This window comes from Equus caballus, chromosome X, assembly GCF_041296265.1.
Source record: "Equus caballus isolate H_3958 breed thoroughbred chromosome X, TB-T2T, whole genome shotgun sequence".
In the NCBI taxonomy this organism is placed as follows: Eukaryota; Metazoa; Chordata; class Mammalia; order Perissodactyla; family Equidae; genus Equus; species Equus caballus.
The window spans coordinates 100711914-100772861 of record NC_091715.1 but is presented as its reverse complement, the minus strand read 5'-3'; the positions used below and the strand labels follow the sequence as shown (position 1 = coordinate 100772861).

At 40.5% G+C, this 60948-nt stretch overlaps 3 protein-coding genes and 1 long non-coding RNA gene across 12 annotated transcripts in view; 2 read left to right on the top strand and 2 right to left on the bottom strand.

The window, feature by feature from the left end:
- Positions 1–13458: 13458 nt before the first annotated feature.
- BEX5 (brain expressed X-linked 5) lies at positions 13459–15887 on the top strand. Of its 2 annotated transcripts, XM_070257748.1 has the most exons (3): positions 13532–13670; positions 14803–14869; positions 15303–15887. In XM_070257748.1, exon 3 carries the CDS (start codon positions 15330–15332, stop codon positions 15669–15671), a length of 342 nt encoding a protein of 113 aa, XP_070113849.1. In that variant the 5' UTR covers positions 13532–13670; positions 14803–14869; positions 15303–15329; the 3' UTR covers positions 15672–15887. The 2 variants fall into 2 exon arrangements, with proteins under 2 accessions (XP_001497176.2, XP_070113849.1); XM_001497126.4 differs by lacking the exon at positions 14803–14869 and having other exon boundaries at positions 13459–13670.
- Positions 15888–29311: 13424 nt separating this feature from the next.
- On the top strand, positions 29312–31348 carry TCEAL6 (transcription elongation factor A like 6). 3 transcript variants are annotated; one of them, XM_023633636.2, is made up of 3 exons: positions 29312–29489; positions 30048–30114; positions 30465–31348. In XM_023633636.2, the coding sequence occupies exon 3, from the start codon at positions 30492–30494 to the stop codon at positions 31095–31097; it is 606 nt and encodes a 201-aa protein (XP_023489404.1). In that variant the 5' UTR covers positions 29312–29489; positions 30048–30114; positions 30465–30491; the 3' UTR covers positions 31098–31348. The 3 variants fall into 3 exon arrangements, with proteins under 3 accessions (XP_023489404.1, XP_070112826.1, XP_070112827.1); XM_070256725.1 differs by having other exon boundaries at positions 29341–29501; XM_070256726.1 differs by lacking the exon at positions 29312–29489 and adding an exon at positions 29635–29920.
- A 14164-nt stretch (positions 31349–45512) lies between these two features.
- TCEAL2 (transcription elongation factor A like 2) lies at positions 45513–47674 on the bottom strand. Of its 6 annotated transcripts, none has more exons than XM_070258714.1 (3): positions 47654–47674; positions 46709–46775; positions 45513–46366 (listed from the first exon to the last, which is right to left on the bottom strand). In XM_070258714.1, the coding sequence occupies exon 3, from the start codon at positions 46337–46339 to the stop codon at positions 45686–45688; it is 654 nt and encodes a 217-aa protein (XP_070114815.1). In that variant the 5' UTR covers positions 46340–46366; positions 46709–46775; positions 47654–47674; the 3' UTR covers positions 45513–45685. The 6 variants fall into 6 exon arrangements, with proteins under 6 accessions (XP_070114815.1, XP_023489399.1, XP_023489400.1 ...); XM_023633631.2 differs by lacking the exon at positions 47654–47674 and adding an exon at positions 47334–47506; XM_023633632.2 differs by lacking the exon at positions 47654–47674 and adding an exon at positions 47334–47480 and having other exon boundaries at positions 45513–46361.
- Positions 47675–52214: 4540 nt separating this feature from the next.
- LOC106781374 (uncharacterized) overlaps positions 52215–60948 on the bottom strand; it is a 30503-nt gene continuing 21769 nt past the window's right edge. Inside the window, exons 3-4 of the long non-coding RNA XR_001377987.3 lie at positions 59088–59293; positions 52215–52340 (exon numbers count right to left, since the gene is read on the bottom strand). This is a non-coding gene — a long non-coding RNA (uncharacterized lncRNA). The remainder of the gene's footprint in view (positions 52341–59087; positions 59294–60948) is intronic.

The window sequence follows — 60948 nt, the reverse complement described above, 5'->3', positions numbered from 1 at the left end:
ACTTCACAAGTAACTAAATTATGTTAGCACAAAATTAGGCTGTACCTTTTTAATTCTCCCCTTATGGTGATGCTTAAATTGAAAGATAAAATGAGACACTGGTGAGCACCCTATGCAAAGGTTGCTCCCTCCTTAATGCAGGCATTCATCACATCACTCCTTTGACTCTCTTGCTGGGCTTAGATGGCTTCAGTATTTGTTGCACACTTGTTGCTACCTCTGTAATGATTTCTATTTTTTCCCTTTTCTGTTGTTTTATAACAAAGTCCTTGTCATCACTCACTACGTTGATTTAATGGCCAATTGATGGGTCTCAATCTATACTTTTAGAAAAATCTCTTCTGGAAAATGGAATACAAGATGCCAGTGTTTGGCAAGCTGACACATCACTTATGTTTAAGAAAGGGAATACAGATTCTCCTTAATTCTGGCAAAGTAGATAAGTGGAGGCTGGTTAAAGAGGCTTCTACTTTACTTTTATCTGGAAGGATTCTTCCTCACCTTTGCTCTGGCTATTGTCATTCTGGGGATGATATTGAGAACCAAACAACAGAGCCAGTTTGAACCTAGAACACAGTTGAATGTACTTGAAAAGGATATAAGGTCTTGGGATTCCAGGATTAAGATATGCCACTAGGGCCAGCCGGTGGCCTAGTGGTTAAGTTCTCATGCTCTGCTTTAGCGGCTCAGAGTTGCATCGGTTCGGATCCTGGGCCCAGACGTGGCACCACTCATCAAGCCATGCTGAGGCAGTGTCCCACATAGCAGAACTAGAAGGACCTACAACTAGAACATACAACTATGTACTGGGGGGCTTTGGGAAGAAGAAGAAGAAGGTAAAAAAAAAGAGGAGGATTGGCAACAGATCTTAGTTTAGGTACCAATCTTTAAAAAAAAAAAGAAAGAAGAAGACAGACCACTGACTTCTGAGTTCCTGGCAGCTGTTTTCCTGCCTAATTATACCAGAGAGGAAAGGCTGAGCCTCACTTATTTTTCTAAAAAACTTTTTATTGATGCATAACATTCATACATTACATACATACATTAAAGTGTATATGTCTTAAGTATAAAGCCCAATGGATTACCACATATGTGCACTGCATGTAACCACCGCCCAGGTCAAAAACATGGAATATTTCCAGTATTTCAGCAGCATTCCTCATGTCTTAGTCTGGTTCATATCACCCAAAACCTGACCTCTGTCACCCGAGATTAAATTCTGATGCTTCTTGAATTTCACATAATTGAATCAGACTGTATATACTTTTTTCGTATGGCTTTTTTCACTTAGCATTATGTCTGTGGCAGTTATCTATCTATATTACTATGTAATATTCCATTGCAATAGTATATTAAAATTATTTTTTCCACAAACCAATTTGACTTCAATAAAATAATTTTAAAAATACGGGGCCAGCTGGTGGCTCAGTGGTTAAGTGCACATGTTCTGCTTTGGCGGCCTGGGGTTTGCTGGTTCAGATCCCAGGTGCGGACGTGGTACCGCTTGGCAAGCCACGCTGTGGCAGGTGTCCCACGTATAAAGTAGAGCAAGAAGGGCACGGATGTTAGCTCAGGGCCAGTCCTCCTCAGTAAAAAGAGAAGGATTGGCAGCAGTTAGCTCAGGGCTAATCTTACTCAAAAAAAAATACACACAAAAAATTATTTTGTCCATTCAACTCTCGATGGACATTAAACTTGTCCACAGTTTCTGGCTATTATGAATAATTCTGATGTAATTCTCACTCACACTTACATGACTAGAATAGCCTACTCTTGACTCCACTCAGAAAGACACAAGACAAAAACGAACATGCCAGCAGGGCAGCATCAAGGGAGTCTCTTTAGCAGAGTTGTCATATCAGTCTAAACAACTGTCCAAGGGCTAATTTTTTTGCCCCCACTTTTACCAGGTGATGACCTCATGATGAGAAAATGAGGTCACAGGGCTGGGTCAATAGTGGTTAAGTTCCATGTGCTCTGCTTCAGCGACCTGGGATTCGATTCCTACACCATTCATCAGTGGCTATACTGTGGTGGTGACCCACATCAAAACAGAGGAAGGTTGGCACAGAAGTTAGCACAGGATAAATCTTTCTCAAGCAAAAAGAGGAGGATTGGCAACAGATGTTAGCTCAGGGTAAGTCTTCCTCAGCCAAAAAAAAAAAGAAAAGAAAGAAAATAAAATAAAGTCACAACAGGTGGGTGCAGTAGACATACTGCCTTTGAAAACCCATGTCCCAAATTAAAACTGGTATCTATTATAACAATCTCAAGGGCATAGCTTCAATCTCAAGGGCATACTCCATAAGCAGTAGTGCGCCAGTAAATGTTTAACAACTAGCTGGCCAGGTTGGTAGAGGAGTCACCTGATTTGTAACGCTTGCTAATTTCTATTGTATAAATACTCCCACCACGGATCATTTCAACCTACCAACATAACATCCCTAAACAAATAGGAAGAGATGGGTGCATACAACAGTTCTCATGAGGTGGTATGAGCTGGATCCAGTATACTACTGCATAAAGAACATTCCCACATAGCAGAGTCACTGCACTTGAGAAAGCCCAAATGCACATGTACATATGTGTATTACAGATAAGCATGTATATTATAATGTTTTTACATTATATACAAGAGAATATTTATACTTATACATAGCATATACATGCATTTAATACACATAAAAATAGGGAGTGGTAGTTTCCCCAACTTATTTTGGAATGAGACACTTTTTCCCCCAGTGTTTGAGTTATTAATGTTCTTCAGAAATACTTTGAGAAATCTTATTCAAACTAAATCTTCTACCACTTTGAAAACTTGTGCCTTTGTTTACTAAGAACAATGCAATATATATTCATAATAACTATAATCTATTTTTTCTAATTAAGATATTATTTATTGTTCTTTAATTCATTATGTTTCTGATATCATGGTGGCAAAAAATAAGTGCATAAATACAACTCATTAGTAAGTCTTATCTATAGCAACAAAATGGCCCACTCTTGAAAGCAAAATACTACTTATCTGTCAGGATGAGCAAGTGCAATACTTCTCATTTTGTGCAAATATGTCAAACTTTTTCAAGACAGTTTGTTATTATTTCATATTTCTGGCTGCCATATTTTGAGTCTCTGTTATACGTCAAGCACTGTGATAACCTCACCATCTAAAGTAACTCATTTGACCCTGAGAAAAATCCTAAGAGAGTGTTATTTTAGTTTACAAATGAGACAGATGAGTCAGGAGATGCTGGCTCATGCTGTGGTAATAGACAATCCCCAAATCTCAGTGGCTTATTACTCACTCCTACTACATGTCCAAGGCAGATGCATGTCCATCACAGGATGGTGGATGTTGGGGGTCTGAGCAATTCTCATTGGAATGACTTAGAGACCAAACTGACAAAGAAGCCACCATCTAGAAAATTGTCAGTCACTGTGCCTGAGGGGAAGAGAGCCCTGGAGGGGGTCAAACAAACATCCACAAGTTCTGACCAGAAATAACAGATGTCACTCCAAACCCGCTAGCCAGCACTGGTCACATACACAGCCCTGCCCAAACAAAGCAGGTCAAAGGGGAAGTACAGTTCTACCAGGTGTCTGGAACAGGGGAGAAGTGGAAACACTTGGCAAACAGCACAACTGACTACTGCATGATGGAACTGAAACTCAGAGAGATTGAGTACTTGCCTAAAATCGCATAGGCAGTAAGTGGCAGAGCCAGGATTTGAATCTAGACACGTATGTTAGATGAAAAGACTTTTCCTTGATTATTTACTTAATAAAAAATAATCTCATATCTTGCCACTATTGCCAAGGAAAAATAATAAAAATAAGAGCAGAATGAAACTGATAACAGATATGACAGAAGTCAACAAAAATGCTAGAGGTCAGTACTTTAGAGACATATGATAATAAAGAAACCTCTGGCAACAGGGGTCAAGAAAATTAGGGATGAGGCACGGATAAGCGCTTTTGGAATGAAAAAGCTGTCATCCTTGCAGTTACAGCAAAGACTTAACAGGTAAGAGAATAATACGAAAAATATATGCCAATGTGGAAATTAAGATGAAATGATTAAATTCCTGGAAAAATATGGATTTTCCAGCTGACTTGTCGTGACTGGCTTGATTTTCTATCCAGACCACTAAAACTATCTCCACATCAACAATAAGTCTGTTTCACTTTCTTATCCTTCCTGTGTTCACTGGAAGAGCACTTTTAATTTCATTCAAGAACTTTTCCTTTGCATTCACAACTTGTCTAACTGTTTGGCACAAGAGGCCTAGCTTTCAGCCTATCTTGGCTTTTGACATGCCTCCCTCACTAAGCTTAAACATTTCTATCTTTTGATTTAAAATGGCAGACATGTACCTCTTCACTGGAACACTTAGAGGCCATTGTAGGGTAATTAATTGGCCTAATTTCAACATATTGTTGTGTCTCATGGAATAGGGAGGTCTAAGGAGAGGTAGAGAGATGGCAGAATTGTCAGTCAGTGGAGCAGTCAGAACATACATATTTACTGAATAAATTTGCCGTCTTATATAGGCACAGTTCATGGCGTTCCAAAAAGATTACAATAGTAACATCAAAGGTCAGTGATTACAGATCACCATAACAAATATAATAATGATGAAAACATTTGAAATACTGCAAGAATTACCAAAATGTGACAAAGAGACACAAAGTGAGTAAATTGCTATAAACTTTCAATTTGTAAAAAATGCAATATCTGCAAAGTGCAATAAAGCAAAGGGCAATAAAATTGAGGCATTTTGATGAGGAAGGTATCTTCATCTTTGATGTATTCCGAAGTGGCTGACTTGTGTAGGCTACTAATAAGATAGCGGATCCTGCCATTGACATGGTCACTTTCATTTCAGTAGGGGTGATGGAATATAGAACAGTTCCATCAGGTCAAAACATTTCCCCATGCCACTTGTAGTCACAACCTCTATCCACTCCTAGACCCTGATGACAACTAATCTGTTTTCTATCCCTATCATTTTACCTTTACCAGAATGCCTTATAAATGGAATAATATTATAGATGTCTTAAATGTGTCAACCTAGGTAGAATGGACTACACTTTCTAGGATTCACTTATCTGTATGTCTGTAATTAGAGTGAGTCACAAGAGAGATTATTATGGGAAATTTTGAGAATGAAAGTGAAGACACTGCCTCTTTGTAGTGCCCAGACTTTGCTTATTGGCTTTCTCATTTCAGTGGTGTGAGATATTGGCCAAGCGTGCAACTACTCCAAATTTCTCCTGGATCCTCTTTGCTTTTCTGATTCCTGAGTCTGGCATGTATATTTAGATATATGATGATGGACCCCAGATTCTGTGTGACACCCATGCTATTAACTATAGAGGCCCTGAAAACATAGTTTGTCCTCAAGGGTTCCAGCTTGTGCTTATGCATTATGGCTTGTTCTTATTCTCCCCCAGTTTACACCTATCTTCTCTTTCTGACTACCTGCACTTTGACCTTCAAGCTTCACCATCAAATGTGAAGAAGACAGCCTTAGAGGAGCTACTTAGTTAGCTCCCACAGTTGTGTGAAGTCAAATATCTATAATTATTAGTTGTTTGTGAGGAGTATCAGCCCAGAGGAGACACAGAGTACCTTCTCCAAGCCAGCATCCTCATCTTCCTCTGGATCTACACCCAACTTATCACAAGAACAGCTAGAAATGGTGCAGGAATTCTCCACCCAATCTAAGATGAAACTTTTTTGGTGTTAGAATAGAGAATACGCAAGGATAGGAGGAATTGAGAGGACCAGCAGAATAAATAGTGGGAAAGTACAGATAATTTATCTTTTAAAAAAGAATCTTTGTAGACAAACACCCAGAAATCAATCCTGAAAGTGCAGAAATCTACAATCTAAATGACAGAGAATTCAAAATAGCTATCATAAAAAAAAACTCAATGAGTTACAAGAGAACTCAGAAAGACAATTCAATGAAATCAGGAGCAAAATTAACGAACAGAGGGAATTCCTCACAAAAGAGATTGAAATTATAAAGAAAAACCAATCAGAAATGTTGGATATGAAAAACACAATGGATGAGATAAAGAAAAATTTGGAGTCCTTAAATAACAGAGCTGATATTATGGAGGATAGAATCAGCAATCTAGAGGCTAGGAATATAGAATTGCTTCAGATGGAGGGGGAGAGAGAACTAAGACTAAAATGAAATGAAGAAATTTTCTGAGAAATATCTGACTCAATTAGAAAATGCAACAAAAGATTTATAGGTGTTCAAGATGGAGAAGAGTAGGAGAAAAGAGCAGAGAGCTTGTTCAAAGAAATAATAGCTGAGAACTTCCCAAACCTGGAAAAGGAGCTGAAATTACATGTAAATGAAGCCAAAAGAACTCCTAACTACATCAATGTAATAAGACCTTCTCCAAGGCATATATTCATAAAACTAGCAAAAGTCAATGACAAAGAAAAAATATTAAGGGCAGCAAGGCAGAAGAAAATGACCTACAAAGGATCTCCTACCAGGCTTTCAGTGGATTTCTCACCAGAAACCTTACAGGCTAGGAGAGAGTGGAATGATATATTCAAAATTCTGAAAGACAAAAACTTTCAGCCAAGAATACTCTATCCAGTGAAAATATCCTTCAGATATGATGGAGGAATAAAAACCTTCCCATATAAACAAAAGCTGAGGGAGTTCATCACCAGACGACCCCCCCACATGCACAAGATGTGATCAGGAAGGCACCTAAAACAACAGAAGAAAAAGGTTACAAAGCCCTGAGCAAGGAGATAAATAGGCAGACAAAATCAGAAAATTGCCACTCTCTAACAGAACAGATGAACAAACACTCAATTATAACTCTAAAAATAAAGGCAAGGAAAACATCAAAAATAAATATAATCACTTCATTTTAACCACATGCTCACAACACAAAATGGGATAAGTTGTGACAACAACAACTTAGAAGGGGAAGAGGAAAAGGATGGAAACTGCTTAGACTAAGGGAATAAGAAGCTATCAGAAAATGGACTATCTCATCCATGAAATCGTTTATACAAACCTCATGGTAACCACTAAACAAAACATCAGAACAGAGACACAAATGATAAATAAAGAGAAAACTGAGAAAACCATGATAGAGAACCATCAAACTGAATTGGCAGTCAGAAATACATGGGACAAGAAACAGGGGAGCTACAGAACAATCAGAAAACAAGCAATAAAATGGCAGCATGAAGCCCTCATATATCAATAATCACTCTAAACGTAAATGGATTGAATTCCCCAAACAAAAGACAGAAAGTGGCTGGATGGATTTAAAAAAGACCCAACAATATGCTGCCTCCAGGAAGTACACCTTATCTTTAAAGACAAACACAGGCTTAGAGCAAAGGAGTGGAAGACAATACTCCAAGCTAATGGCAAACAAAAGAAAGCAGGTTTTGCCACACTTATATCAGACAATATATATATATAGTAGACTTCAAGATAAAAAAGACAATGTGAGACAAAGGGGAGCAGTATATAATGATAAAAGAGGCACTCCACCAAGAGGATATAACACTTATAAAGATATATGCACCTAACAAAGGAGCACCAAAGTACATAAAGCAACTATTAATTGACATAAAAGAAGACATTAACAGCAACATGATAATAGTAGCGGACTTTTAAACCACACTTTCCTCAATGGGTGGATCAACAAGACAGATAGAGAGAATTCTAAGATGCTCCCCTGCCACAAGATTCCAGACACTTCGTTATTCAATCAAACACTAATCAAAGTACTTCTGTGATTTGATTTTGCACATATAATTAAAATTCTGGATGAGTTGCCTTAAAATGTTGAGATTATCTGGATGCACTTGACTTAATCACATGAGCCATTCAAAAGTAGACAATCTTCTTCAGTTGGTAGCAGAAGTGAAAGTCAGAAAAATTCCAAGTGTGAGAGGATTTGAAATAAGGGCAGTTCTCTTTTGCTGGGACTGAGGGGACCACATGGTAAGATATGAGAGCAACCTACAATTGCTGAGAGAAGTCCCTGGCTGACAGCTAGAAAGAAAACTGCGACTTCATTCCTATATCCCCAAGAAATTGAATTCTGCCAATAGCAAAAATGTGCTTGGAAGCACATTTTCCCCTAGGTTTGTTGCTAGATGAGAACAGAGCAAACCAACACCTTGATTTCAGCCTTGTGATACTCAGCAGGAAACCTAGCCATGCTGTGCCTGATTTTTTGCCTATAGAAACTGAGAGATAATAAATGTTGTTCTATTTGCCTCTAAGTTTGTGGTAATTTGTTACACAGCAATAGAAAACTAATACAAGTTTTACCATATTTACTGACATGGAAATATGTTCAAATACACTGTTGGGTTAAACAACGAAAGCAAGTCTCAGAAAAATGTACATGGTTCAATTACAATATGTGCATATATACTATGTGTTATTTTTAGTAATGTATTTTAATAAAGCAAAGAGCTTTTGCAATGTGTTTAAGATTAAGAAGGACGTGATTAAGAATCACCTTTATTTCTACTACAGCAGGGAGATTTATCTTAAATCATTCTTATTAATATTATCAAGAAGAATTGAGTTTCGGGGGCTGGCCCTGTGGTCGAGTGGTTAAGTTCGCGTGCTCCGCTGCAGGCAGCCCACTGTTTCGTCAGTTCGAATCCTGGGCGCGGACATGGCACTGCTCATCAAATCATGCTGAGGCAGCGTCCCACGTGCCACAACTAGAAGGACCCACAACGAAGAATGTACAACTATGTACCGGGGGGCTTTGGGGAGAAAAAGGAAAAAAAAAAAGAATTGGGTTTCAATAGCATTTGAATACTAAGCTTTCTTTAACAAAATTTTACTAAGCTTGAGAAACAGATGCTTTACATTAGCTGATAGAATTTTGAAAACAACAATAATTGTTGCACTAGTCATTACTGTATGACTTACATTACAAATTTTAAAGCATTTGAAATAACAAAAGAACAAATAATCTTTTATGACCATGAAATTTTTACAATTTTTAGCACTGGAAAAAAATTGTACTCACTTTTTTAAAAACTTATTTGAGCAGTGGACATTAGTTCCCTGTGTAGAGTAAACGGGAAAAACGTAGTGACTTTAAAACTTTATTTTTCTTCAAACTTTCATCTTGCTGTTAAACATAATTCTGTACTGTGCTTGAAGAAGAAACTCTCATTTATGATGTAATTCTTCCCTGATTTAATAAAGTTTTCCTGTACATAGTATATGCATAGAAAATTATTTCCAGTAATATACACCAATCTGCGTGGATTGTTTTATTTTTGAAAAACATCTCAATCGTTAAAAAAATATTTTAAAAAGAACAGTGACTGAGAAAAACCTGGAAGAAACGGAAATTACAGATCAATGAGTGGCGTGTGTGTGTGTCTGTGTGTGTTAAACAATTTCAGAGTTTACCAAAATAAATTGTTTGCCTGTACAGAAAACTTAGGGAAATGTATTCAGTTTGAAACTTTTCCCTTCAACCTAAAATTTTGTTCTTAAGTGCTACTCTGCTTAGAAGCTGTGTAACATCCTAAATATTAAAGAACAATTTTACGTATTAATTCACCCTTGCTTGAGCTAAGAAAGTATTCTTATATGTAAATATATACAAACTTAAATTTCTGAAATAATATATAGGAAACATTCACTTTCTACATTATACATATCTGTGTTACTTTATTTTTTAAAACCCAGTCATTAAGGACAATAAAGATATTTAAAAACAGAAGTTGAACTACACTAAGAATTAAAGGGAATAAGTCAGCAAATTGACAAGATTTTTTTTTGAGGAAGATTGGCCCTGAGCTAACATCTGTGCTCATCTTCCTCCACTTCTTCATATGTGGGACGCCAGCCACAGCCCGACTTGATGAGCACTGTGTAGGTCTACACACAGGATCTGAACCAGCAAACCCCTAGCCACTTCACCACCAGGTTGGCCCCAAGATGATCTTTTTAAACCCATTAAAGTGTTTCCCAAATTTGCCTGATCTCTTATAAATTACCTGGTGTACTTCTTAAAATACAAACTCCCATGTCCCATCCCAGATCTACTAAGTTAAAACCTCCAGAGGATGAAAGTGTGTATCTAGGTGTTATTTAAATATCTAGGATGTCACCCAAGAAAAGGCAGATTAGGCTTACAAAAGAAAAACACACAAAAGAAAAACAAAATTTTGCTGTTCAAGTGAAAAAAGTACAAAGCAACCACAAACAAGGACATTCACTGAAACTATGCTCAAAACAGAAAAAAGTAGAGAAAAATCTAAATGTGCATCAATAGGAAAACAAAAAATGAGTTACAATAAAATTATACAATGGAATACTATATTGCTGTAAAAATAAATGACCTACATCTATATATATATCAACTGGATGAATCTCAAAAATGTGATTTGTAAGAAAAGCAGGTTGTGTGTTTGCGTATGCATACATATATATACATATATATAGACACCCACACATACATATATACACACACATTTACTTTAACTATAACTCTGTATGCAATTATATGTATATATATACATGCTTATATATTATTTAAAACTCTATACAGTATAAAAGCATGATGTATGCTATATTCTCCAACCTCATTTTGTATGATTCAAATATTTTATAAATTTATATGATTGATTACAACCTGTGTTGGTGAGGGTATGAACAAACAGACAACATTTTCGGAGGCCAATCTGCATATATATATTTATTGAAACAATATTGGTAGCTGTAAATATATGGAAATAATACTAATATGAAGCAACTGAGGATTGCTTAAATAAATTATGATAATTTGAACATTCTTGAGACATTAAAAACAAGTAGAGTAGTTAAATCGTTATGAACCTGAAAATACATTTAAGCAAATAAAAAAACAAGTAGCAGAATGGTTAATGGTACACTATTCCATTAAAATAGATGAATAAATAAATTACATGAGTATGATAGAGAACATTTAGTAAGACTATACATTAAAATATTTATCTTTAAACATTCTAAGTTTATATATATATATTTAAAATTTTATATAAGAAATCTCCAAAGACAAAAAAAAGACATCTTTAAGAAAATTTAATATGGAATGAATTGAACTAAATATTTTTAAATGACCATTTAGTCTTCAACTGACTCAATTGACTCGGATAAAATATGTCCTTCTACATAAAGAGAGAATGATAAAGCAAAGGTAGCAAAATATCGACAACTAGGGAACATAGTGCAGGGCGTGTGGGGTTCTTTGTCCTATTTTCAAAATCATTCTGTACCTTTGAAATTATTTCACAGTAATGTTCTTTTAAAAAGACCTCTTACATAAAAACTGGAGGCTTTTTTTGTTTCATTTTGGGTTTTGCCTATGACACGATTCCCAACCCCACCTGATATTACGAATTCTGTAAGGAACTTAAGCGCAGGTTCCCAGACCTGGCTCCAATCTACTGAACTAGAATCTTCAGATAAGAGTCTGGGAATCTTAATCTCAGGTGTCTGTTATGATGTAGCAGGTTTAGAAAACATTACTTGGTTGTCTTGACAAGAAATTTTTAAAAATAAAAGAAATAAGACAAAATGAAACAAAAAAATAAAACAAAACTTTAACAATACAATAAATCGGGTAATACTCAATGTTGATGGACACATGAGAAACAGGAATGCTCATTCCTTATAGATGCCAAATTGGCACAATATTTTTTGAGGCCAATTTCTATGACAATTAAAAGCATCCATAGTCATATAGAGCTGGGATAGTTCCAGGAATTTAATACCCTCATATTAGTACTAAAAAAGTCTATGTACAAAGAAGTTCAATCAATATGGTCTCTCATAGTGAAAACTACAAACAGTCCAAATGTTCATAAATATGGGAATGGATGTATGTGTGTGTTCTTTATTTTGAAGGAAAACATTTGGACTGATTTAGAGTAAAATGTGAATAGTATCTTTCTTGAGGCAGAGATAAAGCTGATATTGTCCTTCTACCTTATCTGTATTTTCTAATTTTACTGAAGGTTTTTTTCTGGCACCTTGGGAGCTTGCTCAGCCCAGGCTTAAGACAACCTAGAAGTGTCATAGATTTTAACATTCCCAAGGTAGCATCCACCAATAAGAACCCATGTCTGTGGATATACACTCCAGTTTCCCATGGCCAAATTGGGATAATTCTGAGGAGCATTCTACATGGTACCTTAGGCTTAAAGGGTCCCGAGCAGCATTGGGCCAGTTACCTTTTGGCCATGTCTGTCTCTGGTACTACATTTTTAAAGAATGACATTTCTCATCCTATGATTATATACAAAATAACATTTCTTACATACTATTTACAATGGTTTTATGTCTTTTTATCTAAACATTTAGTTTAATTAGGTTTAAAATAGGAAGAAGGCACTTCACTTTTTTCCAAATGGCTAATCAATTACCTCAGCAACATTTCTTCAGTAATCTAAATTTTCCCCACCAATTCAAAATATTTCAATCAGATTACTGGTATTTCCCCATATTTGGGTTTGATAATTAGCTTTCTCTTCTGTTTTATTTGTTCTATATTTATTCTGGTATAATATTGTTTTAATATTGTAGCTTCACAATGCTGTCGGCATAATTTTCCCAAATTATTGTTCTGAATTGTTGGAAGACCTCAGTGTTGCTCTATTTTAGAGGCCATGCTAGTGTCTTGCTGTAAAATGAAGTTGCACTAATATAATTTAAAGGAGACCATAAGTTTGTCACAGGCTCTCAAGATCCAAAAATCCACCATCAAAAATCTATTGGACTAACTGTCTCACCTCATGGAAACCCCTGCAGAGACCCTTTGCAAGGGGAACCACCAGCTCAGGTTTATATTTCAAAGTCCTTAAAAGGGAGAGGGGGGTGCAGTCTGGAGGGTCTATATTTATAGGATGATTCAGCACAGAAATAGGTTGCCAAAATTTTACAGCTAGAATCCTATTTTTTCAATTGAAAATAATTGTATTGTCTAATTTAACAACCAAAAAAGTGAATGCATGCTGATGAGAAACAAAACAAAAACAATCACACACCACTTCCAAAAAAATAAACAGAAAGGGAAATAATTAGGTGAAAGTTTTAAAAAAAGTCACTTCCTACCTAGTTTCCAGATTTCCTAACCTCGCCCCCCTCCCCCGCCCCGGAAATTCTGGGCTTTCTTTACTTGTTGAGGAGTGGAAGGGAAAGAAGTGGGCATTCAATGGTATAAAAGAGGAAGAAGCAATTCTTTAAAAACTCCAGCAGAAATCAGGGAAAAGGCAAATGCAAACTACAATATATTACGTCCCGTTTGGTCTCGAAGATTGCTAAACAGGAAAAAAAAAAAATAAGGGATGGGAAGTAGCCTACGATAGTGGTGGGGAGACGGCCAGAATGAGGAGAAAAGTGGCCCCGCCCACGCTCCCGCCCCCCCTCTCCTGCCTCACTGCAGGTATGAACCATAATTGGGGATCTGAACTCACAGTGACGTGGCCCTTAGGAGACCTAGAACCAACGCATGGATTAGTCTCTCCTTCTACTTGTGGTCTGGTAGTCGTGTGTGGCTGCCCGCCGGCTCGCTATTTCCTTGAAGGCGGGCGAGCCTGTAAAACAGGGAAGGAAGAAGTCGTAGAAGCTGACCCGGATCCGTGGCAGGTTGGTGGGCGCTGACTGGGGTGGGGATGGCAGAAGGCAAAGACCAGAGCGGGCTCAGGACTAGATTCTCTTTACCCCTTCCCTGACGCCCACCCGTTTGGTGCAAGAAATGTAGGGCTTGATTGGAGGAGATCGAGAGGGGCCAAGGGAGAGAATGAGTACCAGTTGGGATCTCCTAGGAGGTGGGCGATCGGGTGACGTCTGGAAGAGAAGGAGCAGAGAAGAGGACGGCGAGGGAAAGGCCTGATTCCTGCAGGGCAACGGGAGGGGGCAAAGGTGGTGACCCTGTGTTGGGGATAAGGGACACCGCACGCCTCCATTCCCGGTATCTTCACCCTCTGTCCATTTTGGAGCCGGAAATGGTGGGCTGCGGGAACCCAGGTTGAGGGCGGTTGCTGCAGAGGAGAAGGGCAGGGATTAGGTCTGGGAAGCAGGTCCCTTCTGCGCAGGGGGCAGTCGAGCAGGCGGACTTCTGACTGAGGGATGACAGATATAGGCGGGGAGCGAGAAACTGTTTCTGGTCCCTGCAAGTCGGTATAAGCGTGGGTGCTGCCTGCGGACCCTGGGGTAAGCATGACAAAGCGCTGAGACTGCAGCAGGACCAGGTTTGCAACGCCCACACTACCTCTTCGTTCTTCGTCCATCTTGATGCATTAAATAGGTGGCAACGGAAGGACAGTGGGCTCGAGAAAAGCCACTGGGTCCCAAAAGGTCCTGGAGGAAACCCAGATTGAAATTCCATATATATATATATATATATATATATATATATATACATATATATATGTTTAAAAAAGTCGCCACCCAGCACGTTCTTCTGACTCCCCCGCCCTGCAAATTGTCCATTTGCGTTCAAGAAATGGTAATTAGTCAACAGAAGGGGCGAGACAGTGAGGATAAGCAGCCTAAACTGGTTTTGGAAATAATCATCTTTGATTACAAAGCCTATTTCTGGAAGGCGGGGTGGTGTGTCACAGGGCGGGAAAAGAAGCCATGAGACAGGATAGGGGAGAAAGAGAAGGTGGCAACATTTGGCTAGCAGAGTATTAAATCAGCAATGGAGCTGGTGCCCCCGATACTGGTCCTTTAATCAAGTGATCAGTCCTGGGTATTGTCGCATTTCTGTCTGCAGGTCTTTAGGTCTGTTGGTGCAGCAGAATTCAAAGCTAAGAGAGGAAGATTGCTTCTGATCCCTGCAGGTAGGGGGGCTACCGAGGGCCCTCTAGTGTAGGGATATCAGGGATCAGAACAGAATCTGGGGAAGTGGCAGCCCTCCCTGCCCTAGTTAAGTCCAGCAGAAACCCAGCGAAGTCTTTAGAAACTGCTGCTTGTGGCTGGTGGGGGAAGAAGGGAGCAGTGGGACAAGCTCTCGGGCGCCCCTGGAGGACTTATCAGGATCCCTTGAAGCTGAGGCTTGGTCTCTCAACCACCGTCCCGCCCACTACCCATCCTAGCTTTTGGTGACAGGAATCGCCTAGGGAAAGTATTCTCAGGGAAAATTGTGGACTTTGGGGCAGGGCTGGGTCTGGGGCACCCCTGCTGCGAAGTCTCTCAGATGGGAAAACCTTTGCTAACAGAACTCTAAATCTTGTTGCAAAGCACTCAATCCCTCTTCTTGCTTTTTATCTCTAGGAAGAAGAAGCAGGAAAAAATCTCAACATGGAAAATGTTCCCCAGGAAAGCAAAGGAAGGGAGCAGACCCCAGTGCAGAATGAAGAAGAAGCTGGCCATTTGGGAGGTGGTGAAGGCCAGGAGCCTGGAGGAAATATTAGAGGGGGTTGGGCTCCACTTGCCCAGGATTTGAGAAAGGATATTCCCAACAGGCTTTTCAATAACATTGACATGATAGATGGAGATGCAGATGATATGGAACGGTTCATGGAGGAGATGAGAGAGCTAAGGAGGAAAATTAGGGAGCTTCAGTTGAGGTACAGTCTGCGCATTCTTATAGGAGATCCCCCTCACCATGACCATCATGATGAGTTTTGCCTTACGCCTTGAATGCTGAGGTTAATAATTATAAACCCCCTGCTTCCCAAACTTGCATTTCCTTGGTGTACTCTTTACTATGAATCTTTGGTGTTCTGTTATTTTTCTGACTGGAGATTTTGTTTTGACTTAGTCTGTAAGTTTTTTTGTCAGCAGGGGAGTTCCATCAACTTGAATGGAAAGATGTTTATTACATATTGTAAAGTTAATAAAGCAGTTTAAAAAGCAGTCTATAGATATACTATCTCATTTAAAAGTGTGCCTATTATCTATATATGTATATATACATCAGAATGTGTTTTTTTCTTATTTTCCTTATTTTTTATTGATTATCTGTTTTTTTATCATTTTTCCAAAATGAATACATACATGTTATATGTGTCAAAAGAAAAGTAAGAAGCAAACAACTTGCCTGTCAGTTTATAAAGGGAATAGAAACAATAAGTACTTGAGACACAATTTATACTTGAGACACAATTTAAAGACATATAAATCATATTACCTCTGGATCTCTTATAGAGAAGCACAAACCTGGTAATTATTACAGATATATTTCTTTAAAGTCAGCCTATCCATCTACAAAAATGAAGATAATACATGCTTTACAGGGCTACTGTGGGACTCAAATGAGGTAATGACTGAACTCTGTGGTGGGCCCTCTCCACACATGCAAGGCCCCAACCCTCTAGGTGCCCTTCATATTTAGGGAAGGACCTAAGGAGTATGCCTACAAGCCAGTCCAATTGACTGCCAAGTGGATGACACCTTCTATAACTGTGCTGCTGTGTCTCCCTTCCCTGGATAATACCATGACTGGTAGGCACTCCTTCCCCTTCTGCTAGGTTTTGCTCCCTCCACTGGTCCCCACCACTGCTGATGTGCTGGGGTCTTAAAGGTGACAAAGACTCATTGACTTTTGTGGAACCCTCAGTGATCTGAATCCTCATTTTGCCCTTTCAGAAATGTGGAGAGTGCCCTTTCCTGCTTTAGAGTTATACTTAATCTAGGTGGTTACTTCCCCAGTGCTGCTTAGGGATCCAAAGAGCCCCTTATGGTTTTTATCAGACTTTATCCCTCACTCCCTTTCCCAGAGATAAATCTGAGTGACACTCATGATAGTGTGCTCAGAATTGGACTATGCCTTACATCCTCTGATGCATATGGCCCCGTCTCCCTGACTCTCCATTTTCTATCCAGACACGGCTACAGGTTTCACTCTGTACATACACAGGTGTTATGGGGGTGGCTTTATGTCCCCACGACTGTTCTGATCCACACTATCTTCCCCCCAGGAGTCTCCAGTAGTTTCTACTCACACAACTTACAGGAATCCAGAGCAGTTTCCTTCTTCATTTGCTTTTATTTTTTCTGTGCCAAATAAACTTGTAATTTCACATCAATGGGAAACTGGCCAGGATTGAGGACCTAGTAGATGGATCCTTGTTTTAGAACATTTTCCACCACCCAGTCATCACTACTCCCCAACTAGACTTCCCTTCTTACAGTGAATATATTGTCTCATTTGTCCTAGTACTCTCAGTGCCTAGCACAGGGTCTGGTAAGTCGTAGGGAACAACAGTTAACTACAGTTGAGTCAAGAGTCCTGCAATCTGGGCCAAGGTTTGCCTCTGATCATTCATTGGCAAATAACTTCTTTTCCTTACAGATTGTAGCTTGCAATTGAAAAAGGAACACAATAGAGAAAGCATTATACACCAATTACAACACATGGACTTATTGTAATGTTATATATGTCAGTGTTTATCAACATGTTCCATGCAATGCAGCTGCATTGGAATCACCTGGGGAACTGGCTAAAAATTCAGGAAACTAGGTTTTACTCCACTCCCACTGCATCCTACAAGTTCATCAGACATCTCTGGACTTAGATAAATTAAAGCAGAGAGGCCCCAACTTTAGTTCAAGTTTGGACATTCCCCTCCTCATTTCATATATACATATATGTGTATAAAAATATATATATATAAATATCTCCTGTGAAGGCATTTTTGAAGTGCCTTAGTTAACCTATATACACCAGGCATTATTTGCCCATTATATTGTGCCCTTTTTAAACAGACAGCTGTCTTATTTTTATGCTGTTATCTTTAGTGCATAGGTTCTCAACCTTGGCTGCAGGTCTGAATCACCTGAGATTTTAAAGTGGAGCTCAGGACTCACCCCCACCCAATTGAATCAGACTCATTAGAAGTGAGACCAAGGGATCATTACATTGTGAAAGCTCCCACAGGGAGTCTAATGTACTTGCAGAGTTGAGAACAAGTGAGTATAATTTATGACTAAAATATCTTTGGTTTATTTTCTCTGCACTACCTCTGATTGACTGTGTGACCCTAAGGAAGTCATTTCATTTATCTGGAATATACATCTTCTGAAAGACATATCAAAGAGGAGGAATTACACCCAAAATCAACACGTGAGATCTTTTTAAGATAGTATATGTCAGTGTTCCTCCAAGTTTGCTAGCCTGTCACATGCTTCAGAATCACATGCAGGGCTTGTTTAAAACACAGAATCCCTGTCCCACACCCAAGAACCACTCTTTGGTAACAGAGCCCAGGTAACTGCAGTGTTAACAAGCTCCCAGGTGATTCTGATGAACACTAAAGTTTGATAATTACCCGTCCATACATTTTTATCTCAAATATATTAAGGACAAACCGATAAAATTAAAGAAAATATGTTAATCTGGATTCAGGAAAAAGAGCATAGAGAAGTGAGCATTAGAAAAATAAGAAAAGATGAAACCATAAAGGGAAAAATTGGTAACTTTTATGTAAAAATATTAAATCTTCTCTAAAGTAAGCAAGACAGTAAATAAAAGTTCAAGGGGAACGTCTGTAAGTCTTAATAAGATGTATTTCCTCACTGAAGACCATGTAATGCTTTTCACTCTCATTCCAATGTGGGTAACATAAACAATAAAATGAATAAAAACTGCATTCCTCTTGCCCATTTAAAACCTTAATTGTGAGACTCTGTTCTAGCCATTTTGGATTTATCCAATAACTAGAGAGTGTTTATCTGCTTGTCTCAGGGAAAAGGTGATAAGGTAAAAATAGGGAATAAATACTCATTCGCCACTGACCCTGTCGCTCACTGTTAGTATTGGTTTCCTATGGCTGCTGTAAAAAAAATTACCACAACAAAAATTTATTCTCTCATAGTTCTGGAGACCAGAAGTCAGAAATCAACATGTGGGCAGAGCTGTTTTCCCACTGGAAGCTCTACAGGAGAACTCATTAGAGCTACAAATATCAAAGGCTACAATAATCAAAACAGTGTGGTACTGGCATAAAGACACATAGGCCGATGGAATAGAATAGACAACCCAGAAATAAACCTGCACATATATGGTCAAATGACTTTCAACAAGGGTGCCAAGACCATTCAATGGGGAAAGGACAGTCTTTTCAACAAATAGTGTTGGGAAAACTGTATAGCCGCATGCAAAAGAATGAGGTTGGACCCTTACCTCATACCATATACAAAAATTATCTCAAAATGGATGAAAATTTAAACCTAGGAGCTAAAAAACTTAGAAGAAAACATAAGGGGAAAGCTTCATAATATTGGATTTCTCTCTTTTGGAGGGGAAATGTCTATCTTATGCCTATCCCACAATTGCATTTGGAAGCACATAACTTCTTTAGTTTCATGGGTTCACAACTGGAAAAGAGTCTTGCCTAAGGATGAATCATGCCTCCAGTCTCACCCAGACTTGCTTTAGATGTTATTTAGATGAGAATTTGGACTTGGAGTTGGTGCTGGAATGGGTTAAGACTTTGAGGGCTGTTGGAATAGGATGAATGTATTTTGTATTTTGCATATGAGAAGGACATGAATATTGGGGGGCAAGAGGATGGAATGTTATATACTGAATTGTGTTTCCCCAAATTCATAGGTTGAAGCTCTAACCCCCAATATGACTATATTTGGAGACAGAGTGTTTAGGGAGGCAGATAAGGTTAAATGAGGTCATAACAGTGGGGCTCCAATCAAATAGGCCTGATGTTCTGGTAAGAAGAGGAAGAGACACCAGGAGAATTCGCTCACAACAAAAAGGCCATGTGAGGATATTGTGATAAGACAGCCATCTGCAAGCCAAGGGGAGAGGCCTCAGGAGAAACCAAACCTGCTGACAACTTGATCTTGGAATTCCAACCTCCAGAACTGTGAGAAATTAATTTTTGTTGTTTAAGCGCCTAATTTGTGGTATTTCGTCATGGCAGACCTAGAAGACCAATACAAGATATAACACACATTGGTTGCTGCCAGGGACTTGGAGGAGAAGATGAAGGAGGGAAACTTCTTAGTGAGTGAGGAGTTTTACTTTGGGGTGATGGAAATGTTTTGAAACTAGACAGAGGTGGTAGTTAGATGGCATTGTTAATGTACTAAATGCCACTGAATTATTCACTTTAAAAACGGTCCTTTTTTGGATTTTTTATGGTGGAAAAAATATACATAATACAAAATTTACATTTGAACTATTTATAAGTATACAGTTCAGTGGCATTAAGTACATTCACATAGTTGTGGAATCCTCACCACTATCCATCTCCAGAGACTTCATCATCTCAAACTGAAATTCTGTATCTATTAAACAAGAACTTCCCGTTACCCTCTCCCCACAGCCCCTGGTAACTATTCTACTCTTTGTCTATATGAATTTGACTATTCTAGGCACCTTATAAAGGTGAAATAATACAGTATTTGTCTTTTTATGTCTGGTTTATTTAACTTAGCGTAATTTTTTCAAGGTTCACCCATATTATAGCATGTAGCAGAATTCCATTCCTTTTTAAGGCTGAATCATATTCTATTGAATGTGAATAGTACACATTATTTATCTATTCATCTCTCAATGGACATTTGGATTGCTTCTCTCTTTTGACTATTGTGAATAATGCTCCTATAAACATGGAAGTACAAAATCTGTTGAAGTCTCTGCTCTCAATTCTTTTGGGCATACAGACAGTCCCCAACTTAAGATGGTTCAACCTACAATTTTTTGCCTTTATGATGGTGTGAAAATGATATGCATTCAGTAGAAATAGCACTTCAAATTTTGAATTTTGATCTTTCCCTGGGCTAGCGCTATGAGGTACCATAATCTCTTGATGTTTGGTAAAAGCAGTGAGCTGCAACTCACAGTCAGCCATGCGATTATGAGGGCAAACGACCAACACACTTACAACCATTCTGTACCAATACAACTATTCTGTTTTTCAATTTCAGTATTTAATAAATTACATTAGATATTCAACACTATATTATAAAATAGGCTTTGTGTTAGATGATTTTGTCCAAATGTAGGCTAATGTAAGTGTTTTGAGCACGTTTAAGGTAGGCTAGACTAAGCTATGACATTTGATAGGTTAGGTGTATTAAATAAATTTTCAACGTATGATATTTTCAACTTACAATGGGTTTATCAGAACATAACCTCACTGTAAGTTGAGGAAGATCTGTATACCCAGAAGTGGAATTTCTGGAACGTACAGTAATTATACGTTTTTTTTTAATGAACACCATAATGTTTTCCACAGCAGCTGCACCAATTTACATTCCCACTAGCAGTGTACAAGTGTTTCAATTTCTCTGCATCCTCACTAACACATTATTTTCTGAGTTTTTTTAAATAATAAACTATTTTTTATAATAGGTATTAAATCATATCTCACAGTGGTTTGGATTAGCATTTCTTTAATGATTAGTGATATTGAGCATCTTTTTATATGCTTTGGCCATTTGCATATCTTCTTGAAGAAATGTCTATTCAATTCTTTGCCCATTTTTCAGTTGGGTTCTTTTTGTTGTTGTTGTTGTTGTTGTTGAGTCATAGGAGTCCTTTATATAGTCCCAATATTAACCCATTATCTGTTATATGATATGCAAATATTTTTCCCAATTCTACAGGTTGCTTTTTCATTCTCTTGATAGTGTTCCTTGATGCACAAAAGTATTTAATTTTGATAAATTCCAATTGTCTTAGTTCTGGCTGCTATAACAAAATACCATAGACTTGGTGAATTAAACAACAAACATTTTTTTCTCACAGTTCTGGAGCCTGAGATGTCCAAGATCAAGTTTCTGGAAGATTCAGCATCTGGTGAGAGCCCTCTTTCTGGTTTACAGATGGCCACGTTCTTGCTATGTCTTTACATGGTGGAGAGAGAGAAAGCTCTGGTCTTTTCCTCTTCTTATAAGAACAGTGATCCCATCATAGGGGCTTCACCCTCATGACCTCATCTAAAATCTGATTGCCTCACAAAGATTCCATCTCCAAATACCAACATATTGGGGGTTAGGGCTTCAACATATGAATTTTTGGAGGACCCAAACATTCAGTCCATAGTATTCCACCTCTGGTACAAAATTCATGTCCTTCTCACATGCAAAATACAATTATTCCATCCCAACAACCCTAAAAATTAGAACTAATTCTAACATAAACTTTAAAGCCAAAAGTCCAAAATCTCATCTAAATATTATCTAAATGAAATATGGCTGAGATTCTAGGTGTGCCTCATCCTGATGCAAAACTACTCTCTAGCTGTGAACCTGTGAAACCAAATAAGTTATGTGCTTCCAAAATATAATAGTGGGACAGGCATAAGGTAGACATTCCCATTCCAAAGGGAGAAATAAGAGAGAAGAAATGGATTATGAGCCCCAAGCAAGTCTAAAACTTAGCAAGACAAATCCAACTAGATCTTAAGACATTAGAATAATCTTCTTTGGCTCAATGTTCTTCCCTACAGGCCCTCTGGGGGTAGCAACATCATTACCACAGCTCCTCAGGGTGCTGCTACCCATGCCACAGCTCTGTGGCAGCTCTTCTCACATAGCAACTCTCTGCAGGGTCCCCACCCATACATCAGCTCTGCTGGGCGGGGATCATGTCCCCAGGGCTCTGCCAGGTGGGAGCTGTGCTCCCTGGTTCTGGACAGCCTCATCCCCATGGCTTTGGTTAGAGGCCATCTGGCTTGTTGAAACTAAGATAGCGTCCCTGATGAATCACCTTCATGGCCATTCTTCCTTTTTCTTGAAGAATAGTATAGTTCATAGCTGAATAGCTTTATCATTCTGTCCTATAAAATCTAAGAAGTTCAAAAGCTTCCTTCATTCCATCCAATCTCCATTCTCTTTAGTTCAAACTGGCCCTATTCCTGCTACAGTGGCTAATTATATCTGTAGTTCACACTCATACTAATATCCTTATCCAACAGTTGTTCATCACACCTTAGAATTTGCTTTCTCATTTTTTTGCCATATGGATAGGCTGAGAATTTTCCAAATCTTTAAGTTCTAGTTCCTTTTAACTTAACAATTCTTTCTTCAACTGTTTCTCTCTTCTCACATTTTACTATAAGCAGTCAGGAGGAACCAAGCTGCTCTCCTAACACTTTGCTTAGAAATCTCCTCAGCTAAATATCCACTTTTTCTGCTCTCAAATACCCTCCACAAAACACCAAAATATGAACATAATTCAGCCAAGTTATTTGCCACTTTATAACAAAGTTTGCCTTTTCTCCATTGTCCAATAACATGTTCCTCATTTCCATCTGAGACCTCCCAGAATGGCCTTTACCACGCATATTTCTACTAATATTCAGTACATGATTATTTATGTATTATTCTCTAAGAAGATGGAAACTTTATCTCAGGCACTCCTCTTTCTTTTCTGAGCCCTCATCACAATTGAGTTTAACAATCTCTTCAGGGAAATATTGGCTTTTCCTAGCATGTTTCAGCATATGAATCTTTGATGGGACACAAACATTCAGTCCATAGCACCAATTTATCTATTTTTTTTTTTGTTGCCTATGCTTTGGGTGTCATATTCAAGAAATCACTGCTATATCCAACGACATGAACTTTTTCCCATCTTTTTATTTCAAGATTTTCAAAGTTTTAGTTCTTATGTTGAGCTCTTTGATCCACTTTGAATTAATTTTTGTAAATGGTGTAAGGTAAGGGTCCAATTTTATTTTTTTGCATGTGGATATTCAGTTTTCCCACCACCATTTGTTGAAAATACTGTATTTTCCCCATTGAATAGAAAATAACTGGAATGTGAAATTCACTAGAGCATCTCAGTGATGGATTTGAGCTAGCTGAAGAAAGGATCAGTCAACTTGAAGATAGATAAATAGATATTTTGAGTCAGAGGAACAAAAAAATCAATAAAAATGAAGAAAAGTATACAGAGACACAGAGAACCCTGGAACATCATCAAGCATACCAACACAGACATAATGGGAATCCCAGAAAGAGAAGAGAAAGAGAAAATAGTAAGAAAATACATTTGAAGATATAATAGCCCAAACTTACAAATTTGATGAAAAACACTAATCTACAGCTGACTTCTAATCAGAAATCATGGAGGTCAGAAGACAGTGGAATATCATCTTCAGTGTGTGGACAGAAAATGACGTGTCAACCACAATATCCTAACAAGCAAACTTTTCTTTAAAAATTATGAATTAATTAAGACATTCCCAGATAACAAATACTGAGAGAATTTTTAAATAATAGTACTGTTCCATAAGAAATACTAAACAGAGGGTCCAGCCTCGTGGCATAGTGGTTAAGTCTGGGGCACTCCACTTCAGCAGCCTATGTACATGGGTTTGGATCCCAGGTGTGGACTGATACCACTTGTCAAGTCATGCTGTGGCAACGACCCACATACAAAATAGAGGAAGATTGGCACAGATGTTAGCTCAGGGACAATCTTCCTCAGCAAAAAAAAAAAAAAAGCAGAAAGTTCCACTCAGAGCTCATCTGCAAAGACTGGGAAAATATATTTATTTATTTTTTCTTTTGTTGGCTCTAGACATTGAAAGTAACTCTGTCCAAAGACCAGTTCAGTTAAACTTACAGTGATAAGTTGCTAAAACTTACAGTGCATTTCTCCCCAGAATTAATCAATACCATGTAAGGAATCCTTTTAAGATACAAAGCCCATAATAGAAGATTACAAGGCTCAAGGCCTCATTATCCCTTGTACTAGTCCCTGTAATACTCCTATTTTACCTGTAAGAAAACAGAAGGGCCAAGAATGGAGGTTTGTCTGGAAATTCTGAGTAATAAATAGCATTGTTATCCCTCGACAACCTGTTGTTCCTAACCCTCATACACTACTAACATCCATTCCCACAGGAAGTTAATTTTTCATTGTAGTTGATTTATGCAGTGCAATCTTTAGTATTGCTGTTGATGAAGCTAGTCAATACCTTTTTGCCTTCGCTTTGGAAGCAAGCAATTCACCTAGACAGTAATGCCTCTGGTCTTACTGAGAGCCCTTCTTACTTTTCTCAAATCCTGAAGGCTAATCTGGATATTATAAAGTTCTCTAGAGGTTCTACTTTTTTGCAACATGTGGCCGATTTGCTTCTTTTCTCTCCCTCCCAATCCTCCTCACAGGAAGACAACAACCACATGCTAAAGCTTTTAACCTTAAAGGGACATAAGGTCACCAAGGAGATATTGCAGTTTGCTCAAATCTAGGTTCGATATTTATAGCATCTGCTATCAGAACAGGAGCTACATCTAGATCTGGATAGGCTTCATGGTCTCCTAAGTTTCCCTAAACCCAAAACTGAGCACCAACTGCAAGGTTTTCTTGGGCTACTTGGTTATTGTTGAAATTGGATTCCAAATTTCTCTCTTATGGCCAAATTTCTTTATGTTTTACTAAAGAAAAACAACCTTGAGTCAGTTTTATGGGAAGAACAGGACCACATAGCCTTTAAAGACTAAAAGGAGTGTTTGGTGAACCCATCTTCCCTTGGACATTCCAATTATCGAGTTCCCTGTTTACTTTTTTGTATATGAAAAGGAAGGGAATACCCTTGGGGTACCCACCCAAAAACACAGGGACAACTATTGACCCATAGGCTATTATAGCCAGCAACTGGACCCTACGGCATAGGGATACCCCTCTAGCCTTAAAGCCATTACTGCCTCTGCCCTTTTGGTTAAAGCCACTGAGAAAATTTTTGTGGGATCCTCTTTAACCATTTTTGTACCCCATGCAATAGAAACACTCCTGAGTTCTCACCACACTCAAAACTTTCCAGTCATCTGCCTTACCTCCTACAAAATCATTTTGTTAACTGCTCCTCACATAACTCTTTACGTCGTCATAACCTTAACCCTGCTACTCTTCTCCCCTCCACTACCGATGAAGTCCCCCGTGACTGCTTAACACTGACAGATCACCTCCTAACTCCTCATGATGATCTGACAGAAACTCCTTTGGATAATGCTGATTTCTCATGGCTCACTGATGGTTCTTATTTAAAGGGTGATAATGGCAAATACTGTGCCAGGTATGCTATTGCAACTCCCTTTGATATTGTTGAGGCAGCACCTTGACCTATGGCTACTTTGGCCCAACAGGCTGAGTTATATGATCTTACACTGGCTTGTACTTTAGCCAAGGGCAAAACTGAAAACATCTGATAGTAGATATGCTTTCAAAGTTGCTCACGATTTTGGAATTTTGTGGAAGCCACATGGCTTTCCTAATTCCAGCAGAAACAAAATTAAAAATGGCCCCTTTGTTCAGGAATTATTGGATGACCTACTAATTTAGCTATTATTAAGATCCTGGGTAATTCTAAACTTCACTCCCTGGAAGCTAAAGGTAAACATCTTGCTGACATTTCCACAAGGAATGCAACTATTAAACGAACCAACAAGCAACTAAACCTCTGTCATGGTCCAAAGGAATATTTCTTCAAATAATAACTTAGAAAAATTGACTAGAGAAGCCCAAAAATTGGCCTCAGAAAAGCAAAAACAAGATTGGGAATTCAACAATTATTGGTTTGATAAAAAGAAAAAGCTATGATGTGGACCAAATAACAACCCAGTCCTACTGGAGACTCTAAAATTCCCACTCCTAATCACCGTACATGCATTAAACCATTGGTCAACTCACAAAATGATGACATTCAGGAAGCAATATTGGTGGGGAATTAACAAGGTTGCAAAACGTTCCTACCTCACTTGTCCCATTTGTTTAAAATAAAATCCAAGGAAGCCTGTTCATACTGCTCCTGGACATTTTAAACTGCCTAAGGAACCATTCAAGGTTTGACAAATGGATTTCATACAACTTCCCCCGTCTCATGGATAAAAATACATTTTAGTCATGATCTGTATGTTTTCTTGCTGAACTGAAACCTTCCCTAGCAGAGAGGCTATTGTCTCTTCTGTGGCTAAAGTTCTTTTGGAAAGGATTATCTCTACCTGGGAAACTCCTCTCCAGCTTCATAGTGATCAAGGAACCCATTTTACTGATGAGGTACTTCAACAAGTCTGCACTGTTTGGCCAGTTTTACAACACTTTCAGTGTGCTTACCACCCTCGATTTTCTGGCTTAGTCGAACACACTAACAGCATTATTAAGATTCAACTGGCTAAGCTTCTGGAAATCCTCCCAAAAACTTGGCTAAAGTCATTGCTGTTGGTTCTTTTAAATCTCAGATCCACCACTTTTGGACCTCTAAACTCTCATCCTTTGAGATAGCCACAGGATGCTCAATGAACTTGGCTCATGCATCTTTTGATCCACAGTTCATAAAAGGAGATATACTCCAATACTGCAAAGGCCTAATTACTTCTATTAAAAATAATCATGTTTTGGTACAGCATCTTTTCACAGTGAGCTCCAGGGAGACGAAGAGCTTAAGCATCACATTTTGCAACCTGGAGATTTCATCTATTAGAAAAGACACCTCCAGAATGACTCTCTTCAACCTTGTTGAAAAGTCCCCATTCAGGTACTGTTAAATAACCCTTGCACCATAAAATTCCAGGGGATAGACTTGAATTCGCAGGACATACCTAAAGAAAGCACCAAACTCTGACTGGGACTGCACATCATGTGGTGACCTGAAAGTAAAGATTTCCCAGGATTGAAGCAGACAACATCTGATGAGGAAGCTTACGCAAGATGTCAGAGCAAATCTGTTGGAATTTTGTCTGCCAAACCTTTGATGATAACATAACGCTTCTGATGATCTCCAATATGTATGATCTTGATAACATATGGACTTTGGAAAAGATAAATGCCTGAGAGTTCTCTCTCCTCCTCCTCCTTGTTACCCGAATGTGACCTCAGTAGGTTTCCAATCTCTGCACTTTCCCTCTGATGTGGGACATGACATCCAGTTAAGGTTCTTCCTGGCATGGAGGGACAAAATGCTGCTGAAACTGGAAAACCCAGACTCTTGATCAGCGATGCCTTCAGAGAAAGATCTTGAGCAAAAGGGCAAAGGGTAGAAATTAATAAAGAGAAAACTCATTAAAATGGAGTCAGGAGGCCAAAGGGGGAGCTCTCATGCCCTAAATGATGGCAGAGCCCAATAGGGAGATGACTGCTTCCTTTCTTCACCAGCAAGAAGCTCAGCCAATGAGAGACTCTCACAACTTAGCCAATGAAAAGCTGCTACACCAGACTCCCAGTCTCTGCCAAGGGACTCTGTTTACAATAGCCCTCCAAACATCCTTTTCCTTTCTATAAAAGAGTTTCTCCTCCCTTGTTGTTGGGGACTTGCATGTGGCTTACCATAGTTGCAGACCTCAAATTGCAATTATTTGCTGATCCTGAGTAAATCCATTTTGGCTGGAGAAATAACTGATTGCCTATTTGTTTAAGGTCCACACCACGTATCCAAGAAGTTCAATTAACTCTATCAGGACAAACTTAAAGAGATCCAAACCAAGACATAGTATAGTCATAGCATCAAAACCAAATATATGGCACTACACTGTAGAAGCTACAATACTGGCAATTTTCCAGTTCTTGGGTTGAGTGGTGGCTTCAGAAATGTGAAAGAGAAAAAGAAAGGGAAGGGAAGAGAAAGAAGAGGGACCAGCATGGGTTACTTAGGAGTGTTGTGAACCAAGGGTTTTGATGGGTCTGTGCATCTGTGGCCCATTTTTAAAAATATTTTAATGCTTTCTTTTTTTTAGCTGCCTGGCATTCTCTCTAGACGAGAACAGGTCAGAACTGATGGAGTGTAAGTTTCCAAAGTGAAGAGAAGTAAACGGAGAAGGCGAGAACGAAGTTGGTGAAAGTAGTTTGGGGTATAAAGATTTCGAGGCCCCTGAGGGACATTCAGGCAGCGGTGTCCAATAGACAGTTGACAAAGAGGGTCTGAGGTCCGGGGAGGCAACAGCCTGGAGAAGAAATCTGGGAATCATCTGTGCTTGGAGGGAAATGAACAGAGATCACCCAGGAGAGAGGAAGCTCAGGAACACCGCCACTCAAGGTGGCAGCGCAGCTTCCTAGTGGGCACCACCACCTGGGCCCTGGAGTTAGGCCAAGCCGGTCTTGAAAGCGGGCTGTGGGGCTCAGTTGCTGAGCGCTCTTGGTCAAGTCAGGTACCCTTCCTGTGATCAGCTGTCACACCCAGGGATCATGAGCATCTCAGAGGGATGCTGCGCAAGGACCTGAGATGAGCAGGTAAAGTACCTGCGATAAGGAAGTCGCCTCCCTCCTGCTCTCTCGGTGACTCCCTCTTGGCCACCCGCACCCCCCACCCCCCCGCCACGGTCCACAGCTGCCGGTCCCTCGGGGATGGGGTGGGGGGGGCGGGGCGGGGGCCGAGCCGGGTGACGCGGCGCTCACGTGACCGGCCGGGCGCCGACGTGGGCAGCAGCCCGCGCACCCGCCCGCCGCCCTGCGGTCCCGTCGCCGGCGCCAAACCGGCTCCCGGAGCTGCCCGGGCGGCGGGCGAGGGGCGAGCGGGCTTCGGCGAGCCCGAGGCGGTCCCGGGCCCGCAGGTCAGTGTGGAGGTGGGCGCTGCCGGCAGCCAGGGGCAGGGCTGGAGGTGGGTGGGAGTAGGATCCGGGAGCAGCGGGGAGGGGCCGACGAAGGGGTCCAGGAGATGGGTGAGGAGGGGGACGGGGCGCGGGCAGTGGGGAGGGAGGGTCGACCCCGCAGCGGGCCCCGCCGCCTTCTCCTCAACGCCCCTCCTCTGCGCCCTCCATCTATTTTCGAGCCTGCGATGGGGAGGGGAGGGGGCGCCCCCGCAGTGCGACAGTGAAACGTAGACACGTTCTGCCAATAACCCCTCTCACACTCTTCGCCTATGAGGAAATAGCGACCTCCGCGAAAAGCGCGGGGGGTGGGGGCGGGTTGCCTGCAGGGGAGGGGGACACAGAGACCCAAGCAGTTTGGAAAGCATCCTGGTCTGGCGCCCGAGGCCTGAAAGGTAATGGCGGCTGGGATGCAGGGGAAATAGGAGAGGGAAACGTTGGATGATGAGGGCTCGGACTCAGAAAAGAAACCTCAGTGCCCTGAGCGTGCAGCCCCTGCCCCTGTCTGCTCTCTGTCTGCAGGTCTTCCTGTCTGTTCCCAGCACTCTGCTAGGCTAGAAAAGGAGGAAGCTGTCCAGAATCCCTGCAGGTCAGTGAAAGCGGGGAGGGGCCCCAGACGGGGACCCGGGGGAGGCGGGTGGAGGGCATGGCCTGGGCAGAATTTGAGGGCCCCACTCGCATCCCACCACCACACATATAATAGACACGCACGCCGCCACACTGAAGGATGGTGCAGAAGGTGGTAGGGCCTGCCAGGGAAAGGGTTGGCTCTGGTGTGTGGGAGGAGTGATGGGGGTAAAGGGGTGGGCAGGAGGCACACTTGGAGGCCGAGGCTGGTCAGGGGAACCCTGACAGGGGACGAGATGCAAGTACTATCCAGACCTGCATTCCACCCCCAAGCCCTCAGTCTCCCTTGTCTCCTATTCCCCTCACCCCCAGGACAGGAAAAGGAGAGGAAATCTCAACATGGAAAAACTCTGCAATGAAAATGAAGGAAAGCTGGAAAGTGAAGGAAAGACACAAGATGAAGTAGAGCCTGAAGATGAAGAAAAGTCAGATGAGGAAGGAAAACCAGAAGTAGAGGGGCAGCCAGGGCACCAGGGAAAGCTCCAGAATGAGGGACAGCCAGATGATGAGGCACAACCAGAAGATGAGGGAAAGCAGGACAAGCAGGGCCAGTCCGAAGATGAGGGAAAACCACAGGGCGGCGAGGGCAAGCGAGAATCCCAGGCAAAGCCAGAGAGCGAGCGGCGGGCTGCCGAAAAGCGCCCGGCTGAAGATTATGTGCCCCGGAAAGCAAAAAGGAAAACCGACAGGGGGACGGACGACTCCCCCAAGGACTATCAGGAGGACCTACAGGAAAGGCATTTGGGCAGTGAGGAGATGATGAGAGAATGTGGAGATATGTCAAGGGCTCAGGAAGAGCTAAGGAAAAAGCAGAAAATGGGTGGTTTTCATTGGATGCAAAGAGATGTACAGGATCCATTCGCCCCAAGGGGTCAACGAGGTGTCAGGGGAGTGAGGGGCGGAGGTCGGGGCCAAAGGGGTTTACATGATATCCCCTATCTTTAATGCCTGTGGCCTTGATTCTGATTTCTCTGATGGGAATATTGCCAACCCTGCTTTCCCTGGCAGGCATTTGCCAGGCTATGTGCTTTAACCTTAAGCTGATACTTTGCTTTAGGTGTCACTCTTGTTACCAGCAGCCTTTTGATCCAACTACAGTGCTCTGTCAGTAAGGGATTTTCACCCATGTGCATGGAAGAGATGTTCGTGGTACATTGTAAAATAACAATAAAGAAAAAACAGTTTTCAGAACCGCATACACAGCATCAGCCCATTTTTGTAAAAATATAAATAAGTTGGCATAATGCATTTGTGCATAGAGAAAACTCTGACAGTGTGTGCACTAAAAAGTAGGCAATGGTTTTTTTCTGCATAGTAGCCAAAAATATGTCTTGTCTGTGGTCAAAAATGAGTCCAATCACCTGATGGTTAGGTGCCCCCATGCCATTCCTCTACGAGTGTGCATCCCCATGCCTTCCCCTCGTTCTAACCGTGTCAGTGGGCACTGCCACCCCTTCTCCTGGATCCTCTACTGTCCTGTGGCTCCCACCACGTGTGATTCTTTTTCTTTTCTCACTCATCTCCACTTTTCCCTAAAAGATATATGGATTATGTAGGTTATAATAAATAAATGACTAAAACCAGAAAACAATACATAAGAGACTAAACTCTTCAGGGAGCTTATGAGGGCAATGAAGACACTTAAAATTCCTGTTGTCAAAATGTAGAATGATAAGTAAAACTTGCATTATCTCTTGGACTCATAGCTAGAGGAATCAACCTAGCAGTTATAACAGACCCGCTGCTATAAGGGTCAGTGTTGTCATCTGTGAAATGGAGATAATACTTTCTTCATGAGACTGCTTAGTGGATCAGATGAGGTACTGAATATGTCAGTTGTGTTGTGACCTGGCCCACACCAGATACTTGTGTGTGTGTGTGGGGGGGTCCCCACATCAATCCCATGCAGTAGCAGGTAAGTGGATGGAATCAGACACTTAGAGCAGGACTGAGGGAGCTCTCACATGTGCCCAGGAACAAGCCCAGGCACCTGAGAGATGGATGCTACTCTCTCCTGGATACTGCCATGTCCACTTGGCACTGTGCCCCTTCTCCTAGCTCCTGTACTCGTTACTGATACTGTCTAATGAGCTGGAGGCGTTAAGGTGCCAAAGCCCTATCAATTTCTCTGGAGCCAATGCCCACCCATACTTAACCCCTATAAAAGTGTGGATAAAGCCCTCTCCCCACTTGAGAGTTACAGTTACTCAATTATCTGTATCTGTCCACTACTACTTGGGACTCTAATTAATTCAGACTTTTTTTAAGCAAAATGATCATTTTTGTGTATTTTGTTTGTTTGTGTGTTTTTGTGTACATAAATATCTTTCTCACCAAATTCAGATATTGTGGGTTAGATCAGGAAAAAAAAATCTGCATGATAGAGGCTGTGCTATCCTCACAGTTTAGTATCTAATCTTCAGACTCTTTTTCCTAGGTTGAGTTCTCTCCCAGGAAACTGTTGTCAGGCCCCACGTTATCGGTTCAGTGGATCCATCAACATATTTGGTTTTTAGATCCTTATTAGTGAACATGTGCATGGACCAGCTGCATCAGCATCACCTAAGACCTAATTAGAAATTCAGAATATCAGGCTCTACCTTGGACCTACTGAGTTAGAATCTTCATTTTAACAAGATCTCCAGATGATTTCTATGCACATTGAAGCTTAAGAAGCACTGGCTCACAAGGAGACTTTTCAGGCTCCCCACCCCCACCTTCACATGAAATATGTGCCTAGAAGGATAGATATATGTACTATATAAGATACACATCACAGATTATTAAACAGACCCATGTTTGTCAAACCACAGTGATGCCTCCTCTCCATGCATTAATAGATCTGGCATTAATTCAGTGGGTCAAGATTTGCAATTTTTTAATAAAATAAAGTAGAGTCAAATAAAAATATCAAATTGCATTGCAGGTAGCTAAGGTGAGTACTGTTTGGTGAAATTTGTGTTTCAGTTATGTATGTGTGTATGCGTATGCACCATCAATTGTAATGAAAAATATATTTCTGACTGTGAGCTGTGGTTTAAAACATTGAGAAACACTGCATTGGACTCTTTGCATCTCAAAACATATCCAGTCTATTGCATACTTGTATCCCTAGTGCCCAGTACAGTACCTGACAAATAGTAGGTACTTAATGAAAGTGTAAATAATAATGACTAATTCCCAGGAACCCCAAGTTTTTCTCCACGTTTAGTCCCTGTCTACATAAATAACCTTGGATGAATAACTTCAATTGTCTAACAGGGTTTACTTACAATTCCAAAAACATCGGGGACTTACGGGCCTCACAGGCTGGATAGGGCCTACTACAATTCACAGACAGAGCTGTCGTTAGTGAAAAAATATGCACTCAGCAGCACCAAGGAGAGCTCCTAGGCTGGAGGGAATGGAACTTCTCAACCCTGGGAAGACAGAGTCTGCAAAGTAAAACTACACAACTGTGGAATCTGTGTGTAAAGGGACCCAGTGGAGAGCTTTGGGTATGCCACAGGAGCACAGACTCATAAAGGAACAGAGTATGCCTGCCAGGGTGGGAGGCCAGGGGTGAGGGGCTGTCTTGGAGGGATAGCAGTTGAGCTACCTGCAGATGATCTTTCTCCACTTAGTCTGTGGGAAGCAAGGCCTTGGATGTTAGAGACAACATATATCATATTGGTTTTGTGCTTGAACTCCATATGGTTTCTAGTTTTGAGTGGTACCCAAAGCAAGAAAAAGATCTACTTTTATAGGCTATAGAGCAATCTTCTCTGACACTTCATCCTCGTGATCCTACAGTCCCAGCTGTATTGTATTCCTGCTAGACAAAGTCTATGAAGCTTTAGAAAGTCTCAATAGTAGAATTAGAATACACACCCATAAAGTTTTAGAGCAAAGCCAGGCCCTTTTCTCTTGGCTACTAGTCTCCATTTGAGAAGCTGCTTCTAGCTTGCTACCAGACCCTGGGAGAGACTTAACACCTGGCCATGAGATATTAATTTTCTGCACAAATGAGACACCCATTATGAACTTGTTTCTGTCTACTCTGTTGAATAATAAAGTTTGGTGTGAGCACCAGCTTCCCACCATGAATTGCAAATGGATTTAAAAGTCTGGGCCTGAGTAAGTCAAGAAGGCACAAGTAAATTACATGATACCTACTTCTGCTATTTCCTTGTCTCTCTCTCAACCAACATATATGGCCTCACAGGGAGTTCCTCATGACCAGTTAACAAAAGAAGGATAAAACAATGGTCCAGTCATGGATGTATCTTCTTGGTATGTTGATAGTAGCTGCAAGTGGATGTCTGCTGCACTATAATAGTGCCATAAAAGAATGATTCAGACAAACAATGGGAAAGAGATATACTACCAGTGGGCAGAATTTTGTGTGGCTCATATGATTGTCCTCTTTGTTTACAACCCATCATGGCTGTAAGTATGGATCTACTCTGGCCCATATACAATGATTAAAAGATTGGTCAGGGACTTGAAGAGAATTAAATCAGAAAATTAATGATCAGGAAGTCTGAGGAATAGGTTTGTAGATGGACCACTTATAAAGGGCACAGATAAGGCAGATGTTTGTGTCCCATGATATAACATTTACTATTGCACAACAAATTACCACACACTTAACAGCTTAACAAAACACTCATTTATTAGCTCACACCTCTGTTGGTCAGAAGTCTGGCACAGCATGATTTTGTCCTCTGCTTAGGGTCTCACAAGGCTGAAATCAAGATGTTAGCCAGATATCTCATCTGGAAGCTCTGGGGAAAAAATTTGCTTCTAAGCTCATTTAGGTTGTTTTCATAATTCGGCTCCTTGTAAACGCAGGACTGTGGTCCCACATTTATTTTGCTGGCAGTCAGCTTGGCTGTTTTCAGCTCATAGAGGCTATTTGCTTTCTTTACCACGAGGCTCACTCCATCTTCAATAGTATGTTGACTCTTTCTCATGCTTCTAATATCTGACCTCTCTGTCTCTGACTCCAGACCCCTTATTTAAAGATATGATGTGATTAGGTCAGGCCCACAAAGACAATCTTCCTATGTTAAAGTCAACTGATTTGAGACCCTAATTACATCTGCAAAATGGCTTCACAGAAACACATGGATTAGAGCTTGATTGAATAATTGGAAGAAGGTATGTATTTACCATTGGCTGGTAATTTGGCAGCCCATCTTAAAATTCTGTCTACTGTAGTCCGCCTTCTGGTCCCCAAAGATTCATGTCCTTCTCAAATGCAAAACACATTCACCTTCTCCCAAGTTTCCCAAGAATCTCATCCCATTACAGCATTAGATCAAAAGTCAAAATCTCATCATCTAAACCAGATGTGGATGAGGATCCTGGGCATAATCCATTAAGTACAGTTTCTGAAGATATTCCTCTTCATTTGTAGATCTGTGAAACTAAAGACACAAATTCTGTGCCCACAAAATTCCCAACATGTGTTGATGGGACACGCACGGGATAATTGTTACAGACAAAGATGGGTAAAATGGAAGACAAAAAGGAGTCACTAGCCCAAAGCAGCTAGACTTCTGTTATCAGGTCTCAAGGCCTAGGAATGATCCTCTGTGGCTCTCTGTTTCACCCTCTGTGTGCTTGGCTCTGTCCTCTGGCCTCTCAGCTCTGTATTCTGATCTCTTGGTTCTGTCCTCTGATTCAGCCTTTCTTTTTCATTAAAGGTAGCACGTGTTCCCAGTTAAGTAGTTTTATCAGGCTGCTTCCCACCACAAGAATTTTGGGGCCTTGACATCCTCGTTTCATTTTGTACTCTTTCCATCTTTTTCATTCCAAGCTGACAATGTTTCTGCTGATATAATTTTCTTAAGAATCTTGTGAGTCTTGAATAAACTGCACTGAGTTTTACTCCATTGGAGAAAATCTATACTCACAAATACTTCTGAGATCATTTTTCTCTTCTTTGGCTCCTGCTGAGGTGGCTGACATTTAGCTCCCAAAGGGGTGCACATTCCTTGCCACATGATGCCCTACATCATTAAGCCACCAGTGTCACATTAAATCCTTCTTGTGCTTCAAATCTCTGAGTTCTCTATCTCTGACAACCAGACCCTTAAACTTCCTAGAGGCTGTCTGGTTTGGTTGAGAGAATGTGTGAATTATACTTTTTCTCTCTCAAAATAATCTGTTGGATAAGACAATCTATCTGCAGGTATCAGTCACCATGTGTCTTCAGTCATCCTGATGCTTGTTCAGTAAGCCCATACACTATGTGGTCATGGTGATAGAGTTTGATACTATGACTGGGCTCTACAACATAGACTTCCTGTTACTAAGGCTGATCTGGCTACTGCCACTGCCAGGTGTCTGAAACTCCCATAGCAGAGGACAATGCTGAGCCATATATGAGGCACCATTCCCTGGGGCAACCAGCTAGCTGCATAGTGGTAAATTGATTACATTGGAGCCCTTATTTCATAAAGGAGGTAGAACATTTTTCCTCATGGTAATAGATATGTATATCAGAAAAAGAATTGCCTTTCCTGTTCACAGCATTTCTACCAGCAGAAGCATGTCTTAGTCACCTAAATGGTGCCACACACAAAACCACCAAAATCATATTAAACAAAGGAATTTATTTTGCTATAAAAGATAAAAAGCAATGGGCTCAATCTCTCAGAATTTATTAATCTCTGACTTCTCTTATTGTGAAGATTTGGTAGGAATTCCTCTTTAAATGTTTGGTGGAATTCAAGGGTGAAGCCATCTGGACCTCAGCTTTTATTTGTGGGTAGGTTTTCAAATTGCTAATTCAATCTCTTCACTTGTTATAGGACTATTCATATTATCTATTTCTTTTTGAGTCAGTTTTGGTAGCTTGTGTCCTTCTAGGAATTTTTCTAATTAATTTAAATTTTCTAATTTGTTGGCATACAATTGTTCTTAGTATTGCATTGTATTCCTTTTTATTTCTGTAAGGTTGGTAGTAATGTCCCCTCTTTCACTTCTGATTCTAGTTATTCAAGTCTTCTCTCTTTTCTTGGTCAACCTAGTTAAAGGTTTGTCAATTTTGTTGATCTTTTCAAAGAACCAGCTTTTGGTTTTGCTGATTTTCTCTATTGTTTTTTTATGTTCCATTTCATTAATTTCCACTCTAATCTTTATTTCCTTCCTCTGCTTACTTCAGGTTTAATTTGCTCTTCTTTTTGCAGTGTTGTAAGGTGGAAGGATAGGTTATTGATTTGAGATCTTTCTTCTTTAGCTTGATCCCACAAGTGTTGGTATGTTGTGATTTCTCTTTTGATCTCTTCTTTGACCCCATGGTTATTTGAGTGTGGTGGTTAATTTTCACATATTTGTGAGTTTCCCAATTTTTTTCCTTCTTCTATAGATTCCTAATTTCACTCCATTATGGTTGGAGAACATACTTTGTATTATTTTTATCCTTTAAATTTATTGAGGTTTGTTTTATGGTATAGCATATCTTCTATCCTGGAAAATGTTCCAGGTGCACTTGAAAAGAATGTAAACTGTAGTTGTTGGAAGGACTGTTCTATAGATATCTGTTAGGTCTGGCTGTTTCATAGAGTGATTCAAGTGTTCTATTTCCTTTCTGATGTTCTGTTTAATTTTTCTACCCATTATTGCAAATGCAGTATTTAAGTCTCAAGCTATTATTTTTGAATTGTCTACTTTTATGTCAGTTGTTGCTTCACACATTTTGGTGATCTATTATTAAGTACATATATGTTTATAAATTGCTATATCTTCATGATAGGTTGACCCTTTTAGCATTATACAATGTCCCTCTTTACCTCCAGTAAAAATTTTTGTATTAAAGTCACTTTTATCTGATATTAGTATAGCCACTCCAGCTTTCTTGTGGTTGCTATTTGGATGATATATCTTTTTACTTTCAATCTATTTGTGTCTTTGAATCTAAAGTGTGTCTCCTGTAGACAACATATAGTTGAATGTTTTTTTTTTCCAGTTTTACAATGTCTGCCTTTTGATTGGATTGTTTAACCCACTCATATTTAATGCCATTGTTGACATAGCTGGGGTTACTTCTGCCATTTTACTTTTTATTTTCTATTATCACGTCTTTTTGTTGCTCTGTTCCTCCTTCACTGCTTTATTTTGCATTACATGATTATTTTTAAATGTAGCATACTTTAATACTTTTTACCATATATATTTTTTAAGATTGGTACCTGAGCTAACAGCTGTTACCAATCTTCTTTTTTTCTTCTTCTTCTCCCCAAAGCCCCCAAGTACATAGTTATATATTCTAGTTGTAGGTCCTTCTGGTTGTGCTATGTGGAACACCACCTCAGTATGGCTTGATGAGTGGTGCCATGTCAGCGCCCAGGATCTGAACCAGCGAAACCCTGGGCTGCCAAAGTGGAGCGTGCGAACCCAACCACTTGGCCATGGGGCTGGCCCTCTACCATATTTTTTAGTTATGTTTTTAGTGTTTGCTCTAAGGCTTACCATATATCTTAACATATCATAATCAACTTCAGAGTCATACCAGCTTAATTCCAGTGATATATAAAAAGGTTACTGCTTTATAGCTCTATTCCCGTATCCCCTCTTTTGTGCTATTATTGTTATATTTTACATCTGTTAATGTTGCAAAGCCAATAATACATTGTTATAATTAGTACTTTACCATCTGTAGTCATTTCCTTAGCCCATTATAGCTTTGCTCACATTTACCACCTGTGTACTCTTATTGGCAAATATATTACACATATATTAAATTTCTATGTGTTGCAGTCCAAACAATACATTCTCTCTCTCCTCTCTGATACTCTTATTACACATAATGTTTGTGTCCACAATGGTGTGCTACTTTTCTCTGGAGCTCTGTTCGTTTTCTTCATCTTGTTTTTCTCTGTTGTTCAGCTTGCATAATCTCTATTGATCTGTCTTCAAGTTTGCTAGTTCTTTTTCTGCCAGTTCAAATTTACTGTTGAGCCCCTCTAGTGAATTTTTTACTTCATTTATTGTAATTTTCATCTCCAGAATTCTGTTTGGTTCTTTTAAAAATAATTTCTATCTCTTATTGATATTCTCTTTGGATATAACATTGTCATCATACCTTCCTATACATTTTAAATTATGCTTTCCTTTAGTTCTGCAGAAAAAAAAATATATATACTACTTTGAAATATTTTTTTCTATTAGATCTGATATCTGGCCACTCTCACAGACAGTTTCTGTCACCTGCTTTTTTCCCAGTGTATGCGTCATACTTCCCTGTTTCTTTGAATGTCACATAATTTTTGCTGATAACTAGACATTTTAGACAATATATTGTAGCAACTCTGGATACTCCTCCCATGGTTTGTTATTGTTATTTGCTTGTTTATTTGTTTAGTGACTGGCTGGAGTCTACCTACCCACCCCCACACACACGCAGTGTTAAGCTTCTGATGGTTCAACTTTGGGTATCAACACAGTCATTTGGGAATCACAGTAGTACTGGTAGAGCTTTCTTCCACTCTTTTCCTGGCCATATCCAGCTCTTTTCCACCAATTGCCAGCTGATTGCTCTACTGTTTTCAATAGTGCCCTGGGGCATAAATTTTTCTGTAAACTAATCTAATCAAATTGTGGCTCCTTCAAAGGGATAATTTCTGAGATCAGTGTTTGATCTTTGTTCTGACTTTCAGAGGGCTCCTCTTGCTGTCTTATTCTCCAATTCTCTCCTGCAAACCCGCCAGTCTGCAGTCTAGGCTATATATTCATTAGATCCATGAATATTCTCCCAATTTCCTTTCACCACAAGAGTCACTCATTTTGAGAGTGCCCTTAGTCTTAAGATTCTTCATGCTCTGTTGCAGATAAAGTCAGTTCTTTTGGGAAGAGATAAGGAGCTATTTTATGACTTCCTATCCCTCTGGTAAAAATCTCTGAGCAAAAGCTCTGGAACCGGGTGTGGGGACAATGGAAAGCTTCTTTCTGAATATCACCCCTGTTGTATGATCTGAGCTCTCAGTGGAGTGGGGCAGCAGCCTGAGGTCCTCTCAGCTCACCTTTCCTGGCATAGTACCACTGTCTCACAAGCTGGGGCAAGGGAAACTGGGGCCGCAGTATTCTCAGCACGTCATGCCTAAGATAGATTCTTTGTTCCACCAGGTGGGGGTTGGGCAGAAGAAGGTAGCCCACCCCTCAAGTGAATTCATCCAGGACTTAGTCTGGGCAACAGGCAGCTGGGATAAGGATAAGAAATGAAGTCCCATTTCTCTTGTGAAGAAAGTCCTCTGACTGGGAGCTGGAGGAGAGAGAGCATTGTGATTTGGGCTGCAGCAATCTGGAATGGACTATTCACCTCACTGAGCTTCAAAAGTGGGGAGGGAGCAGTCTTGGTTCAAATATTACAGGCTTTCACCTTTCTTACTGAATTTTTGTAGATTTTCTTGAACAGATGTTTCTTCCTGTGCTGTTTGTCCTTAGGATCATTTCCAAAGGCCTTTAATGGTTGTTATTGGTTTTTTAAATATAATTTCACCACTTTCACTGGGATCAGGTCAGTGGGGTTCCTCATACTGCCAAGCCAGGAGTCAATCTTCCATTATTTCTTCATAGGGTTTCTTCCCCGTTCTCTCTCTTCTCTTCTTCTGGGACTTTGATTACACATATATTAGATTTTTCTTTCATCATGTCCCATTAGTCTTTCACAGTTTTTTCTGTATTGTTTATCCTTTTGCCTCTCTGTACCTCAGTCTCAAGATTTAGTACCTCCCAGAAGGTCTTGGTATTTCCCTTTCCCTAGTGCACAGTCACACTGAAAAGTGTCTGCAGCTCCCACTGGGAAATGTTTGATGGAAGATTCATAATATACACCAGTGGCTGCAGGGTCCTACCTTAGAGGTACCCTGCCTTCCCCTTGATTGGGTAATAAGTTGAGAAACCCCACTACAGTAACTGAAATTAGGCTTTCCAGCAGACATAGAATTTTTTTTCTGCCTGAATATGTTGGGCAGCATCCTATAGGCTGCCCAATTATTTCATTTTTAGGAATACTCTGATTAGCCATCCCCACAGATCACTGTAGGTCAAACATCATCTAATTGCCATTTCATCCCTGTGGCTTATTTGGTAGTTGCACTCACCTTGTCTCACATGATTAAGCACTGTCAACTGACCTCCACCACTCTAGGATCCCTTCATTCACATTAAGATCAAGTAACCCAATTTCACTGCAGCACTCTCCACTATCATCTCCAGCCTACAGAGCACAGGCCCACAGAAATCTTCAAGGATGCTGGTGACCCTCTCACCAATGCATTTCTCAATGCCTTGGAGCATGTCTGCACAAATGCCTCTATCCAATATATCAGGGTTCCACTCCTTCCCTACTAGTGTCCTTACCTTATTGTAAAAGCCATAGCAGGTGGAGAATTTAATTGGCAGTGGAACTCTGTGACACTATAAGAACCTGGGGTTGCTCCTCAGCTTCACCTCCCCTACGATGAGGGACTCCTTCAAACATGCCATGCAGACTTCTTGGTGCTATACATGTGTTTTCTCTTGTATTCTTATCACTTTCAATTTCTTCTTTTTCCTGTGCATACTCTTTAGGACCATCAGATGAACACAGGTGCCTCCACAAAATTTTGGATAATTATTTTTGACACGGTGCTTAAATGATACAGTGACTTGATTTCCCAAAACTCTGGATTCCACCTGTACTTCATTCCACACCACCAGTGGTGTTAATTTGAGGAAATGTGATACCACTACCTGCCATATACCAGTGAACCTCTCCTAACACCTGCTCCCCACTCTCCTGACCCCCATTGTAAGGAGGTTATTTTTTCCTCTTCAAATGAGCAACCCAATTCCTGGGGTAACTTCTGGAATCTATTACTATGTCTGAGAAGTACATGGCAGGAAAGAGGGAGTACATTCACATTAGGAAATGTGAGAATTTCTTGAATACAAGGACAATATACAAAGGTGTGGGACAGATATTGGAAAACCACAAGGGATAATGCAATACTCCATGGCTAGGAAAGGTAGGATTATCAGCCCTAGGCCTGAGGGACAAAAGGAAAGAGGGGTTACTGAAAGCCGGAGATAAAGAGCCTATGTAGAGAAGGCTACCTTCTAGGAACCTTTGTAGAAGAGACACAGTCTTTTAGTGACATTGCAGAGAACAAGCTGGGAGGAAAATTTTCTGACCACATTGTCCACTGCTGGCTCCCAAAGGACAAGGGAGCCCTTTAAGGTAGTCCATACACGCCAGACTCCCCAGGATACAGTTAGAGTGGAGGAGGGTGAAGTGTGAATCCAGATGAGAAGATGGAGAGATCTCCAGCAAACAGGTGAGGGCCACGTTAGTAGTACTCACTGGGAACCGTGCCTGCAGTGAGAAAGGATACCCATATTTCAGCTTTATTCACATTGTAAGGAGGAGGATAAAAGGCATATTGTTCATAAAAGGTTAATTCCAGCAGGACTTGGATTTCCCTGAGCTGTTCTACTGAAATAAGAAATGCACCTGTGTGGCACTGACCAATGGTAAAGGCATGAAACACACTAAGAGTGTTGTTTTATAACCATGGGTTTGAGGAGTGTGGGGTGCTTTGTACCAGTTTGTCAGCTTTATTGGTAACAAGGTTGATCATTTGCACCTGATCTTGGGGAACCTCCCCACCAAGAGCTCTGCTGTTGAAGCTGGCTATGTAACAAGGATATGCTTACATAAACAGCTGCGTACAAGAATCCTGGGCTGAGATTCCATTTTGTGCTCTTTGGTTCTGAGGTATACTGTGCACACATCAGTGGTTTCTGATCTAAAAGAAGAAGTGCTTATTGCCAGGGCTTTTATAGAGAGGGACAACAACTGAAGCTCACACCTGGCTACTCCAGACCCCCTCGCTATGACAGCTTTTGGCTGTGATGCATATCCTTAATGCTGTTGCTATATTGCATCCTTTTTTTCCTGCCCTAAACTATGAATTTGCAAGCATTGACACTTGAGGTTTAGCAATGGAACTGTTTAGCTGCCATACTTATCATAGCATCTGGAGAAGGAAATACACCATACTATGAGATGCCTTCCATTTGCCTTTGTTTATAGCCACGATTTGCTCTAAAGACTTTCAGATTCTCTTCATTAGACATACTAACCCTTGTCTTTATGAATTCTTACTCCCAAACTTTGTTTTATACTATAGAAAGGCCTTCCCCTCCCCCCCCCCAAAAAGAGACATTGCACTCTTTTCTTCTGCTTATCTTATGGTGGTTTACGCTTAATGTGACTGATATCATAATGAATATATAAATCAGTGGACATTAGCCTTTAGCATGAATCAGAATCACCTAGGAAGCTTGCTAAAAATGGAGATTCTAAAGGTCCACTCAGTGGATTTGAAGGAGGGTAAGGAGTTCACATTTTCAACAAAGTCCTCTGGTGATTCTGACATGTGGTAGATTAGCACACTTTAAAAACACACATGAATAAAATGAGATAGGGCTAAATTTGTGGTACAAACCCTTCTACATGGTATTTCATTTGGAACTGCAATTCCAAACCCTGCTAGAGAAGTAGAGTCCACAGTTATTTATCTAGACTGGGATTGATCTGGGGCAAGAACATCTAACTCAGCAATTATAATTTAGAATATTTTTAAATAACCTATTACTTGTCAGGCACTGTGCTAGGCATTAGAAGTACCAGAATGGAAAGGTCAGACTGTGCTTTGCGAAGCAGAGTCCAATGTAGTATTTCCCAATGTTTTAAAAACTTCAGCCCACAATCAGAAATACAACCAGTTTTTCATCACAACTCAGGGTACACAACCATACATATATACATAACAGAAAGACAAATTTCACAAACAATACTCACCCTTCCTACCCACAATGTAGTCTGATATTTACTATTTGGCTCTAATCAATTCTATTCTACCCTACTTCATTAAAAAATTGTGGGTCTTGACTCACTGAATTTGTTTCAGGCTCTACTAACGCAGGGGGTGTGGAACTGAAGTTTGACAAACACAGGTCTATTTAATAATCTGTGATGTGTATCTTATGTAACACATATATTTATCCTTCTAGGCAAATATTTCATGTGAAAGTGGAAGTGAGGAGGCTAAGTATAGAGTCTCCTTATAAACCAGTGCTTCTCAAACTGTAATGTGCACAGAAATCACCTGCACATCTTGTTAAAATGAGGATTCTAATTCAGTAGGTCTGGGATGGGGACCTGAGAGTCTGCATTTCTAACTATCTATCAGATGATGCTGATGCAGTGGTCCGTGGACCACCATTTGAGTAGCGATGCTCTAAAGACCACAAGTGTGGGTAGGTGTGCTAACCTTGTAAGGTGGGTCCTGGAAGGAGTTTCCTAGGAGATAATTTCCTCTAAGGAAAGAGGAACAAGCAAACAAGGCACTGACAGAGGAGAAAAACAGTGTGTGCCACTCAAATTTTATCCCAGCCTCCCATATCTGAATCTGATGGAGAAATGTCTGCATGCAAGAACAAACTTTCAAAGCAACAAACATAAAGGATTGTTTTGCTAAAAAAATCTGAAATCCATTGGGGCGGAAGCATCACTGAGGTGTTACCCACTTGGGTAAGCATAACTCTAAGGAAAAAGTCTTTATCTTCACTTCTACAGGTGTCATAGGGTGAAGCAGGTTTGGGGCTCACTGGGGACTCCAGGGAAATCAATTGGGGTTTGTCACCCTGGAGACAGCAGCCCATCAGCTGCAGTGGGGGCCTTAATGGAGTGCAGGACTCCTGAGAAGGGACACAGTGCCCAGGAGACACAGCAGTACCTAGGGGAGGGTGGCACCCACCTTGCTTATTCCTAAGCACAGGTGAGATGTACCTTAACCCTCTTCCAAGTGTCTGATGGGGTCCTGGTCCTGCTAGAGTAGGGAAAAAGGTAGAAGCCAGCCCAACACAGCTCATGTATTCAGTACTTCATCTAATTCACTTGGCAATCCTGTGAGGCAAGTATTATCCCAATTTCATAGATGACAAGACTGTTCTTTACGGCAATGAATCTGTTATAACTGCCAGGTTTATTCCTCCAGATATGAGTCAAGAGGTAATGTGAGTTTTACATATCATTTTAAGTTCTGACAATAAGAATTTTAAGTGTCTCCACTGCCTTCATAAACTCACTGAACAGGTGTACAGTTTCCCTTTTTTATATTTTAGTATTTCCTTATGAGAAAAGTAATCTGTGTTCTTTAGGAAAAAATAAACAGATGAGCAGAAAGAAGACAAAGAAAATAAATCACCCACAGTCTCACAACTCCAAAAACCACTGTTAACCTTTTAGTGAATAAAACTATTTTTCCTGTGCATAGATGTACTACATAAATTTCTTTTTTTACAAAAGTGGACTGATTCTGTAGATGATTCTGTAAGCTGCTTTATTTTTCCAAGAATCATAACGTCTTTGCAATGCACAAGGGTGAAAATCCCCTACTGATAGAGCACTGTAGTTGGATCAAAAGGCTGCTGGTAACAAGAGTGACACCTTTAGCCTAAGGTTAAAGCACAGGGCCTGGCCCATGCAGGCCAGAGTACTACACAAAAGGAATGTCTTCGAAGCCCCTTTGTGGGGCCCTGCAACCACCCCTGAGTTCCCTTGGGCCCCTCGGGTGGAAGGGGTCCTGTAAGCTTTTTTGCATCCACATAAAGCCCCCCAATTTCTGTCTGGTTTTCTTCACCTCATCCTCCACCCTAGCCATCTCATCAAATTCTCTTATCATCTCCTCATTGCTCAAATGCATATCGTGTATGGCCTCCTTATATTCCTTGAGGCACTGAGCCAGCCCCTTGTTGGTTTTTCTCTTGGCTTTCCTGGGTACATCATCCCCAGCTGGGCGCTTTCCTGCAGCCCTTGGTTCGCTGGATGGCTTTTCTTCTTCTTTTGGCTTTCCCTCACTCACTAGTTTTCCTCCTTCTTTTGGCTTTCTCTGGCTCTCTGTCTTTCCTCCGCTCTCTGCTTTTCCTCCTTCTTTTGGCTTTGCCTCACTCTCTGGCTTCTCCTTATCCTTTAGTACTTCCTCGTCTTCTGTCTTTCCCTTGTGATCTGTCTGTCCCTCCTTTTCTAACTTCTCCTTGTCTTCCAGACTACAAGCTACTTCGGGCTTTCTCATATCCAGTGGCTGTTCTTTGTTTCCCATCTTTCCTTGGTTCTCAAGCATTTCTTCATTTTCAGTGCAGAGGTTTTCCATGTTGAGATTTCCCCTCCTTACCCTGCCCTGCGGGTGAGGGGGAGAGGAGACAAAGGAGACTGAGGGTGGAATGTGGGTCTGGATAGTACTTGCATCTCGTCCCCTGTCAGGGTTCCCCTGACCAGCCTCGGCCTCCAAGTGTGCCTCCTGCCCACCCCTTTACCCCCATCACTCCTCCCACACACCAGAGCCAACCCTTTCCCTGGCAGGCCCTACCACCTTCTGCACCATCCTTCAGTGTGGCGGCGTGCGTGTCTATTATATGTGTGGTGGTGGGATGCGAGTGGGGCCCTCAAATTCTGCCCAGGCCATGCCCTCCACCCGCCTCCCCCGGGTCCCCGTCTGGGGCCCCTCCCCGCTTTCACTGACCTGCAGGGATTCTGGACAGCTTCCTCCTTTTCTAGCCTAGCAGAGTGCTGGGAACAGACAGGAAGACCTGCAGACAGAGAGCAGACAGGGGCAGGGGCTGCACGCTCAGGGCACTGAGGTTTCTTTTCTGAGTCCGAGCCCTCATCATCCAACGTTTCCCTCTCCTATTTCCCCTGCATCCCAGCCGCCATTACCTTTCAGGCCTCGGGCGCCAGACCAGGATGCTTTCCAAACTGCTTGGGTCTCTGTGTCCCCCTCCCCTGCAGGCAACCCGCCCCCACCCCCCGCGCTTTTCGCGGAGGTCGCTATTTCCTCATAGGCGAAGAGTGTGAGAGGGGTTATTGGCAGAACGTGTCTACGTTTCACTGTCGCACTGCGGGGGCGCCCCCTCCCCTCCCCATCGCAGGCTCGAAAATAGATGGAGGGCGCAGAGGAGGGGCGTTGAGGAGAAGGCGGCGGGGCCCGCTGCGGGGTCGACCCTCCCTCCCCACTGCCCGCGCCCCGTCCCCCTCCTCACCCATCTCCTGGACCCCTTCGTCGGCCCCTCCCCGCTGCTCCCGGATCCTACTCCCACCCACCTCCAGCCCTGCCCCTGGCTGCCGGCAGCGCCCACCTCCACACTGACCTGCGGGCCCGGGACCGCCTCGGGCTCGCCGAAGCCCGCTCGCCCCTCGCCCGCCGCCCGGGCAGCTCCGGGAGCCGGTTTGGCGCCGGCGACGGGACCGCAGGGCGGCGGGCGGGTGCGCGGGCTGCTGCCCACGTCGGCGCCCGGCCGGTCACGTGAGCGCCGCGTCACCCGGCTCGGCCCCCGCCCCGCCCCCCCCACCCCATCCCCGAGGGACCGGCAGCTGTGGACCGTGGCGGGGGGGTGGGGGGTGCGGGTGGCCAAGAGGGAGTCACCGAGAGAGCAGGAGGGAGGCGACTTCCTTATCGCAGGTACTTTACCTGCTCATCTCAGGTCCTTGCGCAGCATCCCTCTGAGATGCTCATGATCCCTGGGTGTGACAGCTGATCACAGGAAGGGTACCTGACTTGACCAAGAGCGCTCAGCAACTGAGCCCCACAGCCCGCTTTCAAGACCGGCTTGGCCTAACTCCAGGGCCCAGGTGGTGGTGCCCACTAGGAAGCTGCGCTGCCACCTTGAGTGGCGGTGTTCCTGAGCTTCCTCTCTCCTGGGTGATCTCTGTTCATTTCCCTCCAAGCACAGATGATTCCCAGATTTCTTCTCCAGGCTGTTGCCTCCCCGGACCTCAGACCCTCTTTGTCAACTGTCTATTGGACACCGCTGCCTGAATGTCCCTCAGGGGCCTCGAAATCTTTATACCCCAAACTACTTTCACCAACTTCGTTCTCGCCTTCTCCGTTTACTTCTCTTCACTTTGGAAACTTACACTCCATCAGTTCTGACCTGTTCTCGTCTAGAGAGAATGCCAGGCAGCTAAAAAAAAGAAAGCATTAAAATATTTTTAAAAATGGGCCACAGATGCACAGACCCATCAAAACCCTTGGTTCACAACACTCCTAAGTAACCCATGCTGGTCCCTCTTCTTTCTCTTCCCTTCCCTTTCTTTTTCTCTTTCACATTTCTGAAGCCACCACTCAACCCAAGAACTGGAAAATTGCCAGTATTTTAGCTTCTACAGTGTAGTGACGGGCACATGCTCACACACACACACACACTGTATGTGTGTACGAGTGTATGTGTAAATATGGGAAGCACTATTTCTATTTTATTTGCAAAATACCACATCTTATTTACACAATTATGTTATGTGCAACACACCCAATTCTAATTATATTTCTGCTACTGTTTCTTAATTTAGTAAAACATTGATCTTTCTAAAATGGTTTGTGCTACCAAGATGTGTATTTACATTATCACCACATAACTAGTCATTTTATCCTGTGTTGAATTTTTTAACCAAATTAACAATGCCATTGGTAACAAGGCTAGATGTTACCCTTTCATCAGTATGAACCTCCAAAAAAATGTTACTATTATTATTCCGTGAATTTTAATGAAAGTAATATCAAATCACTGTTGGCATTAACTGATTTTCTCTTTTAATCATCTGACGATGCTGATTGTAAATTATCATCAATAATTATTTTGCTAAGTTCTTTTGCTAATGAAGTCAACATTTTAACAGCTGTTACTCCTATTTTTGAACATGCACGCAGAAACTTGGAATTCAAAATTTGTATAATTAAATGAGAAGAAAAATAGTTTGATCTAAATTAGAATTTCTGCTCATAGAATGAGAAGTCGACACAACTTCTGCATCTGTATGTACTAAATTGACACATTCTTCTTAAAATAACTACTACCTTCTGAAGTAGATGCAAATGTTTCTTCAGCAGGTTTGCAGATTTAAGTTTTCCTGAGGTAAATAATATCACTACAGTCCTCTTGGTGCATGGTAAATGTCAGCAAACATTTTGTGCAAGTTAAACGTTTTCATCAACTTTCCCAAGAATACAAAATATGTTACTTAATTTTCCATTCAATATGCACTTTTGTTTCTTATTGAAAAGTTAAAGAATCATTCCCAACAATAAAATACATATAGATGTAGATTTATAGTGTATAATAAATGATAAAACCACTGTACCAAGAATGTTCATGCTCCACAGCAGGACAGCTCAGCCTTCACTTCCCACACGTATTTCACATACATTTAACTTATGATTTCCCATGTTTTCCTCTGATCTTATGGTTGGTAGGCTGGCACTTTCATGCATTTTGGAGGTCCTTGGCAGGGGTCATGGCCCAACTAGCTAATCACATATAACCAGCAGGGGTAGCAGCATCAAACGTTTTTCTCATTACCACTCAAGACAAAAAGGAGCCAGCTCTAACTGCCCCTGCATGAATTTACTTCATTTTAACAGTGGGTACTCTGCAAGTTGTCCTCGACAGAGATATGTTAATTATGTTGAATTAGGGAAGAGACTTTTCAAATGTGATTAAGAGTTTTTAGATTGGGAGAATATTCTGGATTATCCAGACAGGTCATAAATACAGTTACAAGTGTCCTTATAAGAGGGACACAGAGGGAGATTTTACTACAGAAGAAGGCAATGTGACAACTGAAGCAAGATGCTAAGCTGCTGTCTTCAAACACAGAGGAAAGGGCCATGAGCCAAAGAATGCAAGGAATAGAGCTCTAGAAGCTGGAAAAGGCAAGAAAATGGATTTTCCCCTAGAGGTTCCAGAGGGAGCACAGCCCTGCCCATAACCTTGATTTCAGCCTAGTAAAACTGATTTCAGACTTTTGACTTACACTCTTGTAAGAGAATGAATGTGTATTGTTTTAAGCCTTCAAGTTTGTGGTTATTTGTTACAGCAGCTCTAGAAAACTAATACACGTAAACAAGCTTCACTAAACCCATTCTGGCTTACTTTAATGTAAATATCAGTAATAATAATAATACATTGTTTAAAAATGAAAAATTTGGGGGGTAGGCCTGGTGGTGTAGCGGTTAAGTTCAGCACTCTGCTTCACTGGCCCAGGGTTCGCCAGTTCGGATCCTGGGGGTGGACCTACACACTGCTCATCAAGCCGTGCTGTGGTGACATTCCACATAGAGGACCTAGAAGGACTTAAAACTAGGATATTCAACTATATACTGGGACTTTGGGGAGAAAAGAAAAAAGGAGGAGGGTTGACAACAGATGTTAGCTCAGGTTCAATCTTCCTCACCAAAAAGCATACCTAAAAAAACAGAAACCAAAAAAAAAAAAAAAGAGAAAAATTTTGGACAAACATTACACTGCATAGGATGCCAGGTCAACAGGCAACCCTTCTGTTCAGGGCAAACCAGAGAAAATATTTTTATCTTAGAGGTGATTCGTGTAAAGCCACCTTCCCAATACCTAGCACACAGTAAGCCTTCAGTTGGGTGAGTTTTCTTAGTTCCCTAGAGGAGAAAAACTATGCCTTTTAAAAAACTTTTTTAAAACAATTGTAGATTTACATGTGGTTGTAAGAAACGACAGAGAGATCTTATGCCCTTTACCCATTTTCCCTCAACGGTAACTTGTATAACTACAGTAAAATATGACAAACAGAAAATTGACATTGATATAATCCACCGACCTTACTCAGATCTCACCATTTTACATGCACTCCTTTGTGTGTAAATGTGTGTATTTAGTTTTATGACGTTTTATCATATGTGTTTTCCTAGATTGGATCTCATTAACCCCTAGATCTATCTGAGAGGTACTTTCCAAAAACAGCTAGAACAGGGGAAATGACTTACCCAAGACCCTATGGTATACTTGGCCCCCAATGTTTTATTGCAATGTTCTTCTGCAAAGCCTCTTCTTTATGGGTCACATTGCACATATTATTCTTAAGAAAATAACATAGAATAAAAAAGTGAGATAGGGAAGTATATGAAATAAAATAAAATGGGATGATGGTTTTGGTGGTTTTCTTTTTTAAACCCTAGGGAACTGGTCCAGTGATTGTTTTCCTTTTTTCTAAATTATTGGAGAAATCACTCCAGTACATAGAAATGACACTAAAGTTAATACACAATGGAAACTTATACATTTCCCTTCCATTTACCATTTCCACATGATTATTATGTAATCATGCTATTTGGATTAAAGGAGGGAAACTAACATTTATTGAATACCAAGTATACCATATGCTGTGTTTGACACTTGAAATATTTTGCTTTTTTGATTCTCACGATAATTGTCTGATATAGATATAATTATTCCCATTTTACAAATGAGGAAAAGAAAACTCAGGAACATTATGTAACTTTTAAAAATCTTGCCGTTGATACAGAGATCACAAAAAGACTAATCCTAACCCATAGCTCTCATTATATAACACATTGCATCCTTTTTACTTTGTGATCATGCAGGGCTTAGGGATAAGTGTTTTTGAACTGTGTATGTTCTCCTTGACGATTCACAAATGTTTGGCTGGGTACTAATACTTTTCTTTCTCCAAGGGGACATTTCAAGTAAATATAATCATCCAGATCTCAGAAAAAAGATCTGGAATATGGATTTTGGCTGGGGTGTCTGGCAAATAATAAACACCCAGTAAATATCTGTTGAAACAATGAGTGTCTGTATCAGTGAAGATATTAACCTTATGCCTTAAGAGCCCTATAACAAAATAGCAAAATAGACAAAATTTGTAAACAGTGTGCAAAGAAATGCAGATGGTCCATAATTACAAGAAAAAGTTCTAACTCACTAATAATTTAAATAATGCAAATAAAAGCATCTAAATGACCTTTTGCCACCTATCATATGACAAAACTTAAGTATAGAAAGAATCCAATAAAATGGAAGAAAAAATCACAGAAGAAAAGTTTAAAAACTGGCTTTGTGTGTATGTCTGGAGAAAGAGAGAGAGAGAGAGACTTAATTTTGACACAAATCAAGGAAATGGAAATACACTTAACAGTTAGACATGAATTTAAATATTCTGATGACACCAGTTATAGAGGTCAGGTGAAGAAATCAGAATTCTCAAACACTTTTTGAGAAAGTTTTAATTACTGAAATCAAGTCCCAGGGAACTTGGCATCCTGTAATGTAGGGAAACTATATCACATGTATAAAAGTAGGCTGGTAAGAGGAGATTCACTGCAGCATTGCCTGAAATAGAAAACAAAAAGTGATAAAATAAGAAGCAGTTCCAGCAATCTGTTCTTCTTATCTATGTGTTTGTTTGTTTGTTTATCTTCCACATATGAGTGAAATTATATGGTATTTGTCTTTGTCTGGTTTATTTTGCTTAGCATAATACCCTCAAGGTCCATCCATGTTGTCACAAATAGCAAGATTTCACCTTTTTATGGCTGTGTAGTATTCCATTGTGTGTGTGTGTGAGTGTGTGTGTGTGTGTGTATACACACCACATCTTCCTTATCCATTCATCCCTGATGGGCATTTTGCTTGTTTCTATGTCTTGGCTATTATTGGCAGAAGGGAAAGGAGTGGAGGAAGGGTGAAAGGGGTAAAGAGGCACAGATGGAAACTAGATTATTGGTGGTTAACATGATGCAGTCTATGTAGAAACTGAAATGCAATAAATGTACACCTGAAATTTATACAATGTTATAAGCCCATATGACCTCAATATAATAACTTTTTAAAAAGGGCACATGTGTACAGTGACAAATGGTAATTAGACTTTGAGTGGTGAACATGATGTAGTCTACACAGAAATCGAAATATACTGATGTACACCTGAAATTTATATAATGTTATAAACCAATATATATATTCTCTGACCTCCTAATGCTAGAGGGCCCAGGGTTTAATTTAATTCTTGGACCTCATCCTTTTCTATCTTCCCTCACTGGATAAATGATTTCAACTAGTTTATAAAATCTATACAGTTATGACTCCCCAAGTCCAGGTCTCACTCCTGAAATCCAGAGTAACATTATTTAACTTGCTCTGCAATTCACCTATTTCTCTTCAAAATGTTTTTTAGAGAACTTTCCATTAACTAACAAGCTTCATAATTTATTTAAATATTCCACTTCTTTAGGAAAATTTAGATTGTTTCCAACTTTCTCTTCCTCGACAGCACACAGCTATACCACATTACTTAGCATCCTTTACTGAAAGCCATGTGTATTAAGCAATTTTGGTGTCTCCTATTACATCTCTGGGCACACATTCACAGCTGTCATGGACAGTTCCCTGTGAGCTCACACCAATGGCAGCAGTGTCCTACCTCAAGCAGGCTGCCTTCACTCACATTCCTGCTTCAGATTCTTCTCATTAGCCTCAAACAGTCCTCCTAATCCCCATACAAGCCCATCCATGAATTGCAGGGGAATTAATGCCCTCAAGAGAAACCCTTAACCAACAGAACTCAGAGTGATGAATAAACTTTCCAGCCTCCCAACTTTTGGGCAGATAATTCTGGGAGACGTTTTGTATGCTTCTCAGAGATCCCAGATAAACCTAGTCCCCATTGTCTACCTACAGCAACAACGTCAATAATGCACCATTATACTGGCTTTAGCTCTTTCTTAACTCCATTCTAACTCTTACCTCACTCCTGGGATCTGCTCCCAAATAAACTACCAGCACCTAAGTTCTGCTTTTGGGTGAACCTAAACTAAAACATTGAGGAGTGGAGTTCTATCCAATGGAATGTGGACAGAAGTGATATTTGCTGCTTCTACACCTGACCTCTAAATCATCCCAAGCTATACTCCATTTCCTCACTTTCTGCCAGCAGAGAATTGATCATAGGACTCTGAAGCTCAAGGGAGTGGCAGGGATAAAAGATGGAAGGCCTGGGGTCCCTGTATCCCCACTTGCAAGAAAGGAACCTATGAGAGTCACCTGACAAGTAACACCAGTGTTAGACTGTTTTACGAGAGAAGAATAAACTTATATTAAGCTAAAGAAAAATAGCATTGTATGCTATGTCATTAGCCTATCCTGACAAGTACAATTGGGTACTATCTTTTTCTCATTGATGACAGTTTTAGAAGTTAAAAATCATTTCTCATTGTTTTCTCATAATGAGAATACAGGCATCCAGATGAAGGGAGCAGATATCTCTCTGATTTGTCTTGAGTTCAAAATTTGGGGACAGAGTTTCTCTACTTTCTTAGGTGTTTCAGAAGCTCATAAGAGCTGCTTAACATCATGCCTCTGAGCAGATCCTGATCTGGTTCTCCACACTGGGAAGACAGACAGCTTGTCTTTGACTCACCTGATGAGCTTAGTGAGAGATGGTACTAGGGCAGCAAGGTGTGGTGTTTGCATAACTACTGCTCCTGGACTGCTCAGTATGTTCATATATTTATAGGAAAATTCTGGACCTATCCTACAGTCAGCAATGAAAGAGTCCTCAGATGATGCGTTATCCAGCCATATCCACCAGGATTTCAGCTGTCTCCTGCCTCTCTGAGAGATAAAAAGCCAAGAACTACTAGCATTTCTTGACACACAAGTATTCATTCTTCTATTCACTAATAATTAAATATGTATTGAGCTTAAAATCCAAAGTATTCCATTAGAAGCATCTCATTAACTCTATAGTGGAAATAAGAGAGTAAGAAGGGGAATGAATATATGGCAAAATCCAAAGATTAAATCTGAGCAGAGATGGCTCTTTCACATTAACTTTTAAAGTCATTCAAATTTAAGGCTTTGGAGTTTTTTAAAAACCCTCTTTGGACTCCTCATCCACATTCAGCTACAAGATCTCTCTCTCTCTCCCTCTCCCTCTCTCTCCATATCTCTCCCTCTCTATTTGTCTCTCTCTCTTCCTCTTCAAAGGCAAACTTCCAGAAAGAATTTTCTGCATTTCCTGTTAACACTGTTCACTTCCAACTGACTCATCCCACTGCACTATGACTTCTGTCCTCATGTTTGCAATGAACGTGCTCTCACCATGGTCACAAGCCACCTTTTTGCCACTAGCCCAGCTGTTCTGTACGAATATTTTAACATACTGAGTGTTATTTTTAATGATCTCCTAAAATACTCACACTTGTGCAGACAGCTTCTGTTACTTAACAACAAATCTTTGACAAGTTTCCAGGCTTTGGACCATGAGGTGCTGGGGACAAACCCAAGCTGTCCTGCTCCCTGACTGAGCAGTCCTGGGCTAAGTCCTTATTCTCCCTGTCCCTCAGGTTTTCATCTATAAAATGGGGATTAACACCATATCTACCTTATACTGGTGCTGTGAGCATTAAATGACTCAATACATAAAAAGCATTTGGCATATAATACATTTTAGTCATTTTTATTTATTTTTCTATATCTTTATCAGGCATTAGTATACTTACTAACCCGATGGTATAGACTGATGTTTATCCACAGTCAATGACGTTGAGGTATGTTATTAGTAAGACAAGCAAGTCACAAAGCCAAATGTAAGATGTGATCTTATATTTGTACATAAATCTATAAATGCATGCATACGTGCATAAATATGTAAATACTTGCATAAGAAAACTACTCAAAGAATATAATGCGGATGAAAACATTAGTGGTTATTCTGGGTTGAATTGTGTCCCCCCAAAATTGTATGTTGAAGTCCTAATCCCAACTATCTCAAAATGTGACCTGATTGGGAGATAAATTCTTTACAGAGGCAATCAAATTAAAATGAGGTCATTGGGGTGGGCCCTAATCCAATATGACTGATGTCTTTATAAAAAGGGGAAATTTGGACACAAAGACACACACAGACAGAAGATGATATGAAGAGACAGAAGGAGAATGCCGTGTGAAGATGGAGGATTGGAGTGATGCATCTACAAGTCAAGAAACACTGAAGATTGCCTTCAAAGCACAAGAAGCTAGGAAGAGGCAAGGAAGAAGTCTCTTATAGGTTTCAAAGGGAGCATGACCTGTCAATACCTTGATTTTGGACTTCTAGCCTCCAAAACTACAAGACAATAGATTTCTGGGGGGTTTTATGTTTGTTTTTATTTTGGTGAGGAAGATTGGCCCTGAGATAACATCTGTTGCCAATCTTCATCCTTTTGCTTGAGGAAAATTGTCACTGAGCTAACATCTGTGCCAGTCTTCCTCTATTTTGTATGTGGGATGCCACCACAGCATGGCTTGATGAGAGGCATGTATGTCCGTACCCGGGATCTGAACCAGCGAAGCCTGGTCCTCTGAAGTGGAGCATGCAAACTTAACCACTATGCCACCAGGCTTGCCCCATGTTTTTTAAGCCACCTACTTCGTGGTACTATGTTATGACAACCCTAGGAAACAAATACAGAAGGACTTACCTTTAAGTGGTATGTTTTGGTGTTATTTTATTGTATTTCCTTTCTATGTTATATATTTTTACCTATAATACACACTTATTGGTCTTGCAACAATACAAAACAATAAAATGGTATGGAAATATAAATATTCTAAGTTCTACTAACAGGAAATTAACTCAGCTTTCAAATGGGGAATACTCCTGAGGCATAGGAAGGGAGACAAGATAAGGGAGAACTTTCAAAGCATAACAGGACACATTTCCCCAAAATTCCTAACCACACTGAGGTTATTATCAATATTTGAAGTTTCTGCCTAGTTAACTGAGAAAAAAACATGGTACCTCAGCTTGTTTTATTTTGCTTTGCCTTGAATAACAGTAAGGTTGAAGATCTTGTCATATGAGAGGCAGTAGTATATCCTGGTTAGATGTATGGGCTCAGGAGCAACACAGCATATCTTACACTTGCCACTTGCTAGACGTGCCGTCAGTTCATTATGTTTAAAGTTGAGCAACCAGAGCTCCTCCCCATAGGTTGTGGTGAGGATGAAATGAGTAAGTACAGAGTTGGCACTTATAACAGTATCAGACACTAAGGAAGTTAGCAATAAAAATTAACCATTACTATCATTATTTTCATGCCAGAATTGACCATTAGTGTTTCTATTGTGATTTTAGTCATGTAGGTTTATATTGATTGGCATAGATTGACATTCATAATATGATGTTTATATAAATAAATCAGTTTGCAAAACTGTAAGTAGGATATCATCTCATTGCTACTCTTAAATATATGTGGTTATAATTGCATAGAATTCCTGACAACAATATGTACACTCAAATGATAACAGTGCTTATCCATGAATAGTAGACTTTTAAGATTTCTAATGATTTTTTTCCTTTCCTGAATTTTCTATTTTTATCTACAATGAGAGTGTCTTGGTTTTGAAAGTGAAAAAACGAACAAATGTCTACCTAACTATTTCCATAGAAAAGTGGATCAGTGTCAGAATGTGGAACATCCCCAAGGCAAAGGAATTAGGTAATAAGGTGGTCCTAGAATTAACTTATGACTTTACCACATGACAGTCCCCTTTTGGCAGCTTCAGGGAAATTACAGGTGCCTAGAGGAAGAGTAAGCACAGTATGTCTCTCAAATAAACCTTATATTCCATAGTCAGACAATGTCGCCACTTCCCTGGATTTTAGTGAAGGTCATGAGATGAAAGTATTTTCACAACATACTTCTTCCCGAGGTCTCCCAAATATAGTCCCTTGAACTGAAAGCAGGCTCATCAGTTTAACCACCCAGTTAGCCAAGCAGTGAACACCTCAGGGGAGGGGATGGGTAAGTGTCTGCGTGAGATGGCCCAGAGCTCAGCCCCATGACTTGAGAAGGGTGAATGCTTTAACAGCAGGATTCAGGGGAAAAGTTTAGTCATAGGCTTACTCAGCCCAGGGCCCCAGGGTACCAACTCATGTGAATTAAATCACCTTTGAAGTACCTTCCTTGTGGAATTAAAAATAATAAAAGGAAAGGACAATACACACATGCCAAGCACTTGTAAGACAAAATAAGCTCAAGTTCAAAATGAGATGCATCCGTAAACCAGCTAAAAGTTACGGGTGTTGGTCTGGACACATGGTAACTAACTGTCTGCAATCACTGTCTTCTCTCAGCAGGGTGGCCCAGATCAGATTCTAGATGTTCAGGCCTAGATGAGTAACAGTGTGAATAAATGACAGAAAATTAGGCTTGGACAAATGGGAAGATGTTTAATGTTCAGGATACACTGAGACATTGTTTTGGGCTAGCTGGTAGCAGGGAAACTCAGTTTGAACACATCAGGGAAAAAAGTGATTGAAAATAATATATGTGGATTCTGTTAATGCTCTTTACAGCATATAAACTTAAAAACATGGATGTGTCTGATGCTGGCCCAGAGTATATGGGGTTAAAACCAAAGCACTCTTTCCCTGCTTACCCCCTGGCTCCCTGGCTCCAGAATCCATTATTCCTCATGGAGACAGACACAGCCAAGGATAACTACCTGGATTCCATATCATCTCCCCCTCCTCCCTGCAAACAGTGTCGCAAGGCCTAATGCAGGCTGGTGGGATGGCTCTGACCAGCAAGGCCACTGACTCCCTCCACGACCCCATCTACAAGCAGCCACATTCCTTACAAACCTTTAAAACCCCTCGCCTCCCCTCTTTCGGGGAGATGAGATGAAATGAAGCAAATTTCAAAGAAAATTTGAAACTCACTCTCATCTCCTGGCTAATGTCATCCAAAATAAAAACCTTTTCCTTTCTATAAGCCTGGCATTTCAGTTTTTATTTGGCACCTCTGTGTGGCGGGTAAAGAAACTATGTTTGTAGGCGGTAACGATCTGGCAAGCCAGCCAGGAGGCCCTTGCCCTTGGCTCCACAGCCCCAGGCCAACTGGGATTTTCTGGGAAGCAGTCCAGCAGCTGCCTAGGTGATTTGCCCTAGGGACTGTCCCCAGTACTTTCCATCTGACGCAGCACAGTTGACCCTAGGCACATTTTCTGATGGCAAGGAAACAGGTTCTAGTTGGTTGGTTTGTTTGCTCTTCATTCTGATGAGTCAATAGACTCTGAAATAGAGTAACTCACCTTGGGGACGCCCATGAAGTTCCTTCTCCTCCTCTGAGGTCCCTTCCATTCATGAAAGGGCCATCTTGGGTCCTTTCTGTTCACAGAGGGGCCATCTGGGGTCACATCCGGAGTGGAAATAGTTGTAGGACTTTCTACCCTCCATCTGGGAACTGGCTCACTGGCATCTGGCTTTTCTGTGTCTGGATCTGTGTGTCTCTCTGTCTCTGTGTATCAGAATGGGAAACATGCAGTCTGTCTCCAAGCAGAGACCATTGGGGCTGATTCTAAGTAGATGGTCTAATTATAGTCATAAGCCAATGTCTAAAAGGGATCATTTCCTTTTGTAACATGCATGACCACCATATTCTTTAAATTCTGGAGAGAAAATGGCCAAACAATCGATGCTTAAGTTGGAAAATTTTAGAGAGCTCTCGTCATAAACAGCTGTTTTATTGGTACCTATGAAAAGCCCAAATTAAAAGGAAAATATAATGATTAGTCTTAAAAACTTAATCAAACTTGGGGTCTCAGCTTCTTCTTGTGGTTTTACAGATGCTAATAAAAACATTAAGTTAACAAAGAAAAATCAAAAGGGGAAGAGTCACAAGACTCATCCCAACAGGATGAAAACCCTTAACTAGTTATTAAAAAGTAGAGTGGGATAAATGGAACAGACGTAAATAAAGTTAAAATGAAGGTTTTAATAAAACACTGCCTAAGGTTAAGTGGGCTAAAGGAATCCCTTTATTGACCCACCAATATTAAAGGACATGAGATAAACGTCTTCTATTCACTCCAGTTTAAAAAATTTTACAAAGTCAGGAAGCAAAAATCACAGTGGAAAACCTGACCAGCAATTGTTTGGGGCAACAGCTAGGTTGCTCAAGTTTGTAAGACTATAAAGATTAAAGCATTTAAACTAATATTATATGAAGAGGTTATGTCAATTTTGCCTAAATGTTTTTTTGGGAATAGATGTTATGTCTATCTGGAATTGCTTCCCCTACACAATATTGCAAAACTAAAACTTGTTAATAGAATTCTAAAGTAAGTTATAATTGAAAGTATGAGTTGATAAAATTAAGATAAAGTTTTTAAAAATTGGTATATTTAAATGGGCTTTATATAAAATAATTCCATCTCTTTTGCCTGATTCTATCATACATTATGTTGTGGGGATAAACATTATGTCTCACTGGGGAATGTTTTCCCTGCCTAATATAGTAAGAACATATAAATCCACCCTTCAGGCTATGTTAAACATACTAAAGGAGATCTCACTTTAAAATAGCCCAAATGGGACAATTTCACTTTACTCAAGCTGATGTACGCAATTGGAAAAAGCCAGCTACAACAATGGGAAGCCTGTTTTAATCTTTTGAAGCTTCTAAATAAAATCATAAATACTTTACTGCCTCTTTAAGGAAAAACAAATAATTAAGCATGCCAGCAGCTGGCAGGCTGAAGCCAAATCTGCTGCTTCTCTCTCCTCTCTCACTGAAATTTGCCAATTGAACTCCCCCAAAATTCCTGATCTAAAATTAAACAAGTAAAAATAAGTAAACCTTTGAGATAATTTGGAATTGTAATGACCATTCTGGGCAACCTCTGTTTCAGATGAATCTACATTAAGGGTCACCCTTAAAAGAGAGAATTCAAAATCTCTCATAATGGAATACAGTCTTTGATTAATATACAGAAATTTATAAAAGACAAAGTTATTTAACATGATATAAAATGATCTTTGGTAAATAAAAGTCTGTTTAAGTTTGCTGGTTTGATTTAAAATAGGCATGTCCACAAAGTTATCAGCATTAGATATGATGCAGACATACAGCCTGGGTTTACCAGTCAAATGAGCTCATGTCATCTCTGTTAG

Bases quoted from the DNA above. Each gene is read 5' to 3' on its own strand.
- TCEAL6 (XM_023633636.2), top strand. From the start codon at position 30,492: ATGGAAAAACTCTGCAATGAAAATGAAGGAAAGCTGGAAAGTGAAGGA.
- BEX5 (XM_001497126.4), top strand. From the start codon at position 13,470: ATGAACCATAATTGGGGATCTGAACTCACAGTGACGTGGCCCTTAGGA. The intron at 13,671-15,302 runs GTTGGTGGGCGC...TTTTATCTCTAG, and splicing joins CTGACCCGGATCCGTGGCAG to GAAGAAGAAGCAGGAAAAAA.
- TCEAL2 (XM_070258714.1), bottom strand. From the start codon at position 46,339: ATGGAAAACCTCTGCACTGAAAATGAAGAAATGCTTGAGAACCAAGGA.